General features: G+C 39.1%; 1 protein-coding gene, 1 long non-coding RNA gene and 1 other non-coding gene across 5 annotated transcripts; 2 read left to right on the forward strand and 1 right to left on the reverse strand.

Annotated features, from left to right (window-relative positions):
• Positions 1 to 5,257: 5,257 nt before the first annotated feature.
• On the reverse strand, positions 5,258 to 9,953 carry LOC110286076 (uncharacterized). Its single transcript, XR_002377109.2, has 3 exons — positions 9,788 to 9,953; positions 7,261 to 7,485; positions 5,258 to 5,370 (listed from the first exon to the last, which is right to left on the reverse strand). It is a non-coding gene; the product is annotated as an uncharacterized LOC110286076 (long non-coding RNA).
• Positions 9,954 to 16,863: 6,910 nt separating this feature from the next.
• Positions 16,864 to 16,970, forward strand: LOC115030016 (U6 spliceosomal RNA). Its single transcript, XR_003835609.1, has one exon. It is a non-coding gene; the product is annotated as a U6 spliceosomal RNA (small nuclear RNA).
• A 6,005-nt stretch (positions 16,971 to 22,975) lies between these two features.
• Positions 22,976 to 51,926, forward strand: Fam204a (family with sequence similarity 204 member A). Of its 3 annotated transcripts, none has more exons than XM_021151989.3 (8): positions 22,976 to 23,030; positions 28,371 to 28,621; positions 29,123 to 29,210; positions 29,340 to 29,370; positions 29,559 to 29,658; positions 37,753 to 37,842; positions 50,304 to 50,410; positions 50,891 to 51,926. In XM_021151989.3, exons 2-8 carry the CDS (start codon positions 28,379 to 28,381, stop codon positions 50,940 to 50,942), a joined length of 711 nt encoding a protein of 236 aa, XP_021007648.1. In that variant the 5' UTR covers positions 22,976 to 23,030; positions 28,371 to 28,378; the 3' UTR covers positions 50,943 to 51,926. The 3 variants fall into 3 exon arrangements, with proteins under 3 accessions (XP_021007648.1, XP_021007646.1, XP_021007647.1); XM_021151987.3 differs by having other exon boundaries at positions 22,984 to 23,446; XM_021151988.3 differs by having other exon boundaries at positions 22,984 to 23,368.
• Positions 51,927 to 72,089: the final 20,163 nt, after the last annotated feature.

The raw sequence follows: 72,089 nt of genomic DNA on the forward strand, positions 1-72,089 counted from the left end.
GATAGCTAAAAGGATATCTAGAAATAAGTTCAGCATAATAATAAACTCCAATTAAAATACATTTTTAAATGCCAATTAAAGAAACAGACAGATTACATAAGATCAGAAAAACATGGTATGACAACGACATCATTTCTCCTCCCCAAAGATTATAGATTCTAGTGACTAGGACAATTGACTAACCAGTGGATCTCTTATCACACATACAAAATAAAACTAATGTTGATTAAGACCTAATATAAAAGTAAAATTTTAAGACTTTTAGAAGAAGGTAAAAAGAGAAATCTATACCTCATGGTAGGGAAAGAGTTCTCAAGTCAGATTTTAAAACAAACAGAAGCCTCACAAAAAATATTTAATATGACTATAAACAGTGAAAACTTTTGTATATCAAAAAGTCATTAAAAACTACAACATCAATTCTATTACAAGTTCCTTCTACATCACTATGCATCCTCTATACCACCATATATATTTGATATAGGTTTTATTATAATATTTAATGTATATAACTAAAAGTTTTATATTTTATAAAATTTATAAATACATATTTTAATTTATGTAATTAACTATGAACTATATATAATTAAATATAAATATGTAATTTATATTATATATTATATACATTTAAGTATAAGAGGTAAACCCACAGATTGGGAGAAATTTGGAAAAAAAGTGTAACTGATGAAGTTCTAAACAACAAAAAATTTATGAAAATTCAGCAAAAATGGCAATATACAATATATAAAAATAAACATCTTAGAAAAGGGCATGTAGATGCCTAACAAAAAGAGATGGGTGAGAGCAGATACAGTCAGTCTTGACGGCATCATTTAACCAATGCACGGACTGAAGCTGAGTGTGGTGAAGGACACCAATATCTCTCAGCACTTTGCCAGCTCAGGCAGGAGGATAAAGCAAGTTCAAGGCCAGCCTGAATTAAAACTACCACTACCACCACCAACAAAAACACAGGTTCTCTACACCCCCAGTATATTTGCTTCTAGAGTAATAATCCACAATCCCGGCAAATATCCTAGTTACCTTATCAACTTGATACAGCCAAGAGTCATCTAAGACAAGCATCAGTTGTGGACTTCCCTGACTGAGAATAATATCCTGGGTGTGCGTCTGTGGAGAATTGGCTTGGTTATTAGCTGAGACAGGAGGGCACGGCCCACTGTGGGCTGAAAAAGCTGAGGCCTGTTGAAATTGTTTTCAGTGGAGACTTTGGAAGTCTAGGTGCCAAAAGAATTGCTCTTGTTCTCAGGGAGTAAAACATGATAAATGAAAAGAAAAACTATGGGATATACAAACTAAAAACGGGCTCTAGGCAGCTTTAAACTTCCTACTTCCTACACATAACAAATTGACATTTTGACCAAGATATAAAAAGTAGTCACCCAAAACACTGGAGAACAGACAGACAGATCATGGAGGTCAAGTGAGAGGGGAGAGCAAGAATAGCAAGAGAATTTCTCCCCATTATGCTAGAACCCAGCACCCAGCCTCATGCTAAATAAACATATTTTAACATGGCTAAAAAGTCCCTTGGTCTTTCTGGTGCCAGAAAGCAGGATAGAGTGGAAAGGTGACTGCGGTGACTGGGAAGTAAAGGGGATATCTTGGAAAGAAGAGGGCCACAGAGTATGATGTAACATATTCTGTGTATACATCTCACACTCTATCAACTGGCTCTATTTGTGAGACTATACCAGCAAGGATAATTTACATACATACATAATTGATCCAGGTCTATTAAAGATACTGGAAAAAAAAACTTAGGTGAGATGTTTTTTGTGGTGTTTTTATACGTACATGCATAAAGAAATACATAAATAAATGAATAAATATATTTTCACTACAAAGAGTTTTCTCAGCTATTAAGAAATACTCCTTAGTTTCTGTATTGAAGCTCATTATGTTGAGCTGCCCTTGAGTTTCATAAACTTAGCAAGACCTTTCCCTAGTGCACACACACTCCACACACTTTTCCTCATCTTCTGGTTCATTCTTCTGCTCAGAGCCTGCTGGTCTACCCTCGCACCTCCTTCCTGCTCACGTTTGCCCTGGCGCATTATTCAGCAATATCCTTTCCGACTTGTTAGCTTAGCTGCTTTCTGCTCACGGGGTTGTTTAGCTTTGACTGACTGTTCAAACCACATCTCGCCTAAGTCTTTTTTTCCCAGTATCTTCAATAAACCTGGATCAATTAGCTTATAAAGAGAAAGGAGTTATTTAGCTCATGATTATGGAAACTCTAATGAAAATCAAGCAGCATTATTGCTTTGGGAACCAAGTAAGAGTACCAGATGCCAGTAATGGGGAGCCTGTGCTGTAGCAAACTGTTAACTAGAGAAGGAGATGCAGACAGAGGGGTTGGTTGGTTCACGAAGACATATCATTACCCCTTAGAAATGAGGTTTATTGAGACAAAGGACCACAAGTTCATGATCAGGCCTTGACACGGGAGGAAGAACATTAAACAGAAAATGGTATCATTCCTCAGGACCATTCATCTCCCCTACCTCCTAGTGGCCTGGAACTTGGACAAATAGCTTAGGCAGCCTGGCCGGAGTACTCAGGAATTCACCTGTCTCCATCTTCCCACACTGGAGTTTTTACTGCTTATCAACATAATAGGCCTCTTCCTGTGAGCTGTGGGGTTAACCTGGTTCTCGTGCTTGCAAGGGAAACACTTTACCAACTCATCCACTCAAATGTTTCCATGTAAAACGTTGCTTAAACAACGATGTCAAAGTTTTGTAATACATCACAAACCTCTGGTGATTTTAAATTACACAAGAAGTCTGCTTTCTCATCTCTATCTCTCCCATCTACCCACCGCCAGAACACGGCCAGAATATCTACCTCGGCTGAGTCACTTCATGATGAGAATTAGAGAAACATTTACTTGCACGAATGAACTGTGCATTCTTCTCTCACAAGCCTAGAGTTCATTTTTTAAAAATATATAAGGTTTATGGTTCATCATGTTATTTACATGTCTCCCTGTTATATAATACCTCTTCTCTAAAATATTACTGATAAAATTATCCTGCTGTAAGATTAGCAATGCACCTGTGCTTTCTTGGAGTGTCCAGTCAAATCCTTCTCTGATCTTCTCTTACTACTAGAATTCCACTGCTTCTGTCATCAGGCCTCTGCCTGCATGGATTATTCAGTTCATGCTGAGAATGTTTCAGTACTTCAGATTGTTCACTGTTCAAAGTCCCTTAGGTACCTGCAAGATCTGTAAGCCAAAGCATTCCTGGGTTATAGGTCTTAACGTCACTGAAAACTCACTGTGCCTGCCTTTCTGCCATTGGACTGTGACCATCTGGTGACTTTCCTGATTCTGTGGAAGGCATGGTTCTTGTTAGACTAAAGCCTTTCAGTCCACACAATTAGTGTTTCATAGCACACTAGGGAACATTTATTAATTTCCATCTTACTTGTCTTTTGAAGGTTATGGGGTTATGGGTTCTAAGTCGGAGTTATTGAAACTTTAAAAGGTGTAAATAGGTAAATATTATGGCTCTTGGAAAAGTGAGACATTGTCCCCCATTTAAGCATGTGATTAATATTACTAATAAAAATGTCATCGGCCTTCCTCACTATGGTGACACAGCTAGGAACACATTTTGTGTGTGTGTGTGTGTGTGTGTGTGTGTGTGTGTGTGTGTGTGTGTGGCTTTCTTTCTATCTCTAATGAGATCTTTTGAGAGACTGTATAATATAAGAAAATCACCTTTTCTAAGAAGTTCTTGGTGCTTATTGATCTTCAATGGTTCTTCATGAAAAGCAGAATAATATTCCTCTGTATTTGGTAAAGACTTGTCTTGCATTTAAAAATTTGTCATTTGTTTGGTTATTTAGATGAGAGTTTGTTTCTTTCTTTCATCCAATTGAACAAAAATGCTGCCTCTGTTAAAGGTTCAAATTTGCGAACACAGGAAAGTATATTCTTTGACAAAGAGATCACATTCTCCATTTTATTTTTTTTTTGATTTTTAATATTTTTATTACATATTTTCCTCAATTACATTTCCAATGCTATCACAAAAGTCCCCCATAGCGCCCCCCATTTCCCTACCCACCCATTCCCATTCTTTTGGCCCTGGCATTCCCCTATATTGGGGCATATAAAGTTTGCAAGTCCAATGGGCCTCTCTTTCCATTGATGGCCGACTAGGCCATCTTTCGATACATATGCAGCTAGAGACAAGAGCTCCGGGGTTCTGGCTAGTACATCATGTTGTTCCAACAATAGGGTTGCAGATCCCTTTAGCTCCTTGGGTACTTTCTCTAGCTTCTCCATTGGGAGCCCTGTGATACATCCAATAGCTGACTGTGAACATCCACTCCTGTGTTTGCTAGGCCCCGGCATCGTCTCACAAGAGACAGCTATATTTGGGTCCTTTCAGCAAAATCTTGCTAGTGTATGCAATGGTGTCAGCGTTTAGAAGCTGATTATGGGACGGATCCCTGGATACAGCAGTCTCTAAATGGTCCATCCTTTCATCACAGCTACGAACTTTGTCTCTGTAACTCCTTCCCTGGGTGTTTTGTTCCCAATTCTAAGAAGGTGCACAGTGTCCACACTTTGGTCTTCATTCTTCTTGAGTTTCATATTAGCCCAAAACTTAGGATACCCAAGATATAAGATACATTCTCCATTTTAATTTAATTTTGTTGACACACTAGAATGTAACTTAAGTAGCTATTTCCTTACAATATTAGTCATAGTACGTGGGGTTGGACATATAGTGAGATATTTAACTTTGATCATAGAAGGCAGTTGTTTTTAAACATCCTTGATGAGATAACATAGTTTGCCCATTGAGAGTACAGGACTCAGCGAAATCAGCCCCACAACCTAACTTGAAAATATTTCCATGAAGACATTTTATGTTCGTAAGCAGCCACTCCCAAATCATCTCTTCTAACCACACCAGCCCTAGCCCTCACTAATCTGCTTTCTGCTCCATAATGTAAGCAGTGTTTTATATAAACTTATTTTTGGTGTTCTGAGATAGGTCTTACTGCATAGCTTAGGCTGGCGGAGAGCTCAGTTGCCTTGCTTTAGTTAAGTACTTAGATTACAGGCTTGTGCCAGCACGCATGCATTTTAATACAAATCTTAATTGTTTTAAAGTTTCGGTGACTTGAGGCCTTGCTAGAATGAGTATATTCAACACCATAGTCTGGTTATAGCAGTTTTTAAAAAATCTTGTCAAGATTTTTTTACCTTTAAACGAAGCATCTGGTTGAAAACACCCGAAGTCATTGACCAACTGGCAGGACTGCTTATCCATGTCTGTGCAGTTTCTCTACCATTACTTTCCTATTTATACAGATCCAGCTGGGCTGTTACAGCAGAAAGATACCAAGGGTTTGAACATTTAGTATGAAATGCACTCAAGGCCTCAAAGCAGAGTATCTCAGGCAACCAGATCAGTCCTTCCTATTCAGAATTCCTCACCTGTGTGTGTGTGTGTGTGTGTGAGAGAGAGAGAGAGAGACAGAGACAGAGACAGAGACAGAGAGACAGAGACAGAGACACAGAAAGAGGAGAGAGACACAGAGACAGAGACAGGAGAGAGACAGAGAGAAAGAGAGAGAAAGAGATATCGTTATACTGTGAACCCACATAAGTGGTACATGTTCAGTCTAAGTATCTTTTTCTGTATACAGTAAACATACTATGTGTTTGTATAAATCCATATACATGGGATTTTTTTTTTTCTACAAAAAGCACCGAAAGTCAAAAGACATCCTCTAGGGAGTCTATAGGTTAGATTCTAAATGTGGAAAGCAGAAGTCTGTAGACTAGTGTTCTAGGTAAACATTTAATTGTGCTGGTTTTATTCAAAAGGCTGGGGGTTATTTATCCATTCAGTCATTCATTCAATAAATCTTTATTGATTAACAACAGCGTAAAGGCCTAGTTCAAGGCCCAAGGAAAAACTCAGAGCTTTATTTTAGCTGCCTTGAGAAGTGTCTCCCAACTCCAGCACATGAAAGAGTAGGCTGTCTTCTTACAAGAAAAGAGCTTAAAGAGTCATGAATCTTTTTTTTTTAACTGCAGAGTATATTTTGCAGAAAAATTCAACATAATTGGAACATACCTATCTTTTTTCTTTTTAGGTGAATTAGGCCTTAACTGACAGATAGCCCATTTTGGTCTAAAATTCAACAAATACTCAGAAAATCTTATTCCACACAATCTTTTGACTATGTCACTTGCCATTTATAGTTGATGGCCTTAAGCAAGAAAAAAAAATGTAAGGTTGGGAAAAAATATTAATGCAAGTTGATAACAAAGCCGAATTCTGTAAATCTATAGCAGCTTATAGCAATCACAAAAGCATGCAAAAGTCTTTCATCTATTCAAAAATATGCAGTGCACAGAATGTCTGCTAAGGTGCATGACAAGTCAGAGTTAAATATATATTAATAAATGAATTAGCTTCATAAATAATAGCCATAATGACATTTTAGGAGACAATAAGTCTGAGGATTGTCAGAAAACGGTTGGATGTATGAGCTTCACGTCTCAGTGATTCTTCAAAATGAATAGGCTTTGCAAGATAGTTCAGACCCGCGACCAGCCTATTTCCTTGAATAATTTACTTGTTGTCAATTTGTACAGCCACATTACACATGCAAATTGTGCTGCCTGTGCAAACACCACTTGGAGATGATAAAAACAAATTTACGAAGGCTATAGAAGGAGGATTTATTTCACTTTCTCACCCCGGTCAAGCAATACATGTATCTGACGATTGTGTGTACCCAATTTTGTTGTAATTATATCAGCAAATTATTCCTTATAATCTTATTATTTTTAGCAGTCTCCTTGTGCTTGGGATAATTAGCTTTCTTCACTCAGTGTAAAAACAATTCAACTTGCCAGCCAGGCAGGGCATAGCTCCATTATCTGTTTTGGGTTTAAATTTATTCCCTATATTCTTGGACACTTTGTGTAAATTAAAAATTTCATAGTCCCTAATACTGTACACGCTGTTCATTCAGTGATGAATTAAGGCCCCTAAACCTCTCCGTTTGCTATTAGATATCTCATCCACTTTATATGTTAATCTGTGCTAATGAATTCCACAACCCCTAGCCACAGCGAGATGACTAAAATTATTACCACTTACAGAGATATGCCTTTTTCATTTAAAGTTCAATTCAAATTGCTCCCATAAACAGTCTGCCACACAAAGATACCTCCTATAAAGGAGAGTTACTTACCTATAAGTAGAGTTCTCTGAAGGTAGTATTATCTTCAGATGCACATTCCTGGGTCACGTGCCCTCAGGTCTGTGGCATGGTGGGGGAGAGGATTCAGAGCGATGGGTAGGTCTTTCTTTCCTTGGGGCTCTTCATTAGCTCTGTGGCCTGTATTCCTGAGGGTTACTGGTGCCACACCCCTTCACCCAGCCAATCCTGTTCTGAACATGACAGACCCTGTGTTGACTAAAATAAAGAGTTGAAGGACTAGTTGTCATGAGTAATTGTATAGGAGTAAGAGGCACACTTACCACCTTCAAGAAGTTACCTACAAAATTCTGTGCCTCATCACTGAAAAATGAATCTGGGAGCTTTTAACATATAAAATGACATTTAACCTCTATATTACCTCTACACGAATAACTTTTTATTGTAAATGCAATGCATTCCCCTCGTGGAAGAATTAGAATATATAAACATAGCATAGATTTTATTAAAAAATCACACTCACTCCCACAGTACAGTGGCAGCCACAACTGCTATATGGTATCTATTTATTTATGGACTTTCCTGCTTAACTTTATTTAGATGATAAGAGACTGTCATTGTGACTTATACCAGTAATTCCAGAATGTGGGAAGCTGAGGCAGGAGAATCACTGAGAGCTCAAGCCCACTCTGGGCTATGCAGTGAGTTCCAAGTCAATTTAAGTATGTATGTGCGTATATGTATATGATGCACATGTATATGAGGTATATGTAGTATATGTAGATGATGTATATGTATATGACAAGTCACTAAACTTGTCACCTCCTTCTTCCATTCTCTCTAAGGAAGGCATGCAGGGAGTATGTCCCATTTTCCTCTAACTCTGTGACTTTGCCCACGTCCAAAATGGCAGCTGCACCTTAGCTTCGTTCATTCTTCTCTCAATAGAACATTCAAGACCATTTTCTGTTACTTTGGCTCCAGCATTCTTTCTGTGACTACGACCTTCCCGGACAAGCTTTCCTAAATGAGGTGACAAGGCACCAACCATGAGGTAAAATGTGATGTGACGGTCTTTGCTCTAGACCTCATCAGATCTTTTGTAGGTGGAGGGGCTGTTGGTATAGGTGGCTTGTCACATATGCTGTTGTTTTTTCCTGTGGTTCTTAGACTGTGTGCTGTCATTATGGCTTTGTAGAAGAGAACATCGAGGGTCAAGTGGATGATGTAATGTGCCTAGAGAAAGAAATTACTGCCTGGAGTTTTCCAAGTGTTGACGGGAATACTTATTTTAATTCTTGCCCTCAATTGTCACTGAGACTTTGGCACTAGGTGCGGGGTGGGTATTTAGTGTGTTTCCAGTATTTCCCTTTAAAGAGAGATGATTTCCCAAGCTAAATCTTTGGAAACCTTTTTGGTTAGAAATCCAAAGCCTCTTCATATATTGTTTTATTTAGAAGTCCTTTAATTATTTATTAGCTTGAAAAGGTGATTTACATAAAGCAAATATTTTACTGCAGGAGAGTTTATAATAGTCTACCTTTTATAGTATCCTCTACTTAGAAGTCAAAACAACTTCTAGGGAATGAGTTTTTTTCTTTTTTTAAATTTCTGTTCATAGTTAAGAAAATGACCCTCCCGATTAATAAAGATCACACCTGAGAGAAGCATGGTGAGAACCACCCTAGAATCTTCTCCTCATGTCTCAGGGTCACTCATGATGTTACATACCCACATAGTTAAGATAGAAATACATATGAGAGGTTACAGCCTGGGAGCAACTTCCAGTTAGAGGGACGGTTTCATATGCCATCATCAACTATGAAACCATCATGCAGGTCATAGATGGAGCAGATGCAATTAACCTGAGTTAATATTTGGCAGGGCCAGAGGGATAACTCTTAACACATAATCTCCCTTAAAGTGTGATGTGCTTTTAAGGGAGGATTAGATGTACTTCACTGTAATATCTTCTCAGGAACACAGTGTGTCTAACTCATTGTTTCATTTCTACTTACGAATCCCAAGTGTTTGATTATCTCTCACAAAACTAAGCTCAGAAGAATGTAAAGTAGGCACATTCGTTGTCCTCAGGTCTGTCTCCTTCTTGTCTCTCTTTCTAGCCAACCCTGCCTGTTCTTGAGTGCCCTGTGGCCTGTGTCCCTCCATTACTTCACAGAACCACTTTCCTGAAACAAGTTGGCCATTCAAACACATTGTCATACAGTTGGCTAATAAATCTTAGTGTGCTTTCATCCCCAGCAGTATTTTTATTTTGACAGGGATTAAATCCTAGAGCCAATGTTTGTGAGCCAGGAAAAAATGTTCAAATATCTATCAAATGGTGTGACTTAGCTCAAAGTTCCCAAGCAATAGGGACATTGTAGAACTGTTGAGTGGCATGTGGAAGGCTGGCTTGCTTTCTTGGTCCATGTTGCAACTTATATTTTGGCCTGTTCTAGTCATACAGAAAATGGGGATAAACAGAAAGCTTGCTCATATGGTTGCTATGGGGATTAAATCAGTGTGAATGTATAAACCCACTTGGAATAGTACTGACATTTCAGAGAACTCATTTCGTTTTTCACTTTTCTTCCTCTATACTTCCTCCTCATTCTTTGAAGAAGGTGGTGTGGTACGGAAGAACTCACATGGGCTTAGGAATCAGGTATTCTGGGCACAGATCTGGACCACATGATGGTGAGCACATAATCTTTCTGAACTTTAATTTCCTTTAGGGTAAAAAAGAGATGGTTGGAATATGTCATGTTTTTATCATGAAAATTAAGAAGATTGTGTCTACTTAGTAATGTGCTATGTACCCAGTGGGCACATATTAATGAATTATGGTTATCAATTCTAGTAAAGGCAAAATACAGACATTTAGGTTCAAAGGTACAATTTTCTAAATATAAAATTGTCTCTGGCAGTTAGATAATCAAATATGGGTGTCAGATTGTTGACATTTAAACAGTTAAGTTTGTAGATTTCTGAGGTAGAATGCTATTTTTTTTTACATGAATACTTTCCTGTGATCCAAGGCAAATAGGTAAATAAAAACTACAATAGTACTATTTGGTAATATTCTAACAAGATGCTAGTGAAAAGGCTATCACAGTAAAGAAAATTTGAGTATTTGAAAAATAGGACATATGTGCTGAACAACTCCAGGAAAAAATAAAGTAAAAAGAAAGTATGCAAATTCTATCATCAAGCAAAATGATATAATTTCATCTTTCCCTTAGCATCTTTAAATTCTCACTACTCCTTAAAGGTGTGATATAAACTATGTGTTAGATGGTTCTATCAGGGATAATGAACCCTCGAGTAAAGTAATCCTGGCTACAATGTTACTTTTGGAGATCTGTGGGTTTCCTTTGGTGGTTCTTCCTCTTGCCACCACCATTTTCTCGTTTTCCACTTCTTCCCTTCTACATGGAACCATAATCACTGTTACAATGTTACTTTTGTTGCAATGTTACTTTTGGAGAACAGGTAGTCTGTTTCTATTTCCTTTACTGGTTCTTTCTCTCACCATTATTTCCAAGTTCACTTCTTTCACATCTCCCTTGAAGGGATTTCTAAGTCCTTTACATTCATGGTTTTAAAACTGTTTCCTAAGTCCGTGGCTGAAACAGAAACAACAGAAACAGAAACAGGAGGTTTTTGCTTTGGAATTCAGTGCTATGTCATTATTAACAGATAATTAACTAATTAACAGATTGCCTGAACTCCAGTCGACATGCCTCTATTGATATCTGTTTTAATGGTCTCCACAATTTGATGTCTAATAATATCTCCAATTTTTCGATGATAAAACACAGGTTCAGGGAATTTTAGATAGTTAAACATAATGTAACTACTGGCTTTGTAATTCTAAATTTAAGGTTTTTGTAAGCAGAGCTTGTTAAGTCTCCAAGTTTCCCTAATTTAGGTTTCCTATCATTCACATCTGTTTTGTTCTTCCTATCCTCAAGACCAGATTTTTCCTATTTTCATCAAGAAACTCTCCTTGAAACTCAATTTGATTCCTCTGTCCCCTATTAAATATGGTAGTGACACTAGTCTAGTGTCTATACAGTGCTTGGTACTACCTTCTTCACATTAAGGTTATTTACCTCCCCAACCAGATTTTGGATTCTTGGACAGCTTATCTGTCTTAGCTAACCATCTCCTCCTTCTGCCCAAAACAATGTTTTCTCAGTGTTTGTATCTAATCAATCAATATTAATCAATATTAAAGTCAACATTGGATAAATGAATAAAATTTCCATTTGAAAAGAGAAGTGGGGTTCTGAAGTTTTGTAAGAGTTCGGAGCTTTTCCAGTAATATGGTAAGTTTTAAGAAAAAGAGTGGCTTAAATAACCTGGAAATTTTGCACATAAAACAAATTTTCTCAACAAGAATATATTCTGTAGATATAGGGAGGACATATGTTACAGCTAAGGGGGAAGGTTTCTACGGTGGAAGTGTTACAGCTCTGAAGATGAAGGTATCCTGGCAATTGAGAGCCAAGGAATACCACAGTCACATCACACAATGAAACACAAGATGGTTGCTGCCCCTGCTTGGGTGAGAAGGAGCAAAGAACTGCACAAGAGGCAGGCTTTATGAAGGGTTTTCTTTTGGGGGGTGGCGAACTTTCCAGGGTGAGATCTGAGTACAGGCTCAGGTATTGGTGGGATTTTGTGGCCTGATCTTGGGCTTTTTTTCCCTGTAGGGTAGACCCTAAAGGGCTTACACTAGGTTTAACCATTCTTCAAGTTCCCAGTGTCTAGCTCTATTGTCAGTGCACAAGGTTATACCTTATGTAGAATCCATCTGTTCTTGATTTCAAAGTTAATAGTTGATCCAAGTACCAACGGTAGTAGGGTGGAGTACTAAGCCTTAAGTGGGACTTTTGTATCACTGCTGCTGAGGCTGAAGGAGCATCCCAGAAGAGTGTAGCAAGAAAATAAGAGCTGGAGAATGAGGTGGTATGCCACAAAAAAGTGTGTCCTCCTGTATGGTATGGCCCTCACAGTCCTGAGCTCAGTGCAGCTTTGGTTATGTGCACAAGACCTACACAGGACAAGGTTCTTCTGTGTTGCATCATGGAGGAGAGGGCAGCTAAGGCCTCATGTCTCCCTGAAGTATGCGATTTACAGTTAGTGGTTGCTAGGGGAGAGAGTGCCATTTTTGTCAGTGGTATACACACTGAAAGGTAGCCTGTGCTCTAACTTCCCACATCTGCTCATGCAATCAAACCTAACTAGGGACACACACACATGATTTAAAAGTTTTAAGGAAGCCTCTTGTGAAGAAAGATTTCAGAGGAAGCGGGAATGGGATGAAAAAGCATAATGAAAATTACCAAGATGCATCACATACACGTACGGAACTGTCAAATAATATATATGTATATGGTGCATCTTAGTAATTCAATATGTATCTTAGTAAATGTATTATTTTAGTAAGATATTATTAAGTACATAATTAGCAATACATTTAATATTGCTGTTATATCATAATAGTAATTATTAGTAAATATCTTAGTAAAATATATATGGAGGCAAAACACTCAAACTCAAACACACACACACACACATTTTTTTTAAAGAGATCCCATAAGAGGGGCCTAGGAAGATGGCTCAGTCAGTAGAATGTTTGTCAACCAAGCATGAAGACATGAGTTTGGATACTTAGTATCTGTATAAAAATGGATTTGGCACAGTATGCACTTGTAATTCCAGTACTAAGTACGCAGAGCCAGAAGGATCCCTGGGGCTTACTGACTAGCCAGTCTAGGTGAATTGGTATACTCCAGACTCAAGGATAGCCTGTCTCAAAAACTAAAGTGGAATGGAATTGAGGAAGACTCATGTTGACCTCTGATACCTACATGCACATGCACACACATGCACATGAGAACTGCAAGAATTGCATCTCCGTGCATTAGAGAAAATTTCTACTTCATTCATAGCCAAATAAGCTGCTTTCTGTCCAACATTTGCACAGATAACACCTGTACATTCAGGAAGAAACAATATATGTGTGGCAACAAAAAGTATTAGGCAGGGGAGTAAAAGCTGGTAGATATTGGAGAGATTGGACACTTTGATAAAGGAGGTGTGAGTTTATTGCTATTTCTGGGTTTTATTCTGCAGTCAGGATAAAGTCAGCATGCTGGAGAGGACTTAGTGAAGCCTGGTCTTACTTGAGAAAGAACTGGCCCAATAGCTATTGCTAGAACGCACAGGAGACTTTTGGAAGGAAGAGAATGTGATTGCAAATTTTACTTTTAACTAATGGCCTAATCTCTGGGTTGACCAAGTACCATGCAAGCAAAGGGCATGCTCTCAAGGAATCCAGCTAAGAAAAAAAAAAAAAAAAAAAAAAACCAGCAAAACTTTACAGCTAGGCCATAAAAAAACAAACCAAACGAACAAACAAAAGCAGAACTGAAATCTGCACTGCCTCCTATTTCTGAAAACATAGAGCTGGTACATTTGGTTTGGCCAAATTAACTTCCTGATTGTGATAGCCAACCAACGTTCTTTGAAGGAAAGTACTATAGTCCAGAGTTTCTGCCACACATCATTCACAATTTCCAAGATAGAATTCAAATCATTTGTGGTAACAGATTGGATAGAAAGGCATTTTGGAGAACGTTTAAAGTGAACATTAAAGTGAACTTCTAGGGGTATTGTGAGGGTGTTTCCAGAGAGGAGCAACTACCTGCATTCTGGGTAGGTGTTAGAGTTTCCTTTTGTGTTGCTGCTATAAAAGACTATGACCGGAGCAACTTAAGGCTGATGACTCCTGTGAGTGAGGAATGTTCCTATAAATGCATATATTTGAATACTTGGCCACTAATTGGTGGTGCTTTGGGGGAAGTTATAGAATTTTGAAAAGATGCAGCCTTGCTGGAGGAAGCACATGGATGGGGGTGGTGGGCTTTGAGAATTTATAGCATCATTATAGTTCTATCTCTGTCTCTTCTCTCTTCCTCCTCCTCCTCCTCCTCCTCCTCCTCTTCTTCTTCCTCTCTCTCTCTCTCTCTCTCTCTCTCTCTCTCTCTCTCTCTCTCTCTCTCTCTCTCTGTCTTCGTCTCTGTCTTTATTTCTTTATTTCCCTCTTCCCCCTCAGTCCATCTCCCCTCTCTCTCTCCCTCCCTCTTCCCATGTATGGATGAAAATGTAACCAGCCAGCTTCCTGCCTCTGCTGACATACCATGCCTTATCCACCATTATGAACATCTCTGGAACCATAAACCAAAATAAACTTCCTTCCGTAAGTTGCTCTGGTCATAGTATTTTATAGCAGCAATACAAAAGGAAACTCTTAACACCTACCCAGAATGCAGGTAGTTTTAAATTGTCACTGGGCTGCAGATAGATGGAGGAGAAAAAAGAAACCTTGTAGCGAGGGAGTCTTTCTTGTCTCTGCTTCCTGGCAACCATGATTTGACCTGCCAGACACGCCTCACCATGATGAGCTGAAATATGCTATGAAATCATAAGCAAAATAAAATTTCCTCTTTTTAGGGTGTATCTATCTTGTATTGACAGAAAAACTAGATGGTAAGTATCGTCACCTGTTGAGACATTTTGTTAAAGACAAAACATTTTCAATATAAAAGCCAACGAATAGCAATTCCAAGATTATTTCAATGTTTGAATTAAATGAGTAGTTATTTTTTAGGGTAGAAAGGACTGTAAGACAATGAAAAGATGAGAAACCTCCACTGAGAGATAAATAATACAAAGGGACAAATTAGGGAGTCCCAGTCTCAACAACGTCGCTATCAATTCTCAAACTAATCTACAGATATGACGTATATTCAACCAAAATCTCCACAATTGCTTTGTAGAAATTTCAAAATTCTCAAATTTGTATAAAAAAGAAAACGAAGATAATCAAAACTATTTTGAAACAACAAAAATGGTTGTAAGGCTCACACTACTTTGTTTCAATGTATTATAATGCAACTGTAATCAAGATTGGTATGGTATTGGAGGTGAGGCAAATCAATAGAAGTGAATTTAAGGTCTAGAATATATATTTACACTTCATATTATTAACTTGATCTTCAATAAAGGTACAAAGCAGCTTGAATGGAGACATTTAAAAAAAATCTTGCTGGGACAACTGGAGATGAGGGTGCCGGAGACTGAGCCTCGAGTTCTACTATATAGAAATATTATAACTGACCCAAATGGTTCATGGATCTAAAACCTGACAATATAAAAAATTCTATAAATGAAACAGAAAAAAATCTTTATAACCTTGAATAAGGCAAAAACTTCTTTTATCACGTGCGTGTGCACACACACACACACACACACACACACACACACACCCTAATCCCACAAAAGAAAAGTATCAGGAAATTGAAATTCATAAATTTAAAATACAGTCTTTGAAACCCAGTGTAAAAATCAAAACCCAAAGCCATAGATGTTATAAAGCACTAGTGATCTTAAAATTAATGTCATACTTAGATATTCCTACATACAAACATATTAGACTGTTCTGTCTGACCCCAAACTGTAAAGCAATAGGTGCTCCTTGTATATTGTTGATGGGGAATGCACAGTGGAATGTTCACTTAGCAAAAAGCTTGACAATTCCTTCAATAGTTAGGCTCATCATACAGTCCCCAAACCACTTATGCAGAGGTATTGCCCATGAGAAAGTGAAATCTTTATTCACATCACTCACAATCTACACAGAGTGTTTCTTAGCATTTTTTCACTGTTACTGCTAAAAACTCCAAAATGGTCCAAGTAGTCATCAACTGGTGAATAGATAAATCATGTGATCCCTACTCAGGGACTGCTACTTAGCAACAAAATACATACGGAAACTTTGAGGATCCTCGCCCATGTTAAGCTAAATAAAATAAGCCAGAACAAATAATCTACTGCTATTTGCTTTTATTTGTATGAATCTATTCAGGAAATGTCAAACTAGAAGATACTTCGGCTGTTTATAGGAGGTGTGAGGTAGGAAGTTTTTCACTATAGGGGAGACAGAGGGAACCACTACCCATGTTCTTACTATGGTAGTGTTTATGTGACTACATACATACTTTAAAACTCACAGTTTATAATAGGAGGTGCGTGTGTAGTTATATCCTAGTGTTAGCTTTGAGAAAAATGAGGTGAAATAAAAAACATTTTCAGATAATAGAAAAATCAAGAGACTCTGGTGCCCATGGACTTACTCTATATGAAAGCTAAAGGAAACTCCTTAGAGTAGAGATAAATGAAAGCAGATGTAAACATTTGTCTAGGGGATGAGTATTGATGGTTGCAAATGATATGTGTCTGTGTGTGCATAAATGAGCATATATGCATGTACTGATATAATTTATAAAGATTTGGGCAGGTAGGTAAAAAAAACTTCCTTAGATCATAGTTTATATCAGTATTTTCTTATTAAAAGAAACTAACACATAAAATAGTTGGAAAAGCTTTCTAAGACAGAGTATAGCAAGAGTGAGGTCATATGAGGCAGATCACTCAGGATACCCTCAATTTAGCAAATATGGTTTCTTCAGTAGAGTTAGTATTCTGGCTGACCTGATTCTCAGGGCTTAGAAGACAATACCACATCACAATGCAAACAAAACAATTAACAACCTGTAAATAGTGCTTGCTTCGGCGGCACATATACTAAAATTGGAACGATACAGAGAAGATTAGCATGGCCCCTGTGCAAGGATGACACGTAAATTCGTGAAACGTTCCATATTTTTGAGACTATGCCAGGGGGCCTAGCAAACACAGAAGTGGATGCTCACAGTCAGCTATTGGATGGATCACAGGGCTCCCAATGGAGGAGCTAGAGAAAATACCCAAGGAGCTAAAGGGATCTGCAACCCTATAGGTGGAACAACATTATGAACTAACCAGTACCCCGGAGCTCTTGACTCTAGCTGCATATGTATCAAAAGATGGCCTAGTCGGCCATCACTGGAAAGAGAGGCCCATTGGACATGCAAACTTTATATTCCCCAGTGCAGGGGAACACCAGGGCCAAAAAAATGGGAGTGGGTGGGTAGGGAAGTCGGGGGGAGGGTATGGGGGACTTTTGGGATAGCATTGGAAATGTAATTGAGGAAAATACATAACAAAAAACAAACAAACAAAAAAAACCAACCTGTAAATAAGACATGATTTCCCTTCCCCAGATACTTTCAATAGTACAGACTTTGAAAAGGATTCTGAATGGGTCTTCTGGTCACACACAAGAATTTTTTTCATTAAACATTTACAGCTTTTTACAAAAGGTAGGTCCTTTCACACACGCACACACCCCATGCTTGTAAGGTTGTTAGAATCCCAGGAAGAGTGTTTTATGAGTTACTAAAAAGATGATGGAGAACAAGCTACACTGGAGTTATCTGATAGTCAGGTTTCCAGATAGTATGCCTATACTTAGCTGATCCCTTCCTCTGAGAAAGCAATTAACTGACAATCACTATGGACTATGAAAATACAAGGACACTCAGAGAGTACTTTATAGATTTTTTTTTAACAGCACCAGGAAAATATATTGACTCAGTCCCCAAGAGTCCTAGGAGGAGACCATTTGCATGGACATTAGTCATCTGACACAACTTTATTGTGATTTAGAACTAACCAGGGATATAGTACTATAGAGAGCTGGGAAAGCGATAAGGGGAGGTGAAAGAGTGACTGAAGTCCTGTGTTGTTTGAGTTGGGCATGGCCATGTCAAGTGCCAAAGTCTTAGACTGTAGGAAATTGGCAAATTCATAGTGGGGTTTAAGTACAAGTGTTCACGAAGGATTGTCCAGCATATGCAAGTACAAGTGTTTACAGCTCATCAATGTGTGCATATCTAGTACCTGCAATTTCCTCCTCCTGCATGTTTACTCTCTAAGACTGTTGCCTACAGAGACCCACCTACTAAAACTAGCTAAGTCCTCCCCTCTGGGCTTAGAAAATAAGCAGACTGAGATTGGGTTGTTGCAGTAATTAGTACCATTCCATGACAGTGCATACAGACCACTGACCCAGCTTCTCTGTGTCCCTTTGTCTGTCATTTCTTTAGTGTCTGCCTTTCCCCTCACCCCTTCATTATCCCTAATCAGATCAAGATACCAAGACATGGAGATCACCATTTGGTACAGAAGATAGAAAGCAGCTCGTATCTGGTAAACAGCTGACAATGGAGGGTGTTTGGCTGTCACGTTTAGTTAATGACGTTTAATAATTTACATGACTAGAAGAAAGGCGATCACAGTTACAATGAAATGCAAAGTAGAGTGGAAGGCAATAAAAAAATGAAGGGGGAAATATTTAAGTTGGTGTTCAAAATCCCGCTAACCATCTGTTTTCATGGACTTGTCTAGGTGCTAGTCGTTCTTTTGGAATGGTCTTTTAGCAATGTATGTTGCTTCACATAGCTCCAAGTCTACCTTTCAAATGCACAAGGTTATTTAACATTCACCAAAATCCTATAAATCCTTCCACTGCATCCACTAGAGCTTGAACATCTGTCTTTGGAAAAGCTCCAAGTCTAGCCCAAGAATATTTTTTGAGATAGGGTCTCCACTATTCATCCCGAGATGATTGTGGACTTGCAATATTTCTTCCTCCACCTTCCAGTTTCTAAGGTTGCAGGTGTGCATCGCCATGCCCAGTGCTAAGCTGATTTCTTAGATTTCCACTAAATCGTGTTATCCCAGGTACTCACTGTTTGTTCACAGATGTTCCTAAGTCATGGTCTCCATTTCACTTTAATACACTTTCATTCACCCCTGCCAAGATTTTAACAAGCCTGCTCATGTACTTCTGTATCCTCAAACTTTAGACAGAGTTGACATTGGGCATATGGTAAAGACCTGAAAGGTGTTAACAGTGTAATGCTAGCATCTGTCAACATTCATGAGCTCCTTGGTGTTTATGTATCAGAAAACTTATTGACAAGGTCTCATATACCGGGCTTCCTATTATACTTGATACACATTGCTTCCCGTAGAGAGATGAAGTGGGTCGTGGAGTGTCTTTTAAAGTGGAAGTGTTAAGAAGAAGAGGGAGAGACTAACAGATTTCAGTGCATCAAACCAGGGATGACCGAAGGCTGCTGATAGGCTGGGATCACTCACCACTGTATGGTAATAGGAAAGGAGATAGAAATCTCACTGTCTATGTCATTACACTGATCATTTCAGATGTTTACACTTTTGACTGTTCTGTGCTGGGATTTCTAAGAAACCTCTTCTTATGAGGCAGTATATAATAGATGGGGGAAGCAGAAACTCAGGGTCCAGCATGTCCATTGTGTCGATTGTTAACTTTGTATGCCTTATTTTGTTTCTGTATATCACTGGATGTATGGCTTAGACAATTTACTTCAACTCTTATCTATAAGAACGATGTCATACCTACCTACCTCACAGGGCTGTGTAAGATACTAAAGGCAAAATATAAACAAGTACTGCTTAAACTTCCCCCTTCTGTTGTCTTTCCCCATTAGACCTGAAGAATTTGAAAGTATTAGACATGAACAATAAGTAAAAGGTGCTCCTTGGTATAAGGTATTCATCAATACCCTATATTACAGAACATTTCTTTCCTCAGATGTCAGTTCTTGCAGATATTATAGTGTTGGTTGTTAATTGTATTCTTGAAAGGCTTAACATTGTTTATAAATGTTTTTCTCTGAAAAATGTAAAAAAGAAAACCAGATAAATTGTTATTTCTCGATCATGATGGATAGCAACATAATTATGAGATTTAGAACTCCCTGGTTTCAATTTCTCTGCATAAGTCAGGAGACCATATTTTTGCAATTTTGAAAAAGAAGTACTTTGTATAGAGGAAAGTTAATTATTCTTTCTCAGTTTCAGCAAGAATCACATTTATTACATGTTCAACAAAGTAGTATTCATTTTATCCAAATGAGAAATAGTTGAGGGACTTCATTATATTCGGAGAACATTTCCATCAATCAGAGATTTAGCAGCTACCAAAAAGAATTCCACAATTCATCTTTTATATCATGGGTGTGACTTTTAATCTCTGTACTAAAAATATTAAATATGAGGGAAAACTGTTCATAAACCGTAATGTTCCTTGGCAGAGAAAAACTGCTTTGTGTTTTTGAAGATATGAGAAATTTAAATGAAACTTACATGCTTGAAATTAGTGCCAGATGCAATGCAATTCCAGCACAATTCACTAGCTGCATGGCATAGTTCACCATGATTTACTAAAAAAGTATTCAACAAATCTATGTTTCACTGAAATCTCAAAAATACAAGTATTTCATTCATAAAACACATGGCTTGGCAGGTTTCCAGAGTAGGAATTTTCTGGAGGGAAAATAAATTTATTGATTAAAATAAATCAAATCGCTGATGGTTTCCTTAGAAAATTTGCAAAACATAATATGCAGAAGTTGACAGCTTCACGTCTTGAGCCAGAACAAAAATCCAAGATATGGCTTTATGTTTATTATCAAACTTTATTAGTGTCATAAGCGGGTATTTAAGACATTTCATATTAACATTTGGAAAATATACATGTAATTATATATGTATATAAACGTATATATGCTAAGACTGTACATCTTTGGCATTTTTATTCCAATGCACAATCACATGCAGTAAGTAATGAGCGTTCATGGATGGGATGAATGTAGAAAAAACTAGGGACTAATCATGCTAGCATTATTTCTTTCTACCCACACGCTATAGCTTCTTCCCTGCCCCCTCACTATTCTGGTCACCCCTCTGCCTCTAGCAGTTGTTATGTAATAAATATAGTTTTCCCCCAAATCCTTGTAGAAGACTTAATCCACCACATAGTTATATCTGGAGATAGGATCTCTAAGTGAGTAACCAAAATAAAATCAAAAGAATGTGTCTCTGACCTGGTCCCATTAGTATCCTTATGAGGGCTTCAGAGCACTCTCCTAAACTGTGTTCCAACTAGGTCACGTGAGCACACTGAGCTAGTAGCTGCTTACAAGCCAAGAGAAAAGACCATGCTACCAGATATTACAGTATCCAGAGCTGGAGAAATGCATTGATTAAGATACCCAGTCTGTGGTATTTTGTTATAGCAACTCACAGCAAACTGACACAGCAATTACCTGCTCAATGCTGACAGTTATGCTTTTCTCTAGAATCAGGGAATGCTTGAAAGGAATCCTCCATCATGCAAACTTATCAAATCATGATTCTAGAACACTACATCATAAACTTGCATATCTTCCAGAAGTTATTGGACAATGCATGGGTATAATGTATGTTTAAATATTAGGATTAAATATGTAATAATGATTAATCCATTCACATTATTGAATAGAGGCAAGAATTTTGTACATCACAATATTTTAAAAGGTTCTTGTTCATAATGTGAATAAGTGAAAATTACTGTAAGTTAAGCAATGTGTGCATTGTTTGGCCTACAACCAACTCCTTGCTTTGAGAAACTAAATAGCTTGAACTACAGCTTCACTAAAGAGTATGTTAGTATTCTTATAACGTGTTGCTGAGTCTTAGTCAGTCATAGCAGTTGACTTTTAGCCAGTCAGTATGACAGCTGATCACACCATGTTTTTATAAGGTAAATACTAAGATATGACCAACCACACTATTATATCAGTTTCTTTTTACCTTTTTTAATTTACAAAGATTGCTTGCTCACTGATGGAACACTCTGAACTTTGACTGGGCCAGAGTACTCCTCTATTCATGAAACAACTGTTTGTTCAAATCAATTCTGCAAAGTTTAATTTTTCATGTTTTTTTTAACTTTGTTCAAGGCTTTGTATTTTGTATGTGCATATGCCATATATGTGTTCTGATGCATGTGCATAGAGGTCAGAAGACAACTCCCAAGTGTAGTTCCTTAGGGGATGCCCACCTGTCTTTTGTGGTCACTGGCCTAGAGCTTGCCTCGTAGGCTAGTCTGCCTGTCTGCATCCTCAGTGCTGGCTGCCATGCCTGGCTTTTAAAATACGGATTCTGAGGATGGAATGAACTTAGGTTCTCACTGAGCTATCTCTCAGCCCTGTAGTGTCTTATATAACCATCACAAGAAAATAGAAACATAATCTGATTACAGAACAGTACTTCAGAAAATGGAAGCATTTCTGAAGTGGTCCTACTTCATCCCCGTATCATCGCCTGGATTTACTGTTTTCACATGGTGAAAATTTCTGCTCTTTTCCTCATTTACACGCCCGTAAACCCCTCATCAGGACCTATACACTATGCCAGCCTGGTAAATAAACTTCTGAGTAGGGGGTGCTTAGCTGGATTTGATTCAGTCAACCAGACTGGGAAGTCCCTGGAGAACTGGAATCTGGTTGAGAATTGCATGAGGCCTGGAACACAGTGGACACTCAAATATACGCAAAAAGATAGGAAAGGCGGGGGAAGGGGGGTGGCGAGGAAGCGAAGGAAGCAAAGCCTTCCTTGAAGAGATCATCTACAGTTCTCCATTGAACTCAGGTGAGCATCGAAGTCAGCATTTTCTTTAGCCAAGTTCACCAGCATAGGAAAGGAACGAGGAAAGGACAAAGCTTTTTAAAAAAAAAAATCGCTCGGTCAAAGTGAGGAAAAGGAGAAAAACAAACTAACAAACAAACAAACAAAAAAACAAAAACAAAACCCCAACAACATCTTCCTAGCAGAGGAGCTAAGGCAAGCCAGGCTGTTCCCTAGGCGACCATAGAGCCAGAACGGCCGCAGCCGATTGGCTGATCCGCCCGAGCCAATCAAAAGGCACGATGTTGGCGGGGTTCTAAGATGGCCGCCGAGCCGCTGTTTCCTGCTTGGTAAGTTCGGCTTCGCGAGGCGCGACTTGGCGGCAGGATTCGCGGCGGCCTGTCGGGCTGTGTTCCGAGGCAGGGTGGGCGGCGCAGGAGTCGGGGCGGCTCGTCCTCGCAGATCTGCCGAAGCGGGCTTGGAAAACCCTGGGTTCGGGCGGGCGCCGCTGGGCTCCGGGGGCGTCGTGAGGTCCCGGGCCAGCGAGGAGCGCGGAAGCGGGCACTCGCCGTGTCCACACAGCAACTGCGGCTGACCAGAGCGAGGCTCGCGGCTCGCCGCCCCGCCGGTGTCCCGATGCGAGTTCTGACGCGGCTGGAGAGCTGAAGGTGGTGCGGCCTCCCACCCGGTGAGTGCCGCGGAGTTCCAGGTTGTCGGTGCGGGAAGGGGTGTGCCTTTCAGAGCCACCCTCTCAGTCTTGAACTTTGTAAGTATTTGTACTGTGGCATGGATTGTGTGGTTTAAAATCTTTCCACACAAGTTAGAGAGGGTCCCGAGGAAAAGTGGGTTCCAAGCCTTGGCTGTAAACATTGTTTTAATTCAAACTCACCCATCCTTAAGATTAAAAAAAATACAAAAATAATTTATTTGGAGTATATCTGAACTGAGGCCCCTGACTCTCCTCGGGTTTTCTGTGTCGTTTTAAGAAAAAGGAACACATTTCCTAACAATAAGTAAGACATTTACATTAATGTTGATAATCTTAAGCCTAAAAGTGTGTCAGTTAACTAGTTCCAAAGTTCAGGAACTATTTATTATGTTCTTATAGGTTAGAGGATGGCAGTTATAATTATTTTACAAATAGGATTAAATTTAGATGTTTGTGATTATTTAAAATCGAATACATAAGACAGCCACTTGATGGAAATGCAGTTTAAATTCTGGCATAGTAGAGGCAGAAAATTTGTTGGATGCGCAGATTTTATCCTTTCTTTGGGTATCGCTTGTAACCAGTTTTGCGGTCTAGAAATTCATTTCTCAAATCTCTAAATGTGACTTTCAGTGTGCTACTTAGTATAATATCTCCCCATTTTTCATATGCAAAAAGCGCAGAAAAAATTATTAGTAAAATTTGCCTAGATTTGGCCTGTCTCCCAAATCTTTGTCTCCAAGAATTCGCCACCAACTTTGCCCTCTAAAAAAGTTCATAATTTAAAGCTGTCAGGCGTAACTGGATCACAGCGATTTTGGCCAGTTGTAGAAAGGGTTGCTGTTAGTTTCTAATGCGTGTTGTGATGAAGATCAGTGCCTGCCTCTTGGTTTGTGTGCGGTGTGTGACAGGTCTGCCTTGGTTTTCTCCTGCTGCTTGTCTGTCTTTTGTTGTAACTTGGTTTCCTGCCCTTTTTCAGTGGCCCCTGTGCAGAGCCTCTGAAAACTGATCATCTGGTGAGGTAGAGGAGAGAACCTGCGTTTATATTTATCAAAGAGTAAGGCAGCTCTGTTCATTTAGGACTCTGAGGCCATTAAGATCATAAACATTTTAAAGGTGTGTGTGAGACCATCGCACTGGTATCTGACCATACCTTCATTTTAGAGCTTAGCAAGAATGGAGACCCAGGCAAATACAATGGCCTGCTAAGGATGGAAGTCATCTGACTTTCAAGACTATTTTTACCTCTATAACTAGTCATTTACAGATCTGACACAAACTAGAACTTTTATAATTGGTATTTTTTTTTTATCTCTATAGTTTCTGTATCTGAAAAGATGGTATTTACTAAATCCTTTTTATTTATTTATTTATTTTTTTAGAGAATGAGGTATATAGTCAACATCTCTGGTAACAGGTAAAGAATATGCTTTACTGGATTTAGGGTTTCTTACCTAAAGGTAGATGATACTGTGCTACCAGGGGGAAAGTAAAATACTGGATTTTTTTTTTTTAAATATTGATAATTAGCTTAGTGACTTTCAGTACTTTCATTATAAAACTTCTTAAGAATACATAGATTACCAGGTGCTGAACCACTTTGTTCTAAATGCATTGCTTTCTGCCAGAGTCTGCTCAGTAATGGTTGTGGTTGTTTTACGAGGGTGAAAGAAAGCCCTTTTTATTTAGACTTAGAAATTCAGTTCATAGCAAATGATGTCTGCCCAGAACTAGGAGATATGTCCCACGTTGTCCACAAAATAGTTTGTACATGGAAAAAATCCTAACTGCAATGGTGAAGTGTTGGAAATGAAGAAGTGATATTTCAAACTTGAGAAAAAAGGAAGGAATGTGGCTCATTTACATCTTCCTGGAGGATATGATTAAATTAAATACTGGGTTACAGGCTAAAAACTGAAAGCTTACAAGTTAATTCATTTTCTGTGCTATGGGCCTGGCTGTAATCTACATAGAATTGAGTTTCTGTTTGTCTGGTATTCCACATCTTTTTAGAATGGCTGAGTGAATATTCTCAGAGACTAATCTAGGATTTTTAAAGACATATAACCTGAAAGGAATGAAAGAGACACTTCAAAGAATTAATCGCCCTTCTGAGAATCTCAAACAGGAGTAACAGGAGGCCAGATATGACGCCAATTGGAAAATGTATGAATGACATGTATATGCGGAAAGACAGTGTCTTCAAACAGGAGCCCAAGGCAGAAATTACCAGTTAGCCTCTCCATATTGGCTAGTTTATAGTTGAGCTGCTGCTTAACTGGACTGATGTGTTGGGCAGGCTCGTTACCAGCAGTTTACCTGTGTTTATCAGCAGATACCTTAATTTCCCTTACATCTGTTTTTGTTTTCCTTTTGTTTTGGGCCACCCCGTCCCTCAGTATCATGGGAAACTGATATGTGGCTAAAGATTTTAAGGGACTGAGTTAAAAAGCAAACAAACAAACCTTATTTGAGTTTTGTAGTATGGATTTGGAGGATCTTTTAACTTTTCCTCTTTCTTCAGGTCCATTTAAGAAACTGTCAAACCAGGAAAATACAGTATCAGCATATTAAATGCCTTATCAGCAGTCAATAAGAGTAATTTTGAGAAAGTTCAAAAAGCGGTGAAAACTAGGTAGCTGCCTGAAAACTGATGAGGAAAAGATACCTTCTATAGGGTACCTGAGACCGCTCTCCTTGGGGAATCACATTTGAATGCCCAGAATACAGATTGTGAAACTCCAGATGAGCTCAAACAGAGGCCTGCCATGCTATCTAAGGCCCAGGCAGAGTGACATTTCCACGCTGCGGTGTGGATTCTGGTCTGTGAAGCTCCTGGTTCTCTCCTGTGTGTACTTTGGTTCCTAGACTCTTGAGAGTATCTAGCGTGCAGTGAACTGCCATGGGCAGTTCTTCTATAGCAGGCCCCAGGCATGCTTTAAAAATGCCTGAAATTGTTAGTTTTAACATCCTCAACTAGATAACGAACCTAAAGGTGATGCAGATGCTTTGCTACGCTGTTCTCCTCGCTGGCACATTTCACAGTGTATCTCAAGACTTCATTCATCTTGTCTTTTAAAACCTAAGACCAAGCTTAGAGGAGATGAAGGTTTTATAAGTCAAAACACATATAATCTGGGGTCTCTACTTTGAGCTGAACATAAATTCTGGATGGAAAGTTACACACTGTAGTTTAGAGCAAACCTTTATAAATGAGAAACATTAATATTTGAGTTTCATTCATTGTCTGATTGTCTGCCTCTTGTTTTACTGCTCTATTCAGAAGGCCAAGCACAAGGTTATTCAGAGGAGCTTCGTGTCAGACTGCAGATCAGGGTGGGAACATGATTTGTATCAGTTGACAAATGAAACACTACAAATATTAGAAACTTCAGAGGTATATATGGGTTCTTCTTCCATACTAGGAGTGATAAAAATGCATTCATGGCCACAGAAATAATAGCAAGAACCACTGAACAGTTGTTTTTTTCTTTTTCTTTTTGATGCTGAGTTCAAATTTATTTATTTATTTATTTATACTTTAATTTTAACACTAAACGTTGAGCCCCTAGAACCTCCTGAATGCTGTGGAGTATTGTATCTCATTTAATCCTCAGACTAACCAGTGTGATTATCCTGTGCCACAGATGCAGAAACTGAGGATCAGGGTTGTTAAGTAATTTACTTCTTCCTCTAGAGGAACTGGAGTCAGGAGTCCAGTTGAGTCTTCTTAAAAAGCAAGAGAATGTTTCAGAAAATCAGATACTGATTAACATATCCTAAAACACAAAAATACTGCTTCTTTGAATCTGAGGAGGTCCTTAAAAGAAATATGTAATTCAGAGTAATGCAGAGATCCTGATACCTGTGACCTGCAGAGAATGAGGACACCCAGGAGAGCTTTCTGTTCTTCACTGATGATGAAATAGGAGAAATGCAACCAATTCGGGCTCAGTTGTATGGAAAAAATAGGCTATATTATGGAGATCAAATGAAACTTTGATAATCTTTGCACATGATTACATGAATTCTAAAAGTCATTTTCATGAAACTTAATGATTATACCATTGGGCAATACAGATAATGCCAAATACTATGTTAAACTTATTTCCCAAATACATATATTGTTACTCAAGAGAGCTGTATGCTTGTTAAAATTTTAGATTTATATTTCATTTAGTTAATTTTACCAAACTGTAAAATTTAAAACTAGGATATATTCTTTTACCTCCACACTTTTAAAAATGTATTTATTAATTATATTTTTTCACATTTATATATGTGTATGGGTGTGGGTGTCCATGCCATATCACATAGATAGAGGTCAAAAGACATCTTGCAGTTGTTTCTCACCTACCATGTGTGGTGGAACTCAGGTCGTCAGGGCTGATGACAACAAGCACCATTACTTGCTGAGCCATCTTGTTGGCACATACTGCTACACCTTTTAAAATACAGATGTACAACTTAGTTTTTTCTTTGTTTTCCTGCTTCTTAGACAACATGCCTTTTGAAAGTTATATATGCTTCAGTGTAGATGACGCATCCACCTTTACTTTCTTTTGTGGGCACAGTGAGAAACATGCTATTTTAAGCCTTAAATTAATTGTGATGTTTCACGTGTATAATTGCAGCATTTAGGAGGCTGAAGCAGGAGGGTCTTCAGGAATTCTTGGCCAGCCTAGAGTAAGGCCCTTTCTTAGTAAAAGAACAAAAAAAATAAAAAATTAAAAATACATTGTTTTAAGTTTCTACTGACATTCTTGAGCCATGAGTGCTTTACTGAGTGTCAGAGGCAGAATAGTCCATACTTAAGAAAATCAGGGTTCTGTTTTATCCATTTTAGATTTTAAAGTTTAAATTGGCTGTCCTTAGGTCATTGGCAGACATATTGGTCTCCTGTGGTATCTGTTAGTGGTTTTAAAATAGTTTCCATGGCTACTATTTGAGTTTGTATTCATCCTTCCCTTTCTCCTATTAGAAGAAAAGATGTGGAGTGGGCTGTTACCTCCTGGACTAAATGAAAGTGATGTTGAATCAGATTCTGAGGATGAAATCAAACTAGAGAACCCAGAACCTTCAGAACTTAATTTACAGGAAGATGGAAAGACTGGCAGCAGTACGAAGCCAGCAGTGTCAGACTTCCCGACAGGCCAGCCAGAGACGAAGACAGAGGCTGATGCAGATGCATATGAGAAGTGTCCTTCTGGGATTCCCTTAAACATGTGGAATGTAGGTTTCCCTTTGTGTGGTTAGGAAAGTATGCATGTTCATGTGTTCTCTCTGTGCTGTGGGCAAAGTATGTTAGGATACAACAGACAGTAGAGGGGCCTCAGAACAGATTCTACTGTTGGATACTAGTTGGATTCTAGTTTTATTTTACATAAGTAGAAGTAGTAAAACCTTCATAGGATTATCTACTTCATAGGATTATCTACCTAACATGATAAATGAGTTTATTTCTTTATTTCTTCCTTTAATTATATGAGTTATTGAGCTTCATTCTCCACTATCAAACAGCTTATATCAAAACCAGTGAATGCCCCAATTCAGCTGAGAGTTGTGAGGACTAAAGTATTTCAAGAACAGAATTCCTTAGTTGGTGGCTTTAGAAATGGCAGAGCATAAGGATTTTTATTTAACACGTCTGTTCCTTTTTAAACTGTATGTTTATCTTCAGTCTCTCTCTCTCACACACACACACACACACACATCTTTTCTCTTTTTACATAGAAATTTCAAGAATTGCATAAAAAAAATTCTGAACAGAAAAATTCAACGCCAAGATTCAGACAGAAAAAAAGAAAACGCTCCAAAAAAGGTGTTTATTTTTAAATTTAGATTGTTAGTTGTGCTAACTCTTAAGTTGATTAATTGAATTAATTTCTTAAAACATGATTTTGAAATAATAGCTGCATAATTAAGTATTGACACTCTAAATTCCTTTTAGGCAAATTGAAGAATGAAAAGGAATCTCACAGGTAGGTAGATTTTAAGTAGTTACTATTCAGCAGTGTGGTAGAATTTTCTAGATTGCTGCACTACTTACCTTTGGTAATGATCAGACATGAGAAGTAGTCATTGAAGTGTAATTATTGCAACCAGTTAAAAATAGACAAAGTAAAAAGAGCCATAATTTATGTACATAGAGTTAATTATCTTCTTGCAGTGAGCAGTCCTCAAATGAGACCCAGTGGGAAGAGCTTACTCAGTATTTTGGAGCCAATGATAGATTTGAACCCCCTGTTAAACAGAAAAAAGTTGAGAAGGTAAGAACCTTTTATATTTATTATATTTTCCACCTTAGCTAACAGGACATATTTTTGATAGCTATGCCTAAAATACTAGTTCATTAATTCATATAATTAGAAACTTAAAATGTCCTGTTGTGTACCTAATAAATAGCTATCTAGTTTAAAACTGTTCAAAAGTATAAGTTGTAAAAATATTATTGTGAGAGCCTCACTCCCTTTGCCTTAGGTAGTGAAAGAAAGCTATTGTAAGGGGCCATCTCACTGAAATGGTGGAGTGTGGTGAAAGCCTTTACCTAATGACCAATCTGAGGCTACTCAAATGTAGATGAGGACTCTAGAGGAAGGGTTAATGTGAGATCTGTTTGTTTTTCGATGAGAAGGTTAGATTGGCTGGACTGAAGTCAGGAGGAGGAGGAGGGTAGCTCAAGCCTCAAGATAATACTGTAGAACAGACATGGGTGGGACCTCAGAGACATAGGGAGTGGGTTTTATTTGCAGTGCACTTGGACTTTAGAGAGTGACATGGTCTAACTTATGCTTAAAGATTCCCTGACTGTGGTGGAGGATAGGTAGGTGGTGATGTAGTGAAAGTGAATGAGAACAGCAGACTCAGCACAAGATAACGATCCTGAGTGAGAACGGTGTGGATGACGATGGAGAAAGTGCAAGTGCTTTGCAGTTTTAATGTGAAAGTATTTACCTTGCATTATTAGGTTTTTTTCAAGTGATGACACACACAATAATTCTAGTTAGAAAATTGAGAAAAGTTAGGAGGAGAGAAGATTTAGAGTAGGACCTATTCAGAATTCATTTTGGGGCAGGAGTGTTAATCAATCAGAACACAAGAACAGAGTGACTAACGACTGTAATGAGGTGGGGGCTCAGAGCAGTGTGAGTTTGTGGTGTGTATTTGTAGTTGTTAATCTCTGGAAATGAAGACAGGCCTTGAAGGAACAAAACAGGTATTCGAGGCTATGGAGGCAGTATTGGTAGGGTCTAAGCATGAGAATCTGGTTCTCCTAGGGTTAGAGGACTAAGGGGGCTGTGATAACAACTCTGTTGTTACCGTATGTTTGAAGTTGTATAATCCCAGGACTGCCTAGATAAGACTAGCTCTTATTCATGTAGAATTTAGAGTTTGTATGGAGTTACAAGAATTCTTCAACCTATCATTTGAAGAACTCCATCTTAGCACCTAGCACTTTGTCTCACATGCATTTCTGTCAAAACAGCAGTTAAAAGTGTGAACTCTGTTTCACAGAAATTGCTGTGAGTCTGTCTGATTGTAGTCACAGGTGCATCCATTGTGTAAGTTTAGACTCTTCCTGCAGAGTCCTCTGCATAAGTGACACCTGGCGAGGAATGTTATGGGTCTTCTAACCAGGGAAACTGTTATTGGCCAGGCTTATATTTAGCCAGCGCTTAATATTCTACAAGTAAATGCAGACATGAAAGGAAAGGAAGGATTTAGTGCAGCTGAATGACTTCAGCGCCACTCGGGAGTTGCCTGTGATTGCATGCCAGCAGTCTGCACTCACTCCTTAGGTTGGGGTCAGGGTTTTACATGATGCTTCCTTTTGGGATCCTGCCGAGGTTTCTACTGTGAGACCAGCAAAATAAATAAACTTTAAAAAAAGTAAAAGCAAAGTATCCATACTGGAGACACCACGATAAAAGCTCTGAATACATGTAGTAAGTCCAACAGATAGTTAGGAATCTGGTGAGGACTGTGCAGACACGTGGTGTGGTGTAAACAAATATGGATTTCCAGCCTAGCATTTACTCTCTGGAGCAGAGGCTGATCTGTTACCAGAAAGTCTTTATTTTGTTTTCACTCAACCCTCAAGAATAGTAAAGCAAAACAAAACTTCTTAATCTCATGTCTATCATACCCTCCCTTGGAGTCCTGCCAAGCCAAACTGATGCTCAGCCCAGAATGTGTACTGTAACACTGCTGTCACCTGCTTGCCAGACCATGTAGACACGCTTGTAATTTTTTTTACATATAGTCTTCCTAATATTCAATGCTGTATTAAAGTGTTCTTTGTATTAAATACAGATGTAATAGATATCACTAATTATGTAATTAAAGCATGATTATTTCAGATTTACATGGGAATTTCTGAAGAGTAAATTGTACTCATTTATCTTACTATAAATGTCTCAAGTATTTCGTAGTTGACTCAGTTTTATTAATTAGCATCATTGTTGAAGTTGTTTGGGTATATCAAATGGACACTGGTCATGAAAACTAAAGGTTCTTTTATCATTCTTTTTTTTTTTTTTAAAGAATTATTGTCTTTGTTTGTTTAAAGTTGTTCATGAGAGGAAAGTGCTGTTATATAGATTAGGTTTTAGGTTTTTTCAAACTTTTTTTTTTTGTGATAGAATGCTTATTCCATTTAGACCTTTATGTGGAACTCTAGGACATAGGCTAGATCAAAACCTGACTATTTTGAGTGCATAGGGAGGCAGGCACAGGGGTTTGGGAAAAACTTCATGGAGTAAGAGTCACAGTGTTTTTTTATGATCCTGTGATGATTTCTATAGGGAGGACAAGTTTTAGCTTCATAAAATAAATGAAGAAGCAGAAGGTTAGTATTACTTGGCTTAAAAACAAATAGTAGGTAAGATGTAAGACTTTAAACTTAAGTCATTTGCCCCAATCTGAGTTTTTCTAAAGTAAGTTTAGTTTTTAACTTAACTAAGTTTTGTATGACTTATATATAAAATAAAAAAAATCATTACATGTGACTTCTTAATATATAACTTAGGTTTATATTTATATGTTGCTCCTTCCTCTTCTCTATGGAAAAATCGTATCATTTTGCTCTTAGATATTTAAATTCAGTCATAATCAAATTTAAGAATATAATTTATTTGTATTATGCTTTAGAGATTGGATATATTATCCAAATAAATATTTAGGAGTTAGATTTATGTAAAAACACATTCTGATATTGTTGGACTTAAAGAGCTTTAGACACATATTAAAAGGAATCCTTCATGTGCACATGTAGAGCGAGTCCCTAAGCCTAGTGCTCCTGAAATCCTACATACACATTTGCTGTTATGCATTCTTGACATCTGTAGGACAGCTTTATTGATTAGAGGTCATTTGTTGTCTTATACAACATAATGCCTTTTGGTAAAATTTCCACTTGTAGCTAAATTGCCATTCCTAAACATTTCTGTTCTCTGAGTTTTATCCTTAATTCTTATTCAAGTAAAAAATGTCAAGAGTACTGTAAGGCACTGCAGTAGCCTACAGCTCCAGCTTCCCTTCTGGTATGGAAGATTCTGTGTAAGTCAGGACTACTTTGGGGCTCTTCCTGAAAGTCCAAAAAGCTTGGAATCTTAAATCCTGCTTGGTGAAATAACTTACTATCCTAGAGTTGAATTCTTGAGTCTAGGTTCTAAGTCCCTGAAGTCTGTAACCTCACTGGAAAGTCATCTTGATATCAGAGATAAGAACAATATTTAATATTTACTGGATGGTTGCTGTATTTCAGCAGTTGGCTAAATAGTTTAGAGAGCATGGCTTTATATTGATTTCAGTGAGAGAACTAGAGACTCACTCTAGATTGCTAAGTTCCTGAGTGGAAGATTTACTTCATTTGACTTTCTCAGCAGCATTCAAGGCTGAGTGCTGTGAACTTATGGTCTTATGGTGATGGGCATGTATAGTAAAGGAATTTTGAATGTATTTGAAATGCTTATTCTTAATAGATACAAAATAGAATAAAAATTTTTTCAGAGCCCAAAGAAGCTATTCTGTTTTACTTTTAGTAAAATATAAGTACAAGCCAGGCACCATATGTACGTGATGCCTATAAACTCAGTCCTCTGAGGCATGAGTAGTGCAATAACTTTACAGTCAACCTGTGTTTCAAGATATTTGATGACCTTGTGAACCCTGAGATTGTGCTATTTACTGAAAAACAAAAACAAACAAACAAACAAAAAAACCAAAGAACTGTTTCTGGTTGTGTTGTGTTTCAGTCCTTAGCACACACCTTTAATCCCTTTGTAATACAGACATACCCTTAGTACACACCTTTAATTCCAAACAAGGGAGGTTTGAAAGCTTGAAAGAATTTGAAAGTGTCTAATTGAGTGACAGAGTGACAAATTAGAGGAGTCGACAGAATGTGATATGCCCAAACTCTCACGAGAAGAGAGGAAAGAGAAGCTACTTAAGGAACAGTGCAAAGAGGGAGAAGAAGCAGTTTTATTAGGACAGATGTATAGAGAGAGATTGAGAAGAGAGAACACAGGAGGGGACAGAACAAGCCAGAGGATGAGAAGGAGCCAAAAGATGAGAACATATTGCTGCAGTTAGTTTGAGACCTAGCAGAGCAAAAGCCAGAGGCCAAGAGAGAAGCCAGTTTGAATCAGCCAGTGTGGAAAGGAGTTTTGAGCCAGAACAACTGAGTTGACCAGCCAGCCAGAGCTTAGAAAGAACTAGGAAGGAGTTAGCATATTCAGCAGTACATCTCAGAGGCCGAAAGCATTCTAGGCTTAGATAAATGGAGGCTAGAAGCTTCCAGGACTAGGCCTAGGTTAGCAGATGGAGGCAGTAAGCCTCTGAGAAGACAATTACTTACTATAGGAGGATAAAAGATACTTTTACTTTTACAAACATGGGGTACAGTGTGGGACCCTGTCTGAAAACAAAACTGGGAGGCAGAGAGAGGGAGGGGGGAGGGGGAGAGAGAGAGAGATTGAGATTGTATGAAAGAAGGAAAAAATGCAAGAATCAGTTATATCTTTTAAAAAGAACTGTTATTAGAGACAAAGTTGAAATTGTAATAGAAACTTAGGATTTTATTTCTAGAAATAAATTTTGTTCATTTGAGCCAATAATCTTACTGCCTCTGGGAATCTGAGGCTTAAGAGTAAACACACAGGACTGTGACCACATTTCTTTTGAATGCTTAGAGGAATGGGGACTGGTTGAGTAGGAGTAAGGAAGACTGGTAATTTTAACTGATTCCTTTATTTGATTTTGAGACAAGCCCAGATTGGCCTTATACTTTATTAGGTAGCCCAGGAGGATCTTAAACAACTTCTTTTGTTTATTTGTTGTTTATTTTAGACAAGATCTTGTTACTAGCTCTCTCAATGTACAGGAACTGACTATGGAGACCAGGCTGGCCTTGAGCTCTGCCTCCCTTTGTTGGGATTAATGGAATGCACCTTCAAGGACCTTGAACTTCTATATCTACCAAATGCTTGGATTACAAATGTGTGTCACCTTTATACTAGATTAAATGCAGTGCTAGGGATCAAACCCAGGGTTTTATTTATTCTAGGCATTACTACTAAGGTATGTTCCCCAGCCTGGTAAAAGTTCATCTTTATTTAAGCTCAACAATTTATAAGATTTTCTATGATAGAGGAGTTTTGTGACATTCATTGCTAAGCTATAGCTCTATGTACCAGAGGAACATAAACAAGTTGATTCTATAGAATGGTTCAGTACGAGGACTTATGAAGGTCTTGGGATCTATAGGTTACTCTGGGCACTATATACAGGAAGGCAAGAAGCCTAGATAACTGGAAGGGAGCACAGGTACTGTGTATAACATGTGACAGTCTTAAGGGGGGATTAGTAGACAGGTTACTAAGGTGGAAGAGTGGAACTAGTCTGGGTGATTGCTTGGGTAAACAATGAATTGAGGTTTTCTGAGACCTCAGACTTTGTGGTACAAGAAAATTAAATTTGATATTAATGTTTATTTTATCTGTCTCAGAGGCATTTGAGGAAATCTCTATTCTGCAAAGGGAGTAAATGCTATTGTATTAGCATTTTGTAAATAAATAACTTCATTTCCATAATAGATTAAATATGAAGTTCTAAATGGAGACTATAAATTTCTAATTGTACTCTCCTGAGAGCTAAAGGTAAAGATAACCTTGAACCCTGAAGAGATACAGAGGTCAGAAAAAGTGTCAGATCCTCTGGAACTTGAGTTCCAGGCAGTTGTGAGCCACCTGACTTTGGTGTTGGGATCTGAACTTGGGTTCACTGGAAGTGTTTCGAGTGTTCTTACCTGCTGAGCCATGGGTCGAGTCCCAAGAAATATAGTTTTTATTTGTTGCAGGTAAATTTGTATGAGCATGACAGTGTGGGATCCCTGTTTGATTGTAAGAGCATCATCATCTCCGTGTAATTGTCATGGAATTCTCTCAGGGCTGCAGTATAGGTTGGTTCCATCTACTGTTAATGCAGACGTGGATTACCGCACTGCAGCCTGAGTGCACTGTACTGGCTGAGTGACTGCCTCCTGTGTGGAAGGAACTGGGTGCAATTTGGGGATACTCCAAGCTAGTTACTGTACATAGAGTTTGCCTTTATTGGACATAGAACCCAAGAAAGGAAAAAGTGAAGCACATCAGAGAAGCACATCTAACGGGACAGATACAAAGTTTAGTGATGCAGTCAGGAGAGCAGTATTGGTGTGGGACATAAGGAAAGGTGGCAAGGTCAGTAAGTAAGGCAGCATACAGGGTAATATCTGATAGAAGCCTGAATAAATTGGAAGTATATTTTTAAAGGAAGTATGTCAGCCGTGCTAGTAACATTAATACGATGGCACATGTGGCCAGAGATTAGGAAGTATTAGCACTGTTCTAGATGAGGCTGAGAAAGAGATATCTAGATAAACCTGTTAGCCAGGTAGTTGATCTGCATTCTGGTACAAGATCCTTAGCTTAGCTTTGCATAAAGTTTGTGAGAGCTGGTGCACAGACCTTACTTGGAGTGGCACAGGCCTCAAGTACACTGTCAGAGCTTCCAGAGAATGAAAGGTATTTATTTGTAAAGAGTCTGCCATAGTATTTGCATGAGCCTGAGAAGAATTCTGCAGACATACAAGACAAGTTTCTGGAGATTGTACAAGAGTAGAAACCAGGCATTAGAATCATGTAGCCTGAGTCAGAGATAACAAAAGTCAGTTTAATGAAAGTCTCCAGCTACTGTGGGAAACTAGTTGACCACTCAAGTCCTTGGATGGGTTGTGATAAAGATGTCAGGTGAGGTACTCCCTGGCCTCTGCTTCTAGTCTTCTTAGGTAGGTTATGTTGCAGTTACTAAAGTCTTCATCTCAACAACAGTACAGGAGCAGAATCTCCCTCTCTTGACAGCTGTAGTCAAGCACTTACTGCAGGAAGAGCTTTCTTTTCCCAGCACTTTTGCTGTCAACGTTAGGAGGAGGAAGTTTGTATGAAGTCCAAGATTCACTGTTGAAATGAAGGAATGGGAGGCAACTGTTAAGATAAAATTGTTTTCTAAGAAGTATATATTAGATAACTTAAAACTTTCGTGTTCTGTAGTAGCTACTCACAGCTAGACCTTGTTTATATCTGAGTGTCTTTTGATAAGTGTGTAATGAGCCCTACCTAGTTTGGTAATTCCGTGACATTAAAAATTTTGATTTCTTGAAGTTTTTTTAGTAAAATAAAATATTCCATAGGAGAATAAAATAATTATTTGTTGCTTTCTTCTCTGTATAGTAGTCAGCATAGCAGACCTAATTGAAGATGGTGAAAGGCTATGGAGTGAAGTGTTGAGCTGCAGGAATTGGGCTGTAGTTGAGAATTCAGACTGCAAACCTGGATGTGGGTGGCTTTACACCTTACAGACTGATGTCAGCCAAGTCAAGTAACTGATGGCTATTTCCACCTCTTGCAAACAAGCTAAAATTTCATGGAGCTGTAAGGATGCAAGTGACAGCTTTTGTAGAATAAGCTGTGGTTCTATCATTTGGTGAACACTTCATAATGTTGATCAGTTGCTGTCATTAACATTATTGTTACTAGGGAATAGCAATCTCTGGTTCCACCTCCCTCCACCCCCAGTCTGAATTTGCATCTCCTTTTTACTGTTAGCTTGAGACATTTGGGGACCTTGAGTAGCCACTGAATTTATGATGTTTCAGAAACATTCATAAATGGGAATTGATGCAAACCTGTGTAGGGTTATTGAAGGGGCTGAATGGAAGTGGCATTTGCTATAGTCCTGTGACAGCCTTGGTTAGCAAGTGGTTGATTTTCTTTCCTGTTCATGATTCGAGTTTTGTTTTGTTTTGCTTTGTTTTTTTGTAGTCAGGCCTTGAGAAGAGGATCGACCAGGCTGTGGAGGAGTGGGATGTTGAGAAGGCTGAGGAGCTCAGCAACCAGCTAGCTACTCGAGAGGTAAGTCACACTCAGTCCAGCTATCTGTTGCCCTCATACTTTTCTCCCATTCTACTCTTTATTTTGAAATCTAGGTTTTATGTTGACTTTAATGCTTTAAATTTATTCTGGTCTAAAATTTAGGATGAAAATTATGCATAATTGATATTTGCCCTTAGTTTTACCTGGCCTATGGCAGATTTTTTGCTTTATTTGTTTTTGAGGTTGGTGTTGTTTTTCAGGTATGTGGTGTCTAGCTCAGTTTATCCTCATTGGGGGCAGCTATGTGTTCTGCAGTCACACCCTTTTGTTAGTCCTTGCTTACAGTCTCTTACTGTAGATTCTGTACATACTGCTCAGTCTTATGGGGTTTCAGCTAATTCTCACATAGTCTGTAGTAGTGTAAAATTAAATATAATTTAATATGCTTCTGACTCATGTCCTTGGAGGTGGGGGTCCTATAGACCTGTCACTCATACTTAGTGCATTTTCCTGATCTATAGGTTTTTTCTTTTTATAGGCAAAAAAATTAAAAATCTATCCTAGTTTTTATTCTTAGTACTTGATTTCCTATCTCCTTAGCACATAACACTCCTTGGTGTTTAGTCACATAAAAATCATCATAACTCATCTATCCATATTGCTGGTTATTTCTTAGTGTTGTAACTCACAGACTTTTTGTTTTGTTTTTTTCTGTTTTCCAACCTGAAATGAGAAAGTTCTCTTTCATATTATTCTATGGAATACTGTTGCCTTTACCAATCATCTTTTGTCTAAAAATCCACCATTTATGGCCATTGTGATTGTGTGTGTGTGTGTGTGTGTGTGTGTGTGTGTATGAATTTTTGCTGGTTATTAGCTGCAACCCTTAAAAAAATCTTATGGATTTTTATGTATGGATTAGACAAATTCAAAAGAAAGGCTGAAGGATGATTCCAAAATCATCTGAAAGATGTAAGGATTTCAAATTTATCCATTTAAAGTCTTTAAGAATAATTAGTCACAATATTTCTGTATATATCTATGTAGCTGAGTGTAATTGTGTGTGACTGAGTAACTGAGTAGCATCAAACACACTCACAACTCTGTGCAGATTCTCCCACTACTTGTCTCTAGAGTTCTTCATCTGCATCTGCTTTCCACCCTTCTTAGACAGCAGGCCATTTGCTTGTGCAGTCAGGTTCTGTAGGTGTCTCACGTAAGTCATATTTGTATGCTTTTGTGTCTGGTATATTTCTTTAGCATAACATTTTTAGAGATCATTGTGTTGTAGTGTATGTCGGAATGTGTGCCCATTTCAAGACTGGTTGCCACTGTGTCACATTTCGGGTATTGTGCCATTGTTTGTGCATTTAGTTGCTGGTAGACAATGCCACTGTTTAACTATAGTGAGCTTGCAACTATAAATATGAATATACTAGCATCTGTTTGAACCCCTGTTTGAATGTCCTTTATATCCAGAAACAAAGTTGCTGCATTATTTAAGAAAGAAAAATGCATGTGAAGCATTTGGTATGTTTTTAATTTGTGAGGATGCTGTGACTCAGCATGCCCATCAAAGCTTTGACACAGTTACCTTGTAGTTGAACTTTGATGAAATATTGTTTGTATTTGCTTTTTTCTTATATTTTACTCTTCCCATTTTCTAATGCTCCTTACCCTTAGCTTAACAGTTGATATATTTTATTTTTTAAAATGCTGTATTTTGAATCAGTGGGTGTGGCTCTTGTTTGATTCAGTAGTATTTCATCTTATTTTGGAAGGGAAAAATAAAAGTTCATTTAATAAAATGAACTTGAAGATGTGTTAAATAGTGCCACAAGTTCAGCAGGACTCCCTGATAGCTGTTATCTGTGGCTTCTTCAGTGTAAGATCCCTACATGTCAATCTGTGCTTTATTTATTTATTCTTATCTTTATATGCTAATCTTTGCTTTCACTCAACAAACATGTGTTGGTGGTGTGGTACTTGGAACTCATCCATAGGTATGCTGTTAGTAGTGGCTTGGTTTCTTAACATTAGAGTTAACGCCTAAGATAACAAGGTTATACCACTTAGTGAATGTCCCCTGCAGAATTTGACAGGGTGGCCATGGACACCTGAGAGAATGGTGGCGAGGAACAGTGCTTATGGACTTGGACAGAACTTAAGAGATCTGTACCACGGCTCTAAAGATTCAGACTGAGGAGGGCATCAGGATGGGACTAGGGAAGAGTGGGATCCAGTGAGGTTGAAAGCACATAGGGCACTCATAGCCAATCAGCAGGTTGTGACCTTACCAAGTTACGGGTTTAGAAGCTGGTGGCAGCTCTGTGTGGATTGGGAATGAAACCTTTGAACAGTGTCTCGTGGGTGGCTGGAAAGATTACCGGACTGTTTGATGTTGGTTTTGATTGCTCTTTTGGGGCGACTGGACTGTTCTGGTAAAGCTCAAGACACAACCTAAGAAAACCGCCAGGACTCTGGTGTGTGGTCGCTTGCTGGTTTTTAGAAACGCTGTGTGCTTGTCTTCATTCACTCTTCAAGGTTACAGGATGCAAACTAGTATTCTCCTTTCATCCATCATTCTTTGAGAAACCCAAGAGTTATGTACTGTGTGCTCTCTTCCGACTACAGAGTGCCATAGCAGACTCCTTCCCTCATTCAGTTGCCTCTGACTTTTTTGTCTTGGTTGAGGAAGAAAAGGCAAGGCAAAGCATAGGTTATTAGCCCTTCTACTTGAAACCAGGAAAATTTTGAGAGAAGTATGTGTTTCATTGCAGGTTCTGAGTTCTTTTTAGCAGAGGTTTATTTGCTATTAAGGACATTGTACAATTTGAGGCCATGGAAATCACTCAGTGGGTAAAACTGCTTACTGTACAAGCATGCAGCCAGCGCTTGATCACAGGACTTCATGTGAAGGTGGGAGGAGACTAACTTTACAGAGTTATCTTCTGATCTTCATACACAGCAAATGACCCCAAACTCACACCATACACACCCATATAAAAACATTAATGAGAAAAGGTGCCAACAAGTTGTTCAGTAAAAGACCTGAGTTAGATCTCTGGCACCAGCATGGTAGACAGGGAGAACTGACCTAGATGTGTACATTCTTACACACACTAAATAAATAAATAAAATTGAACTTTATAAAGAAGAAACTTGTAAAATTTTCAAAAAAAAGTTTTTCTTTAATCCATATACTTTAAATTTGCATTTCTTCCATTAATTTGCATACTAGCAAAGGTATATCCTGTCCTCTAACATTGTACTCTGTTGCTCTCTTCCTTTAATTTAGAATAGCTGCTCCTCCTTATTTTTCAAGACCTTGTTTTCAAAGAGAGGCCAGTTAGTATACACTATTCAGTTTTGTTTTGTCTAGTATTTCCTCATGAGGAGTCACAGCAGTAGCCATGAGTCCTTCTCAGACTCTCCAGAGGCACATGCCATCTCTGTTCCACTTTTTGATGGTTTGACTTTGATGAGAGTGATAGCTCTGAGATTTTCCCCTTTGTGATGAATAAGTACCGTTTGGAGACAGAGTTTGAGGCTACAGCACTCCCATGTTATACTTTAATCTATTTCAGCATCTGTTGCTGGTTCTTTTATTGTGTTTTTTTTTTTTTTTATTGTAAGTTATTACTGTGATTGACAAATGACTTTAGATCTTTAAAGCAATGATTGACTTTACTTTAAAAAAAATTATTTTGGTATGTGTGTGTTCATTTGCTCACAAAAACCTAAGTGAATATAGGTGCCCAAGTTGGCCAGAAGAGGTGTCAGATCTCCTGGAGCTGGAGTTGTAAGAGTTGTAAACTGCCTGGTGTGGGTGCTGGGACCTGAACTCTAGTCCTCTCTGTGAGTACTCAGTGTCAGTGCTCTTAACTTTGAGCCGTATCTCCAGCCCCTCTTCACAGTACTTTTATTGCTTGGCAAACCAAGATTACTAGTTAGCTTAAGTGTGTGAGGTATTATAGATTGTTTTCTGAATCCATATCAAATCTCATGAATACGGGCAGTTTCCTAAATGGTGTGCTAGGTTGGGAAGGAATTGCGTGCAGTGTTGTGTACCAGCCTTGTGTTAATAATTCCACCTTGGCCCTGGTGAGCTTCCTTGCAATGTATGTGTTCAACTACCTGAAAAAGCATTCAGAGCTGTTCCTCTAGGGTTTTAGAAATGGGGATTTTCTTTGAGGACACTGGGATTGTAGTTTGCTGTCTTCTCATTTTGCTGTTTTAGAAGTTGAAAATTTATAATGCTGATTAGGCATTTTATTTCAAGACTGACCTTTCCTGTCATACTGTATTGCAAATGAGATTGCTTTAGAAAAACTGTTTCAGCAGATGTGAAGATAACATTGTTCTCAATTGTTCTTTTACTTTGAGACATATGTAAAGCTTTGTTCTGGTATTGTGTTAAATGAATTCTGTTCAAAAGAAAAATGAGTAATTTATATCTTGGATAACTGAAAGGACAGCTGGGTCATGATTGCTATTGTGACACAGATTCAGAAAGATGCCAGTGCTGTGCCCACTTTTGGAGCACCCTTCAGGAATGTCCAGTCAAGAAAAGCTTTGGCAGAAAATATTGCCATCTTTAGATTTCTCATATTCATCCCTTAGTCCAGTCTCTGTGATGATGAGATGGGATTTTAGAGAAGTGTGAGTTTGGGGCAGAAACCTTCTATGAATAGAGTGTATGTATGCTTGGTAGGTGTCCTTTTGAAATTCAGGTAGATTGGTTTTTAATAACAGCACCGTTTGCTTTTCTCAAGAAGCAGTGACTGGGACCTGCTGATAAAGCCTTTGCTCAGAGGCACAGACCCCAGAGTTCTCAAAGCCCTTTCCAGCCATAGGTGAAGCTCATTTTGATGTTTAACATTTAAAAGCCTGTGAAGCGAGTAGGGCAGCATCAATTTTGAGAAAAATGAAGTTAAAAGTAGAACCGTGTCTGTGAATAGACCTTGAAAACATCCCTCAAGAGAGTATGTCAAAATTAGGCTGTTGGTGCGCTCTCATTGTGACACAGCAAAGCACGTAATTTCCCAGAAATGTTTCCCTCACATTTGTGATGACTGAGTTTGTGTGGGATCTGGTTTGGGGGAAGAGGGTGACTTCAGTGTCTTGTGACAGGCCTAAGTAAGCTGGGCTGTCGTTTCAGGGTTTGCTATGTAGCTGCAGACTGCTCTGAGAATGCTCTTCCTGCCCCTCTGCCCATTCCATATTTGTGTTACACTGATGAAGCCGTTACAACTTGGGAAAAAAAGTTTCTTTCTTTAAACTCTGTGGCATGACTGAACTGACCCTGACTTGGCAAGACATTCTGTTCATTGACTGTGATCCTTGAAAATAACATCTTCCACCTTTTACCCTCAGCTGTCACCTGACGTTCTCATCCTAAGGTACACTTCAGTCATAGAGACCAGTAGAAGCAAATTCAGTGCTAAAGCCTGAATGTCAGCTGGAGTATTACACATTGTAAAAAGGACTTTCTTCTAATCTTTTAGCTTGTGGAGATAAAAATCAACTTCACTTGGTAGTAAAGCAATGTTCCTACCTTCAGATGAGTCACTGCTCCTTTAATTAAATATATTCCTCAGATATACTTCAGTCTATCTGTCCAGTATCAAATGGACAAAATGGGCCGGTTCCTGTTTTCATAAATACTCTTTTGGGAGGAAATATCATGAAACTAAGTTTCTGAGTTAAAACTGTTCATATTCAGTGCTGAACAATATATTCCAATTAGCCATTATAAAAATGTATTGCTAGAACATCCAGCCCTGCTAAAGAAGGTCAGGTCCTTTCTTTAGTTATAAATATTGCAATTTCTAGCATCTGAAGAGTGGGTAAAAACAGTAAAAATACAGTATGGATTTTATGTGTGTGTGTGCGCGCATGTGTTCACACACACACACACATACACACACATATACACACAAGTAAATGCATCTTTATTCCAACGAATATTTTACATTTATGGAAAAGATATTGTTGCACTTAGCCAGAGGTATGTTTGACAAATGCTGTCAACCATGAGTTTTCTCTAAAAGCAGGACATTTTGTGTGGGTATATGCAGATTCTGGCAAAATATATTTTGTGTCTTAAATACTGTTGTGCCTTCCAGTCCTGACTTTTTCTTGATTGACTTCTTTTAGCACCATTTTCTTTTTAGTATATTTCATTGGTAGATTGGCAGTAGGAAAGAGGTTAGGGCACTGGGGAGAAAATGCCCTCTCAGGGAATGGGCTTTTGCTGCTAGGCAACTCTACCAGCAACTAGTGGAGGTGGGAGCTCTGTCCTTTGGATGGTATGTGTCTGCTAAGGATCATCCAGAACTGAATACTTTGGTCATCTCTCAGTATTTTTCATTCTCAGACATTTCTCTGTGTTATCCTCTTGTCTGCACATAGTCTGAGGTGCTTTAAAATAGTAGCCTTAATTTTTTTAAAGCCTTACTCTCCTTAACTTTAACAAATAAGTCAGTTGTTACATGTAGAGAATGTAGCACAGTGCATGGAATAACATTGTCTGACTGGGTGAATTCCTTTACATTTAGTTTAAAGATGTTTTCCTAACCATAAAAATCCTGCAGCTTTGAAGACAGAGCTTGTTGGCCTCAGAAAAGTAAGACTGGTATTTAGTGAAGGGCATCTCTCTGTGTTTTTCAGGTGTGCTCATTCACATCTCATTACATTGTGGATGCTTTCTTAACCTCTGGGGTCTGGCTGGGTGTTCACCTTGAATGGCACGCTGTCTTAATTATGTTTATCTGTGCTTTTAACTAACCTTAAAAAAGATTTCAGATGTTACAAGTCTAATTAAAGAGACAGACAAAGCACAGTTTATACTGTAGATTTTTTTTTCTGCAGTTCAATTAATCAGCATGTTTTCTCTTTTAATTAAAACCATTTTAGTAAATTAAAGCCCACAGCAAAACACATATATAATTTGTTTGTAATTAGCTCTTAATTGGTGGTAGTTGAAGCTTAGCACCCTTGGTTTCTTTCTTCATGATTGCCATTTTATTAGCAGCCAGTCATTAATTAATCTTTTTCTAATTAGCTTATAAAACTGTTGATGGCACATTATTGTAAATGTGATTTTAAGTTCAAAGCTTGTTAATAGGCTTTCTTACTTAGAAGAACAGAGATAAAGAAATTGCTGAAAACAGTACTACAGTTCTTTCAAAAAACTGTCTTTCTTATGGGGGCTGTGTAAAGCATCTAACAGCTTATGGTTAATTTTTTAATGCCTTTTTCCTCTTTATGAATGGAATAAGTTGCTTGAATATAAATGCCAATATCCAGCAGTAGTTTCAACAGTGTAACGTTTTTCCTTTTGTTTAAAATACTGTAATCTACATATAATTTGAAGTTATTAAAACAGGCATTATGTAATCTATTTTACTATTAAAGTTGAGTATATGGGTTATATCATACACATATGTATATGTGTATGTATTTTCCTAGTATGTTTTAAATTGGGATTTGTTGGCTATGATTGAAATAAACAGGCAGGAAATTATAGGTTATTATAAATGTAAATAAGTATATATTTAGTTGTACATCTAGACACTAATGTGGTGTACTAAGGTAGGCAAACATGTCAGCCTGTGTGTGCATACACTCTTCAAGGTGACAGTGAAACAAGATGCAATAGTATAAAGAAAAGAACTTGATTGAAAAGTCAGTTGAGTGATGAGGTAGGCCATAGCTTGGGCTGTTGTCAGAACTCTGGCATCCCAGGTGTGGCCATGGAGAGAAAGACCAATGTGACATAAGCATCTAAAGTTTACTGTGGCAGAGACACCTTAGGATGGGTTTGTGTGAAACCTATTAGCCTTGTTAACGTCCTTTCTTAAAATACACTGGCATCTTAGCTGTTTTTAAAAATCAATTATTGCAAAGTTTTGAAACTTAATTTTAAAACACAACAGACTGACTATTAGAAATGCTTGTTCTTTGCTCTTGAACTTTGTGTGTTATTTCAACTTTGACTGTTTCTTTGCTTGTTTTTCAGAAGGCATTTTATGATGGCATGCGAGAGACACTAGAAAGGGATAGCTGACAAGGAAAAAATTAAAAATTGGATAAAAAGTAAATGAATAATGTCATATTACTAAAAAGATGAGAGGCTAATTTGTGCCGACTTTTTGCTAATTTTGTTCAAGCTTCAAAATGAGGAGCTGTCACCCGTTCTGTGTAGCGCTGATGACAGTGCCAATGATCCATGAAATAAGCTGCCGCTGGCTTTGTTCTGATAAGAATGAACAAATCTGCACAATGTTCGGCTCCCAGAATCTCATTTTCATACTTGCATGCAGGCAAAAAGAAATAAGCTGTTTGCAGGCTTGATTAATCAGACATTGGAGGGTTTTTTGTCTCTTTGATCTCTTTCGTCTCCTAGGTAACTTGCTTGACATTAATGTTGAGCTTGAGTAAAGACAATCAGGAATTGTCGACCAAACTGATATAAAAATTAAAGACCTTAACACTTTAAGTACTCCAGTAATGGTTCCGCTTTACTTCAGAAAACATCTGTTTTCATTTAATTAAAGAACAAAAGAGAATGGCATAAATATTTTTCATAGAGACCTATTATTCTATAAAAAGTTAAAGTATGATAATTGGTATTTTAAAATAAGTGCCTTGAAAGTGTTCGAAAGGGAGAAAAACTTCATGACTCTGTACAAGCTAGTAATTTTGAGATGACTAAAATATTTTATAAAATGGATAAGCAGTTTATAGCTGTGTTAAATTAAGCTGTTGGAATCAGATGCTTCAAATGATTATCAGGAAACTTTATGGCAACATTTGCAAGAGGTACTAACTTTATTTTGAAGTTTTTTTTCTAATCTCCACTGTGTTTATAAGGATATGCCATTATATCTATTTTATGACCCAATATGATTTACACACACTGAACCTGTAAAATTGAAAGGAATTAAAAAAATGTCGCGGTGCATTTGCTTGAGGTTGTGCAGACGCCTTCACAAATCTTCCAAGTGGCTGTAAAGATGAATGCCTCAAGGGTCCAGCCAGGGCCCTGCTTTTCCAACCAGCTAAAGCCCTTATCTTAAATCCAAGCAAAGTACCATTAATCTTTTTGAAAGACCTTTTATGGCTTTTAATATATCCCAAATTAGAACATTTTACACCCTTGGTTCCTGAAATATGGTGATAAAAAGCCTTTAGAGCTTAATTTTCCTTACCGCATGCTCTGACCAATTTGCAGTTCTTTGTGATAATGTTTAGACACCTTAATTAAAATGCAGCAAAATATTGGATGTTCTATATGGAAAATGCTGATACTTTGGCTACACGTACAAGAAATTCTGTATGCATTTTTTTCATTAAAAAAATCTTCTCACATTGTGTTACTATAGTTATCTGATGACCCCAAACTGGTTTTTTATTATTATTTTTTTATTTAATATAAAAGCCATTGAGCAAGCTTTTGGGGTGTTTACGTTGGCCAGGGAGATGAATTTTTTCTTTTATAGAAGTGAAAGGGTAATTCTAGTCTGCCTATTTTATTTGTTTGTCATAGAGATGTACAGCACATTATTCTTTTATATCCTGAAACTCAGGTTTGTCATCTTGACTAAAAAAAAAAAAAAAAAAGTTTCTTCTTGATGGGCTCTTCATTAAAGGCCTTATTATCCTTTTGTATTTCTAGATATCCTTGTTTCGTTTCTTTCTCCACAGAGATAAGTAAAACATTCATTTAAGCATGCAAAGGTCAAAACTACGATAGACTTTCACCATGCATAAAAACCAAAAGCCTTTTTTTTTTTCTTTCTGTAAACACACAGTACATAGAGCAGCCTTGTTTTAATGTTTATTGGTTGAGTGAAGAACATTCCATTTAGCCTGGCCCTTAGTCTAAAGTGGGTAGAAAACAGTCTTTAGGAGCGTTGTATGAAAGTGCTCCTGGGAACCGGGTTTGGCGTCCACGATGCAGCACAAAAAATTCTTAAAAGGTTGTTCTGTGCCTTTATTGTGCTCTCTCTAACTTTATCACAGTGCTGGCAGTTCTGTGTTTGGCTTTATTTTTAGCTTTGTAAGAATACTGGAAGCATTTCCATTTGGCTGTGGTCAGGTGTAGAGTCAGTTCATTGGAGCATCTTGACTTGTCTGTATTATATCTGGGCAACTCAGACTAGGAACTTCAGTCCGTTAATAATATAGATCTGTAGCTTGGTTTTACAACAGTTTGGGAAAGAACTTTCACTCATGGTAATGGTGTATAGCAAATATGGTTACCATCATATTGTTTCTCACCTAAGGTAGTTACTGAATTTAAATATAATTCAGAGTAGCTGAGAGGTAAATAGGCCTTTGAACTGGGGGAGTTGGTAAACTGTATCACCCATCACTGTTTTATTTGGTTTATTGTATAAGTACCATTGCTAGCTGATTGCACCACTGGGGCATCACTTGGTTTGTAAAGTAAAGGGGTGAAATTAACAGGGAAATATAGATATTCGGGGGATGGGGCAGTAAAGAGATTGTCATCCACATGAACGTTGTCATCTTGCTGTGCATCTTAAACATAGGTCACCGCTGCTTTTTGTGACAGAAGAGAACTTCTTGGGTTCACTTAGTGCTCCTCAGGTGTTCAGTTTTATTCTCATACTTCTCAGCCCCCTTGTATTTAGCTGCAGCTATGTGATTAACCCTGAACAGAAACAATGCCTGTGTTACTTTATGAGCCAATACAAGACCCTCTGGTTCTGCCACATTCTGGTACCACAAGATATATGAGGTACCAGATACCTGCCTGTCCTCAGGGACTTAAGTGAAACAAATAAAAGTTGAGCCATTGCTATATGTGGATTCATTTGACACTACACTGACCACTGCACTAACCTGAGCAGCAGGTGCTAACTTAAGTTTTCTGTGTGTATGACAAGTGCATAGGGTTTCAGTGAAGGGAATTTCACCTTAGTGAAAAATGACACCACAGCACCTTCTCTGAGTCCCTTTTATCCTGAGATATAGTGACACCCACCACTTGATTAGCCTTTAACATTTTTAAAATCTGTGTTCTATGGTTCAGGTGTAGGAAGAGAATAGCCTCAAGTATTGGTTCAGACTTTCCATCTTGCTTAAGACAGGATCTCTGTATCATGCTCCCCTGCCCTGTCCTGCCTCACAAGCTGTGTGTTTTGCCCTAGAGAAGGTGTTTCTGAGTTTTAGATCTGCCAAGATCAGCTGAGAGCTGTGTCAGGCATTGCAGATTTCACCTTCCTAAGTTGACATCTTGTTCATGAGCTCTTCAGTTCCTACCATCCCTTCCTATGCTGCCAAGCAGATCTCAGATTTTGATAAGCTAACTTGACAGGCTGCTTATGTGTCCTTGTTCTACAAGTTTGCCTGTCTTCTAATACCTGTTTAGTTTAATGAAAGAATAGGAAATCAAAGAAACATCAGAAAGGTTGAAAGCCTGAGTCTAGCTATGTCTCCCCGAGTGGCCTGGTGCTCACTATGCAGCTTTGCCTCACTGCATAGTATCCTTTTATTGAGATTCCAGGTGTATCCCACCATGCCAGCCTGGCTTCATCCCACTTCTTAATGGGTTTGAGTCACAGTCACACACACACACACACACACACACACACACACACACGGAGGGAGGGAGGAAGGGAGGGAGGGAGAGAGAGAGAGAGAGAGAGAGAGAGAGAGAGAGAGAGAGAGATGGACAGTTTACTGCCTAGGGATGCTTCTTTGGAAATACCTTGCAACTTGGTGAGTGCTAGAGAAATGCAGAAGCAGAGATTTACAGACTGAGCTAGAGAAGACATCTATCTGGGTTGGGGTTCATGTTAAGTGAGTTTTGTAGGGCAGCAGTTAGTAGTCAGAGAAGCCTGAGCAGGACTGCTGCCCAGGAACAGCTGGTTCCTGGAGTCCAGCTTCTCTACTTTCTGAATCCCCCCTATATTCTTTTCTCTCTCAGAGAGTTAAAAGCTGTTGCCCATCATGCAGAGTGTATTTATGAAGTAGTAATTAGCTTCCCCATGTTTCATTAATCCCATCTGTGACTGCCAATCAGAGCCTCTGATCAGCGTGAGATAACTGGTGTGACCATACTGAGCTGCTGTAATTCTAGCCCAGAGCAAAGAGAGTTGACGTCTCTGTCAGTCTGTTTTCAGCCTTATCAGGGCAAATTCCTGCTCGGCCTACAGAGTTGCTGAGGGAGCTTGAAGGGTCTCATGACTACTTTAGTGGACCTTGAAGGGTCTGAGTTTGGGAAGGATTTCTGTTCAGGAGATGGGGCAAGTAGGACAAGAGGATATTTGGGTAGTGGAGAGAAATCAAGGCCATATCTATATTTGTTTTAATGCTTTGTTCAAGGGGCCTGAGCGTAGGATTTCTTATTTTTAGACATGGCTTCTGAACTATGTGCTCCCAATATTTTGTACTATTATAATTCTTGCACTAGCTAGCGTATTTCTTTTCTCATTTTTTCCCCTTTTTTCTTCCATAATTCTTAGCTTGGTGTAAAAATTGCCAAAGCAATTGCCTGCCACAAGTTTGTTAAAGCCAAAAAGGAGGCTGAAAATTCACAGGCTGCTCGAAAGAAGAAGAAACTGGCATGGGGGTAAGTTCACTTAAGACTCGTGTCCTGGGATGGAAGAGCTGGCTCAGCATTTAAGAGCACCAGAGTTCAGTTCCAAGCACACACATGGTGGGTCACAACTGTGCAGTTCCAGGGGATTTGATGCCCTCTTCTGGGTTCTGTGGGGACTAGACATGTGTATTGTAAACAGACACATGCAGGCAAAATAACCAGGCGCATAAAATAATAAGAGTTTTTAAAAGTTGGAAAAAAAAAAAAAAGAAATGATTCTGCTCGTCTTGGTAGGAATTGTGGAAAGTCTGCTCATCCATGGAGTCCAGTTTGTGGGTTGCTTACCCAAGGTCTATGTCTCAGTAGTTGTGAGGCTGTAAATATGGAGACCTTGCCTCAGCCAGTGCTGTCTGCAAAAGTGTCAGTGCTTGGGGCGCTTACTAAACATGTTACTTTAGTAGAGTATTTTATTTTAGAAATAAGTTGAGATTTTTATGCTCTTCATTTTAGGTTTGAAGCAAAGAAGAGATGGGAAACCAAAAGCAACATGGGATATATGTGACCTTGCAGAGTTCTTCAAGACATTTATTTATAGGCTGTCATGCTTCATTTGCTGAAAAAATTTTTTTCTGCTTAGGTTAAATATGTCAGGAAATTGATAAAGACAGAAAAAGATAAGCATAAAACTTCAGAGCTGATTATCATCCTTTTCAGTCTTTTTTTCTCAGAAGTTTTTGAAGGAAAAGAATTTTTTTATATTTGTGTAAGAAATTTTAAGCATATATACAAGAAAAAAGGGTAGGATTTTATTTATTTGTTTATATAAGCATACAGTTTAAAATCAGTTTTGTGTTTGATCTGTTTGGTCTAGCATAGCCAGTGACTTGGCTTCCTTATCTGTTCTTAGCATGACTGTACTTTTTCTAGGATTGTATTTTTAAGATTGGCTTTGTTTATAATGGATTAGTCACAAATAGAATTTTCAATTGTTACTGATTTTACAAATAACTTTAATTACTGTAATGCTTTAAAAATAATTACTGACTCTTTTTTAGAGGTAAAATTAATATTACTTAGTAACATAGTAAAAGCAGTTGATTTATTTGTGTGTGTGTGTGTGTAATGTCAGTGGAAATAATTAGAGTAAAAGATGGACATAGTAGCTGGAGAATAATTTAAATTCAGATTTGCTTAGAAAATGCCTTTCTCAATATCTTAACCATGTCATTCTCTATGATTATTTATGAAAAGGAAATGGTCTGATTGTGCTAGACAGACAGTTGTAACTCAAGATAAGATAACTTTGGATTGTCTAAGGGCTTGTTTGTTTTACATGCCCCCCTACCCCACCCCTGTCACTCCTTGGAGGATGGAATGAATTAATGAGACAAAAGAGAGAACTGATACCTGGGAAGTCATTGTCCTTAGGTGTGTGTTTGTAGTCCTAAGGGAAAGAGGCTTTGGAAGTCTTTTGATAACTGGCAAGACTGTATGTGGATATGTAAAAAGTGAGCCATGAACATGATTAAATCATTTTAGACTTAAAGCATTGTATTAACTGATGGTGATATGTAAATTTTCGCTCTATGAAGAGTAAGTGAGTAATTAAGAGCCAACGTATTGGGGGCTGGATAGACGGCTCAGTGGTTAAGAGTGCTGAAATGTTCATCCAGCGATACTGATTTCAGTTCCCAGCAACCACATGGTGGCTCACAACCATTTGTAATGGGATCTGATCCCCTCTTCTGCTGTGTCTGAAGACAGCTACAGTGTACTCATATAAATTAAAACAAACAAACAAACAAACAAAAGCCCAGGAAGCCAATGAGTATTTAAAAAAAAAAAAAAAAAAGTAGTCCAAATATCAAATCTTAGCTTCCTTTAGTTGAGAAGAACCAGTGGACAACAAGCAAGGCCTAGGAGAGTGGATATCCACTGACCCATCTTAATGAAAGGATATCTTCATAGATGTTCCTGAGTACTGTTCACCTATAGCAACCTACTTTGGACTCCTAGTGGGTGAATATGTGTTTAATGATACAGGATTTTTTTTTTCACCCACTATACACTTAATTCCTAGTGTGGATAGTTTTGTATGTAAGACCCTAGAACATGAGTTCTCCTTGGAACTCTGCCTTAATTTTGTATTTCCTTACATTTATTTCCATAGGTCTAGTGACTTCTGACAGTGTATTTTCCATTTGTTCAGTCTTAGTAGACTGTGACTCAAAGTCTAATCACCAAAGCCCTATTTGTCCACACCAGTGCTGGCAGTTTGCCTCTCAATGTCCATTCTAGGGTTTGTTTTGTTTTCTAAGATATATTTATTTACATTTTATGTATGTGGATGATTTTCCCCGTACATATGTTTGTGTACCATGTGCATGCCTGGTATCTATGGAGGCCAGAAAAAGAGGTGTCATGTCCGTGGAACTGGAGTTATGGATGGTTGCAAGATACCATATGGCTCCCCAGATCCTCTGGGAGAGCAGCCACTGCCCTTAACTTCTGGACCTTAACTGTGTCAGTCTCACATTCTGGGACTGGCTGTGTCTATGGGGACATTTAAGTGGAGAATAGTCATTCAGGTTAGACAGAGAAGGGAACTCAGTTGGCATGAAGTCACATCTCCCAACTTCCTCCTCTTGTGGGCATGGAATGTAGAGAGTTTTAAAATACACTGCAGTTGGCCAGAAAGTAAGAAGGAAGGATTGAGTGGGGAAGGGGAATGGTGCTTTTGTGTCTATCTGCTGGTCTCTTGTTTGGTATTAGTTTTTCTGGGATGAGCTTTAATATAATTTATAGATACTTTCTACATTAGAACAATAAAATGGTAGCATTATCCCTAGAATACCAGTGTTGCCCGAAGGGTGTAGTCATTTGTCCTTCCTGTTTTGGCCACATTAAAATAAGGGTTCTTTGTGGATTGGTAATAACCTTGGTCCCTGGAGCTTCAACTTGCCCATTTACTACGTCCAGAACACTTGAATTAGATTAGTAATATGATTGCCAGTTACTGTTGAGTGAGATTAATATGTTTTAGGCCACTGGTATGGCATTATTGTAACATGATTTATTGTCTGAGTACTTGAGGCCAGAACGGCGTACTGAAGAACAGTAATTTCGAGCTTTACTGCTTGGTTTTGAGAAGTAAAGTTGGTAGTGCATTCTTGTTTAGGAGCCCTCAGGGTGTTTCTGATTTCAGCAGAACATTCTATTTCTTTCACCAAAAGGAGAACTTGAATATGTAGTCTCAAGCTTGCTATAATTAGTTCTGATGACAGTTAAATACCTCAGCCAAGACTGTAAATCAGTTAAATTCTGACTTCTGCCATTGATAATAAATCTCAAGCACTTATCTTGGGGACAGGCAGATGAAGGACGGGTAGGCCTCTGACAGAAATAAAGTGCTGTTTGAATGTTAGGTAACAACTATAAACCTCACACTTAAAATCTGATGCCACTTACGCTTTTTGTCTAAACTGTCTTTGAAGTACTTTAGTAACTTAGGTTATTAACAGCTGAGGAGAATCCTTGTTTGTCTGTGTGTGGTGTGTGCTGCTGCGTGCCTGGGCATTCTTCTCTAGTCCTCTCTACCTCATTTGAGATGAGGTCTCTCACTGAATCTGGAGTAAGTCTAGAGTCTGTCTGGCAGGACATGCTCTGGCCATGCCTGGCTTTTACATGAGTTTTGGGATTCAGGCTCAGGGCTTCCTCTTTGCACAGCCAGTGCTGTTACCTACTGACTCATCTCCCCAGCCCAAGAAATAAAAAGTCTTAAAATATGAATGTATTACTTTCAAAATGTCTGCATTCATTTTGTTAGGGGAAAGTTAATGGCTATGCTTTTGGAATTATATATCTTAATAATTAAATATGTTATACAAGGCAATAAATTGATGTTGTTTCGGGTTCCATTTTGAAACATGGTCATCAAATTCAGGACCAACTGATACAATTCAAGTTTTTCATCTTGGCAGAAGTTGCCTATTTTTAGTTTCTGGCAAGGGTAAAAATACTTTGCATGTCAATTTAATGTTTTTTTAAAGCCAACAGTTTTATTTATTGGCTTAAAAATTTACATTCTACTAAAGTCTTAGCTCTGACTTTGATGAAATAAATAGCAATACTTGGACAAAATGTGCAAAATCTTTTTCCAAAAGCAGATGTAGATTGGTATTTGTGGCATCAGTGCCTTCTAACCTGGTAACAAGCCTACAGTGCTCTGTAAAGCTAGGAGCTTTACAGACTCAAGGAGCAAATACATTTTATGTGCCTCTCCTCACTCACCATGTATATGTGTGTGGCGTGCATTTGTGTGTATGTCTATATTCAGTTCAGCTAGTTAGCATGACTGAGAATCCTGTCTTTATCCCCTGAGTGCTAGGAGTAGATGGCCACCATGAATGCCCAATTTTTATGTGTATCCCAGGGATCTGAATTCCAGGCTGCTAACTGGCAGCACTGCACTATCTCCTCAGGTCACTTGATTTAGTTTTATTATGAATTAATCAGAACATGTCTATATTTTTCAAACTTAATGTTATCCTAGCATAATGAGGCATTTTATTAATGTATTTGTGTACTTTTAACATTTCTTAGTGATTTAAAGAATATATTCATTTTTTGACAGTTTCATACATTATATACAATGTATCTTGATCATATCCACCCCAACTTTCCCCTCCCATTCTCTAACATGTCCCCTTCACCTTCATCTACGTAAAAATAATGACAATGAGGATGATGATGATAATAATAACCTACTGGGTCTTATTGTGCTGCCTACACATACAGGGGTGTGAGTCCTTCCACCAGAACTTTGATAAAAATCTACAAATGATCCCTACCCCAAAGAAATGTCCTCATCCAGCTCCCATCACCAGCCAATAGCTCTTCAGCTAGGTGTGGGGCCTCATGAGCTTCTTCTGCCTATGTTGACTGGCTTGAGGTTGTGCAGGCCTCATGTGCACTGGCCTCGGTTCTAGGAGGTAGCATGTGACAGCATCCTCCTCATCGCCTGGTTCTTTCTTTGCTTTAGTTTCCTTGGCTACAATGTTCACTGAGCTTTGAACACATGTTCTTGATCTTTATACGATACTAAAGTAAACAGCCATTTTCCACGTTGGAGATTCTGTATGGTTTTGATAAGTATGCAGAGCTGCATTCTTTAGTCTATATAGTTTTATTCTTTTCCTTACTGTCCATCTTGAAAGGAAGAATATCCTCACATACATGTTAGTGTTGGCGCTAGAGCCAGCAGAAGAAGCCCTTGAACTCAGTGAAGAACAAGGCAGTAGCAGATTGTGATGGCCATGAAGAAACTAGAGTCACTCCTCTTTGTTCTGAGGTTGGAATGAAATATGTTGCCTCTTTGCCATCGCTCCCTTTTGCTCATTGGTGAGTGTTCTGCAGGTGTTTGTGGCTGTTCCCAGGGTGTCTTCAACTGTAGTAATGCCCTCTAAGTAGCTTCTTGCCTGCTGGCTTTGGTGAATCTGATCTCTGGCACCCAGCTACACACCCTGGTGGGACAGTTTCTGAAATGCCACAAAGTACCGTATGTTTTCATATCTTCTTGTAAAATTAAGAAGTAACTGAGACATAATTGGATTTTATTGGTATTAGCAATCCCTTTTTAAACTCAAGAAAAAAACAGTAAAAACTTCTAAGTGAGATGGCATTTTTAAGCATTGGGTGTTTAGTATCTGTCTTCCATATTCAGATCAGACTTCTTAGGGTGATAATATACAGGAATGAAAAGGGGGAGGACTGTGCTTCCACTCCCAAATGCTCCTGTGCCAGGTTTCTCCCTGTGTCTGTCTGATACCACTTGAGCAATTGCTACCTGCCACCTTCTGAGTTTGTGGGCCTCCTCTTGTTAAATTGCTCTAAGGGGCTTGCTCAGTTCCAGGTATGAGGATGGAATGAGGTAATCCTTTCCCACCTCTCATTTCTGAAGGGTGTGTCTGTCCAGTTATTACTTGTTCATTGAACCTGGAGCTTAAGAAGCCAACTCCAGTACAAGCTGTAATTATTGATGTCTGTTTTATTTTCATCTGCAAGTTCTGGCATTTGATCAAGAAGTTAATATATCACTTCATCTCCAGGCTAAATGTCTCAGCTCTCGAGGTTTTATTATTTGATGGATAGCATACAATTATGACTGCCCAGAAAGAAAAGTGTATTTATTTGTAAAGTGGATGATACTAGAAGTAATTATGAATGTCACAGGGAGTGGTGAAACCGTGAAGCTTTGAGTTCCTTTGAATTCCTGCCCCAGTAATATCTGAGAAACATTTCTTGAAATCCCCCTCTCTGTTAGCTCTGAAGTGATTCTGGTGCATGCAAGGATGAGTAAATGCAATCTAATAGGAAATACTATAGACTAAATCTTAGACAACTTGGCATTTACATAGTTATTAATGACTCAGTTTTTTTGTTGTTGTTGAACATAGAGAAATAGCCCAGGCCTACAGACTGTAGCTACTGGTCATTTGTCACATGTCCCGGTTCCTAGCTGCTATAGTTGTTGTCTAGCTTAATGACTAATACTCTAGTGCTCATGGGGAACGAGTGTGTTAATGCCCTCACTTTCCCAGCTTGCATTGGTGGTATATGACTGAAGAATGAACATACTCCTTTTTTATACATTCCTTTGTAATTTTAAGCTGGGAGTTTCTCCTCAATGGTATTAGCGAGTCTCTACATTAGAAAGGCTGTCTTAGTGCCTGACCATGTTAGAAAATTGTCATGAATGTGTCTTCCAAAAATACAATAACTCAAACACAGTGGGAGTTGGTGTTTTGTTCACCTGAGGAGCAAAGGTTGGTTCTGCAACCAGGAGCCTCTGTTCCATGCAATCACTGAAAGGTCCAGGTTGCCAGCAATCTTCTATCTCTACTTAGGAAACCTAAGTGTCACCACCTTAATCACCCAGAAGTTACAACAAGGGAGACGGGAATGCAGACTGCTGTTTTCAGGAAGAAGAGGAAATCAACTTAAATGAGTGGCTGGAAGCATCTGTTGCATTGCCTCTATCGCACATGACCATGCTGTGGTGAGATAAGCCTCGCTGATATGAAACACAGACTATTTGTCATTTGATACAGTCATTTTCACTCAGTTGTGCTGTCAAAGCTTTGTTAAAACATCCTTTTTGACAACATCGCGTGTGGTGGCAGGATAGAGCAAGTGCGGAATGGACATCGTTGTGCTCAGGCAGCGGGGCGGAGTCTCATGAAGGACTGTGGGACTGTACCAGGAAGACATTTGAAGAAAGAGCATCCCGGGTAGAAGGAACAGGAGATGCGCTTGAGGAGCAACGAAGGAAGATGATCAGGAAGGTTGTGAAGCTTCAGAGTTGGCCTGAACCAGATCCCTGCTATGTAGATGATCCAGGGAGTTTGGATCCATATCTGGTTGGAATGGGATAGTTCTGGAGATCCTGATGCATGGCAAGGAAAGGAAGATAGCAGACTTCTGATTCTAAATAATGTCAAAGAAATACCAGTCATAATTTAGACTTGCTACATCAAAGATCCTGGGGAATGTGCTAGAAATGTTAAATGGACAGCTCCAGAGACATTGGAGGGGGTACGGGGGGGGGGGGTGGGGGCTGGTAGGGCAAAAAAGGTTGCTGCAGAAGACCTTCCAGCAAGAGGACAGTGAAGAGGTGGCCTTGTTTGCATTAGATGGCAGGGAGTCCAGTTATGGTCACAAACCATCCTTAAGCTGGGGTGGAAGTGTATAGTGCCTTAGGTGGGTTTCCCGGAAGTGGTACCTCAAGTCTGTTCTGAAAGTGATGTAGACACTTACGTACTTGAAAAATCTAAAGAGAATGATACAGAGCTGACAAGATTGGAATGGCTTAATAGAGCACACAGGGGCAGACAGTGCTCCACATGAATCCTGCCCATGTCGCTTTACATGAGAGTTAGGGCCTAGGGGGAAGGCAGTGTCTGCCCAAAATGTCTTCCTCAGTGAAGGGCAGTTCTCTAGAATAAGGATGAACTTAGCAAGCAGTATAGCATTGGAGAATGTACCCACTGAGGTAGCTATCTGGTGTGAACTGAAGATGATAGCTACTCTGAAGAGGGAGGTGCTCACGTGTGCAGCCAGCACCCTGGACAAGACATCCTGGATGCGGATAGTGTCTGCCCCGGGAGATCTGTGTAGACAAAGCAGTATGCAGTGATGAACTTGAAACCAGGGAGATTTAGATAATGCCCAGTCTACCCAGTGATTAGGTGAGTACACTGGGCTCCATGAACATCTGTGGAGTCTGAAGCTAAACTGTCACGACTAAAAGAGTTCCTGAAACTGGGTCTCCTCTTAGATACCCTTAGTCCTCTAGATTTTGCTCAGTATTTAGCATGGCGCTCACATCCTCTGACCCCAATCCAGATAGATTTGTTTGTGTATGGTATTTGGAGAAGAAGCCTGTCAGGAGTAACTAGGATTAGGTGAGATTGTGAGAGTCGGGCCCATTGAAGCTGCAGATTAGCAACCTGCATACAGAGCCCTTGTACTATCCTTCTGAGGAAACATTTTGTTCTGTAGATGAGGGAAATCTAGGTGTTAGGAGGATTAAGAGCTCTAACACAGGCCTTTGGGCTGTGCCCTGTTCTGGTGTTCTATGTGTTCCCTAAAAGTTGGAGACTTAACCTCCAATTAAGTTTGTGTATGGTCTTTGGAGAAGGAACCTGTGGGGGGTTAACTAGGATTAAATGAGACTGTGAGAGTTGGGGAAGAGACCCAAGCTAGCAGGTGTGCTCTTTCTGTGTGGTACAATAAGAAGACCTTCACCAGATGCTAAGCAGATGCCAGTATGCTATTCTTGGCCTCCAGAATAGCATACCAGATAACCTGGTTTATAATGTACTTGGTCCTCAGTGCCATCAGCACCCACCTGTTACAGAATCACATGTTAAAATGTAAATATCAGGGTCCTTTTTTGGGGTAGAGGTAGATGGCACAAGAAAAAGCATCTGAAGTCCTCTGGCCTCCACATGTGCATACATGTGAATACACAATCTTGTGACTAGTGTATCCTAACAAGAGTCTCTCTTTCCTACATGGAAAAGCTGGAATAGGAAAGACAGACAAACCAGCCAACATATTGCCAAATATCACTTGGAAAGGAGTATGTTATGTAGTGCAAATAGGGAGTCTATTACTGGCTCCATTCACTTAAAACACTTAGATTGCAAAGAAAAAGCAAAGAAAGGCTCCCTCCATCCATGTCAAAGATTCAGTCAGAATCCTCACTTGACACTTCTTCCTTGCCAACAGTGTTCCTAAAGAAAATCTAAAGTCCACATGCATAAAAATTTTGTTCCCAGTGGTGAATGACCCAATGTGTCTGTGTATCTTGGAAGACATTTTTATGAAATCAATACATTACCAGAAGTGGCTGCAATCATTTTTGCAGTTGGAACCTTGTAAATTATTTGGGTCCACTAGAAGTGACCGCCTCCAAGATCCTTGTCCAATCCCTTTATCTTTCCAGTCTTGAGGCAGGGAGGGCTACCCAAGGGTCTTAACTGTCAGGGTGCCAGTAGAGGATATTTCAAGGTTAAGGTCAGATAACAAGCTCTGGTATAAATGTATACAAATACAGCATGCAATATGCTCAGTCTGTACAAGTCCTTGCCCAAGGCTGTGGTCCATGGCCTAGCAGGTCTTTTACTTTTTATGCTATATCACATGGCCTTTCTCAGTGTCTCATGTATATGGCAAAGTGTTCAGTAAATATCTACTGATAGAGTTAGTGAACTTAGGAACAAACAGATTTTTAATTTTACCCTTCCTGATATATTTCTGGGCTAAATTGTTCTTAGTAAAAATTGTTTTTCTGAAAGCAGAGATCATTTACAATACTGTTTTCTCATTTTTGTGTTACTGAATTTTAAGCTGCTTGAAGGCTATAAAACTCTGTATATGTGCATATGAACATAAATACTACTTTGTACACAGCGGTAGTCCACCCCACCTTCTAAGTTCCTTACATCTGTGGAAACACTTGTTTAAGTACTCTTGGGTTGCCTCGGTAAACTGTAGCTGACAATTTGGCTCCTATGTATGCTGCCCTGCTCAGCAAGCCATCATGGACAACCACACTTGTAATTATGTTCTAGTTGAGGCCACAAGACCCACTTCCAGTCACACTGGGACTTAAGGACAGCAGAGGTAAATGTACTTTGAGCATTTTTAGGCTCCTTATTGTGATCACCAGAACAAACTAATGTATTATTTAGAAGAAATGTGTTTTCTTTCTTATTGTCTATGTTTAATAGTCCTGACAATTCTCTGTATTTTTCCCACTTACAATTTTCCTTTACCCTTAAAGAATTAAGCATTTAAGACCTTCCTGGAAGCAGGAAGGAAGATAAGGTAAACAATCATATCAAGTATCTTGCTTGACCTTCAAAAAAAATACCTAACCAGGATTGGTCCACAGGAAGGGGAAACCAAAGAGGAGGAAGAATGCAAATCCTTCAGTAGTGCCACCCAAAGGAAGATCTGGAAAGCTCAGCTGAAGTTCTGGAAAGATACAAGCATTAGAATATTCAGGAATTAAGCAGTGAGTTTTCTCCACTTAGGGTTGAAAAAGAAAGCATCTACAAGACAAAGAATGGAATTATTTGGGCCCAGAGGGAATTGTCACGCATTGTACACTGTCCAGGGGGCTGCAGAAGGATTACAGCCACCATTGTGGCTCCTGTGGATTGAAGCAGCAAACAATGTCTAGTGGTTGCTAAGCAACCATTAGCCCATTACTGCCCTTTTCCATTAAACATTATCTGCCTTCTTAGATTGTTTTAATTTACTTTTAAACAAGAAAGGTAATGCAGCAGAATTACCAGTGATACTAACAATGAAAACGTGAAGATTTTGTAAAGGTTATATCACTCTGGGTGAGATAGTTAGTGATAGTGACAGTTGGCTGAAATCGTCAAACATTTTATCACCTGTCCTCCCATATTTCATGGTACACACACACACACACACACACACACACACACACACAGGAGAAATGACAATAGTCTCTGATATTGTGGAACTCAAGCCAGAGATCTAGAATGAATATTCTCCATCCTCTGGTATGCCCTACACCTCACTACAGCTTGTCCCGAAGCAGTGTCTCCTTCAGTACAGCTTGGTCAATAGTAGGTAACATGCCATTCCAGCCTGCTTGCTATGTAGTCACCAGAAGAGGTAGCATGCGTAGATATGAGAAGAATGTGGAAAAAACACCTGTCTGCACAAGCAATCGTTGAGATTCATAAATAGAAAGGTGCCTGTTAGGAAAAAAAGCATTTTTATTTAGAAACCTATTTGCATTCCAGTTTTAGACATTAGCTACCTGTATAAAGGAAACTGGGTGACCAGCAAAAATGTGTATACAGTCAGGATTACAAAAGATTTCCTTCTAGTCTGTCATCTACTTTCCTCATAGCCTATGCTTTTAAGTATCAGTGAGTTCAGCACTTTGCTTATGGGACCTTTCTTGGAAGGGATTCCGGGCAAGTCAGTGGTTGATTCCATGGACTGGGTGCTAAGAAATGTATTACCATACACATGAAGTTAGCTTCTTGATTGATACAACACACACCAAATGGCTGTGTGGCCTGAGAAGGATAGGTGGACAGCTGTGTTCTGATTCTGATTTTCTTTCTTTTGTTTGTCTGTTCTTCATCTATGAGTGAGAGTAATAACTACTTTGTTGGGGCTGTCCTGAGAATTTAACAATGGACATAGATGGTGATCACTGTTAACAAGAACTATTGCCTGGTTGTTGCTGTTTCTGTCTGATTAGCATTCAGGTTGCCCTTTGTCAGATGCCCAAATGCCATCTGAATAGGAAGAGTGGTATATATGCCATTCTGAAAGTGCTCTTTAACAGAAGGGGACACTGCTCTGTGGAGTAACTGATGTCCTTCACACAGTGGTGGGCCAGTTATAGTAATGCCTGCAAGGCCCTCTCAGAACAGTGACAGCATTGTGCATCAGGTTCTCCCATGTGCTGAGACAGCCGCCACCATCACATTATTATTATTATTTATTACTATTACTGTTAACTATTATTATTTCTTCCGTTTTTCTCCTTGTAATCCACACAGTGGGAAACACGTCCTATGCATTATCTTCCTTAATCTTAAAAGTCTGTGAAGTAGTAGAATAGCTATAATTATCCTCTTTTTACACATAAAGAAACTTATATGCAAGAAAGTTGTAAGACTTCCCAAGATTAAACTCAACATAAATGTCAAAGCAGGGCTGTATTATCATCATGTTCCTAGCCTTGGCCAATTAGGCCTTCTAGAAATAAGGGGAAAGGCCTGTGCAAGTCACACATTTGCATAAAATTTAAGGACCCAGTCATCTCCTGGTGTGCCAATAAGGCATAAAACTAGAAGACCCACCCAGGAAAACAATGACAAACGCTAGCAGAATCTATGTGATTAGAGTGCCATCGTTTCCCATATATCCAGTTCATGTTACTAGCTCAGCAGCTACAGGGATGTGCATCTGAAGCTCTGCAGGTGACTAGAGGCTGAGGGTGATTGGTTGGTTGATGCGGAATAGTCAGGAGAAGTAGAAGAATCAAAAGCAGAGGATTTTGGTGTCTTCATTCAGCAAAACCAGAAGAAGTTTTTAGTGATCTCTTCAACACACCCTTAGTCCTTCATAGCAGTTTTCTAGGAGCCAATCTGTTACAGGTTAGAGTATAGTTTAAAGTATGCCTGGGATAACTGTTATAAAGGCATTAGTGCTTCCAGAAGGGATTACAGTGGAGTTGTGACCTTACTGGGAAGGGACTGGGGATATCACCTAGGAAATGAGACTGGAATTTGACTACAGAAAGTGAGGAGGAGTGAGCCAAATAAGAGGGTTCTATACAGAGGCAAAGGACTTGTGATGAGAGAGAAGAGGGACCTATGCTGAGTGTCAGTCCCAACCCTTCTGTATTAACATCTCTAAAGTCTATGGCATTGAGACTCAGAGATCCCAAGGCTGCTCATAGATGTGCTTGGCGTCTGTGGTGATCAGCTTTGCCAGGACATCAGCCTCTGTAGATAGTACCTGTGACATTGCCTGGTGCCTCTCTGTAGATCTGTTGTCCACTCTTGGCAGTGTGGAGGAGTCACAGCCTTTGCTTCCCTCTATTGCTGAGGAACTTGGAACTTTTCTACCTGCTGGGACAGTGTGTCTGGAAAGAGTTGAGACAGGAGGGGAAACTGGGCTCCATGAATAGCATATGGGGTGCTGCACACCCAAAGAGGCCTCCTTTTCCTCTCAGAATGTAGACTCACCAGCATTTTCTTAAAAAGCTGTTGCTCCTCTATCTTTAGTCCTCTCTGGGTGTCCTTTGGGGTTCATAAGTCTAGCTGAGTGGGAAGTTACCTCTATGCCCATCATTATCATTCATATATAGTTATACCTATCATTTACTTAAAAGGACAGATGATAGACAATCTCCCGGTTTATATTCCTCTGTTTAGTAAAATTATTGAATTAAAAAATGACAATGAGCTAAAACAGCTCAGAATTTTTGTCTCATTCATAGTTCTTGAGCTTTATGTAATATATGCAAGGTGGGTATCACTCTGGATTGATACTCTTTAAAGTAGTGGTTCTCAACTGGTTAGTCACAATCCCTTTAGGGGCTGCATATCAGATACTTACATATCAGATATTTACATTACAATTCATAACAGCAAAATTGCATTTATGAAGTAGCAATGAAATAAGAGCAAGGGAAAAAAGGACAAGATCCGAATATATACTTCAAGGATGTGGCTGGAATCACCTATTTCCTCAGAGTAGATTTTGTGTCCTGAAGTTTCTGTCTCCTCCTGATAGCACTGTTCTATGGAGCTCAAGCATTTAACACGTGGCCTTTGGGGACATAAAAGATTTCAGATCACAACAAGCAGTTATGAAGCTGTTATAGACCTGTTCATTAGTTTTCAGTCAAACTGTTTCAATAGCCTTTTCCTAAGTCTGCAGTTTAATTCTACGCCATTACAACCTATGTAGCACTTCCAGAACATTCTTCCAAAGATAAGTCTCTGAGCTTACTGCTCTTTCAGTGGTGTCTCATAGTTTGCAATGTCAAAATTCCATGCACATTTTTCTACACCCCTTATAATAAACTATAACCCTGCTCTCTTCTGATTGCTATCTACCTTTGGTCCATCCTGTTATCCCAGAAAGGCCTTCCTCCATCATCTTACTTCAAATGCCCTGCATCCATGACTGGTGTAGAAGACAAGTCATTTCTTGCTTGAACTTCATGTGTCCGTGTATCACTCTTATTTCTGTCTTTCCTTTGTGCTATGGTAGACTTGGTGCTTTGCAAGGAGGTGGCTCTTTTTCTACTTCCAAATTAACATGTGAGCGCATTCGTGATTCTGTGTGTAGAGCACACACAGAAGAATGCATTTTAGCCTGTGCCTCTGAGATGGGACATAGAACATTGAACAGTTTAGGGCACTTAAATGTACTAGCATTTAAAATAACACTGAGCCATTTGTACAGACATACTTCTAGAATGAGCTACTAATGCCTTGTGCTTTTGTAACCAGAATGAAATGGACATAATTCGGATCTTTTGCTATGTCGGGATAGTCACTATAGTCATCCTTTGTAGGTTTTTATTGTAGCCATTGGCTGTCCAAAGGGCCGTTATGGGTTCAGAGAGTTGTTTCTTCTCTATAGTCCCTGTTGTATGCACAGCTGCACTGTTGGGCTTTGTTTCAGTTCTCCGTTAGGCTCTAAGTTTCTACCTCAGCAGATGCTGCTTTTTCATCAATTGCAAAGTCAGTCACCAGAGTAAAGACAATGAATTTTGTTCAGCTATACAGCTGTGTTAGATTCTTCAAGGTGGAGGTCATGTTATTTTTCATGCAATTACAGGCACACTGAAGAAATACTCAGGGAGAGCTATTTGTTAGTTCTGTAAGTTATATCCCAAGCACATAGAAAACACAGAAAGAAGCCTTTGAATGCTAGTTGGGAGCAAAAACAGGGGAGCCAGAACCTAAGTCCCTAGCTCTGATGTAGAACTGACTTTCTTCCCTCACGGATTACTTTCTGGAGTGAGAATATGGAATTTGGTATGTGTCTTCTACCTTTTGGGTATCTGGGTTTCTGGGAGCATATTCATAGCTCAGTATGCATATATTTGCAGCTGTGGCTCTCCTCATCTTCTGATGATGTACATGAGACTGGCATTGAGAAATATACCAGAAATCGGCAAAAGAAGGAATGGATAGCCCCTTGTCTGCCTCTATCTCTATTGTAATCAGCTACTAAAAGTGTCAGAGAGTGGGCTCAGCCCAAAGTTCACACCTTTTCAGTTCTTGGCACATTTTCAGGTCACCTTTTAGTAAGGCTTAGATTTGTAAATAACTGATTCCCATGTATAGACCCTGTTGGTGGCAGAACCAGTGTTGCATTTGTTAGGTAGGCATGTTGCCATTTCTTTTTTTTTTTTTTTTTTTTCTATCACAGATCTGATTTTATTGCCAAGACAGCTTAAAATATAGAATCTCCTAGCCTATGACTATTGGATACTATCATTCAATGTATGATAATAGTCCATATTAGATATATGAACTGTTGAGGCAAATCAAGCTCCCTGAAGTTAAGGAAACATTGAATGCATTCTTTTCCTGTGGTTTTGAAAATGAAAGGCTCTTGTTTTGAAGCTAAAAGATGAGGTGTGTAGGAGAGGGAGGCAGCCCCCAGAAGCCTTTCTCTGGGATCTTTTTGCAATGCATTCATTATACTATCTTCTTGGTAGTCCCAAGTCTTCAATCCTTCATTAGGTAGATTTTTCAAGCAATGGCTTGAGTTTGTGCTCTTGAGCAGATGAGATGCCACACTGGGCAACTGATCAGAGGGGTAAGAGGCCTGCTGATTTCTTACTTGGCGAAGCAGCCTCAGTCAGAAAAGAGTCAGTCCTTTAGACAAGGACTGTGGACAGGGGTGCTCAGGCTCCACATGGTATAGACCTATCGTTGCACTGGGGGTCAAGTCAGGTCAAAACGGTGCAAGTTGAAGCTGTGTCAAAGACTAAGCTTGGGAGTCAGATTTCCTAAACGTGTTAATGCAGAGGCAGCATCTCAGCATACTGTTGATGTGGACTAATGTCATTGTGTGTGTGTGAGCAGTGTGTGGGCAGGCATGTATGTGAGGATTCTACATATAACATACCTGCTAACACAATAATACGTGCGCTATTACTTACACTATTTTGGTTTTTTGGGGTTTTTTTTTTTGTTTTGTTTTTTTGTTTTTGTTTTTGTTTTTGACAGGATCTCTCAATTGTCTGGAACTTCTCAATTAGGCTAATCTTGCTGGAGGAATCTGCCTGTCTTTGCCTTTCCCCCCTTGGGATCTCATTGTTTGTTATTCATTCATTTATTGTGTGTGGATATGGGTGTGAGTCTGTGGGTATTTGTGGGCCACAGCACATGTGTAGGGGTCAGAGGGCAACTTATAGGAGTCAGGGCTGTTGGAGCAGGGTCTGTGTTTTGAAGATCAAACTCAGATCTTCATACTTGCAAATACTGACTGAGCCATCTCCCTTCAGCCTAAAGCCTAACTTTAAACATATAATTGCCAGAGTATGGCCTAATGGTGGACCCCTAACTCTGCTTGTGGGAAAAATAATTCTATTAAGGACGTTCCTATTTTGATCACGGGCTGATATTTTTTCCAGTGAGTTTATTAGGATTTTGATACATTTTCAAGAATTAGTGCAATAAAGCATATCTGTTCTCTTTCTACTCCAGGCCAGGTTTTCCCATCTGCTTTCACCTCAGTTTTGTGTCTCTTGAGACTAGACTCACCACAAGGAACAGATGGGAGTGGCTGTGGCTATTTTCACTCAAGTGTGGCTAACAGCATTTCCTTTTCAGCTAAGCTCTCTGTACATCCACAGAGAGCTCTTCTTCCCAGCTCTGAGGCATGAGCTCTTCAAAAGGAAGTTTCTGGTCAAGAAGCAAGAAAAGGTCTTTCAAGAGTGGGTAGCCACCTGGAAGCTAATCAGATCTGACTTGTGCCTTTGAGGGAAAAGGCTTCCTTCACGGAGGCCTCCTGGGCTCATAATCATGTTTGGATCACAGCATTGCAGTGGGCCTTAGTATCTTGGAAAATCAGCATTAAGTGTTAGCTGGTTGTTCTTATCCTCCATAGCATTCCCTGAGTATCTGGAGCATAGAGTATTGGTAGCTTGTCTCTTGCTGTCTATGTGAGCCTCTAAGAATGGCTCTGTCCACTAACCACAAAGTTCTTAACCTCTTGGGGTTACTTGTGGGAATATGTAGAGAGTACCCAGTCATATCCCCTGATGTTTTGAGGGTTCTAGAAGAACAGAACTGATAGAATGAATAGGTTAGGGTTAGGGTACAAAAAAGAGTTTATTAGATAAGGAGTGTTGTCTTAGGATTTCATTGCTGTGAAGAGGCACCATGACCACAGCAACTCTTACAAGGGAAACCTTTTAACTGGGGCTAGCTTACAGTTTCAGAGGTTTAGTCCATTATCATCACAGGAGGGAGCATGACAACATGCAGGCAGACATGGTGCTGGAGAAGGAGCTGAAAGTTCTATATCTTCATCAGCAGGCAGTAAGGAAAGACTGTCCTGCTGGGCATGGCTTGAGCATATATGAGACCTCAAAACCTGCCTCCACAGTGACACAGTTCTTCCAGCAAGATCATACCTACTCCCAACAAGGCCATACCTCCTAGTGCCAATCTCTATGGGCCAAACATTCAAACATATGAGTCTATGGGGGTCATACCTATTCAAACTGCCACAGTTAGGTAACCTAACAATAGCTGTCTGTACACTGGAAAGGCTGAGAAACTCAAGGCTAGATTCTCTGTAGTCCCCAGTCTGTTGCTGAAGGCCTGAAGGATTCCCCGAGAGCCTTCCATCCACATTGGAACAGCAAAAGCTAGGCTCTCACATCAGCTAACGTTGGCAGCAGCAATGGCAGCAACAACAGGACAGGCATGCACTCAGCAAGAAATGAAAGTAGGCATGCCAGAAAGTGTGGCTCTTTCCTCAGACTGCTTTTTACATCTGTGCTGCCTAGAAGGTGTCATCCATTCTAGGAGAGGATCCTCCTCTCTCAACCCCTCTTTGAAATGACCTCACAGACCCATCCAGAGAGATGTGTCTTAGTTGATTCCAGATAAAACAAGCTGGCACTCATTATTAACTACCGCAGCCTGGATCAGAGTATGTTGACCTTCCAAGTAATGAGCTGTTACAGGAAATATTAGAAGGAATGGCATATTCCTGCACTATACCGCGCTACTCTCTCCCCTGCCAACCCCGCTACCTCCAAGGCTAGCCCCATGCAGCCACCTATGGAAGTCTTCCCAGCTTCGGTTCTCTTGCATCAGGGCCGCTTGTCTCTTCCTCAGCCATTTACCTCCAGCAGTTAGTTGTCACAAACCCCTTAACCCAGAAAATCAAAACTCTTGCAGTTTATAATTAATCAGTCAGATTTACATGTCAATAAATTCTCAATTCACAAGATGCCCGCACAATAAATTCAGGGCCCACCTAGATTAGACAAGTTACCCCAATTATTCTATCCCTATATGATATTATAGCTACCTGTAGCTATTTACAGTCACGCTGAATCCAAATCATCCTGTTCGTCCTCCATCTTGCTTCTTTCTCCTACCTCCCTATCTCTGCAACTCTTAGCTCTGCCTCTTTTCCCTGTCTAACCACAGGTCTCCTTCTGCACTAATATTTAAATTAATTGGACAGGGAAAAGTCCTGCCACATATCAATCACCCTTTCTGTTTGAAAAAAAAAAAAACAACTTTTCTCTCAAATATAAGTTGAGCACAACTATTACCATTTTATAATCCATAAGGTATCTCTCAAATATAAGTTGAGCACAACTATTACCATTTTATAATCCATAAGGTACAAAATAGACTTAACACCCAGTCTATCATCTTTGTCAATAAAATAGAACATTGTCATCTATCCTAACTTAAAAGACTTATAATTCCACACTTGACTTACGTCCTGGCTTTAGATTGTATGCCATCTGAAAACCATCTCTCAAATCTGTTCTCTCAATGTAAATAGCCTAAGTTGGCTATGAGACTATAAGTAGTCTTTCAACTCCATCAGAAATCCGAGAATGACCAACATTAACTGAAAATATATAGGAAGCCTAACACAGCTTCTAGAACTGAGACAAATTGTAGAGTCAGCTGTCTACCTATACAGCCCCAGTAATTCTGGAGGTTGGAGCATCCATCGTTAGGCTTCTGGCCCCAGGATCATCTGACAGACCTTTGAAAAACAGGAGTTATTAAGGACTAGCCTGTTCTGTCTCAGCAGAACTAAGCTGTCCTAACCTGTAAATTGTGTCCTTTCAAGAACAGTACAGGTCTGCAGGAGAGATTGGCAATTTTTGCCCAGTGGTGACCTAGCCACAATGGACAGCCTCACCTGGAGGTATAAATGCTCAGCTGATTCTTTGAATCCATGATGGGAAGCTGTTAGGAGCAGATTTGTCTCAACAAGTGAATAAATAACATTAAATGTCACATTTTGTGGATTTCTGACACTTGAAAACCAACTATCTATGTAAAGTAATCTAGACTGTTCTCCATTAACTACTCTCAGCTATTTCTAATTAAATATCTTTTTTTTTGGTGATTTCAAATATGTTTATCTATATTTGAGAGTGAAATGCAGTCCAATAGATATGCCACTGGATTTATAACGTTAACTTTGTCTTTTTTTATTAGATATTTTCTTCATTTACATTTATCTTGAAAACACCCAAACAATAAACTCAGAGCCATGAATTTGCTATTTGGCCCTTCATTCACAGGCTTAATCATCTCAGATCAGTTTTTAATAACAGTTATAGAAGGACTGGGTATCAAGTCCTGTGAAAACCTTGATTTTGCATCAAAATAATTTCTGTACCAAAATAAGAAATTATGACTTCAATCTAGTAACTATTGCAAAGATTTCTACCAAATGAGATTATGGCCATACAATCAATTCTAGCTATTTCCTCCCTGTTCCAATTATGACCATTACTAAATTCTCTAGGAAAGCAACCTTAGAATAACCACGTCCATTTCCAAAGCCCAGGGAATTGGGTTGATGACTCTTCATAACTTCTTCAAGCTGAATATGGGCCCATTTTACAAATGAGGAAACAAGAGGCTAAACATATGTCTTCCAGTTAGTGGGGGGAAACTCATCAGTGAAATTCCCTTAGTCTATCTTTAGAAGCCATCCTTGTCAGTACTGTACTGTTCTGCCTTTAAGTCATAATAAGTTCTGCTCCCATGGCTGCCGTGCAGTTGTTCGTGGGAGTATGAAAGGAAATATCAAAGATAAAAGGGAGGCAGTGTAGTAGAGATGGTTTATTCGCCACTAAGAATAGTGTGTTCCAGAGCCTGAAAGCCCCTGCTGTGCTAGAGATCACAGTGAGCATGGAGCCTGTTCTCTTCTCTGATGCGACTGGCTTCCTGCTGTTGCCAGGAACACCCTCAAGATGGCCTCTGACCATCCCATAGATGCTACCACTGAGCTTTTTTTGTTTTTGTTTTGTTTTTTTTCACACTTCCTGGAAAAGAGTATGATTCGCCTTTCCCTTAAAACAAAAACAAAAACTAGTGTATTTGCACGTTCTTGTTCTCTGCCACTAGGGAGTGCAGACAGGCATGACTTTTGCTGAGTCTTGGCAGGATATACCACCTGCTTAGAATGATGCTACCCATGTGTTTGAGTCCAGAGGAACTTAACAGGGCACCAGAAGAGAGCAACTGTTTCTGAGTTGTGCTTACTCCTGTGGCCCCTGAAGTAGAGCTGGGCTGGGGTGGACCAACTGCAGATGGACATGGTTGAGGTTCTGCATATGGCCACCTGCAGGGTCAGTCCACCTCCTTCTGGGACCTTTGTTGACTCGGAAGAGGCAGCATGCCAACCTTCAAGGACCAGAGTTTGTCACAGAGAAATACAAAGCGGGCCTCAGAGCAGGATGGGGGTGTGGGGAGAAGAGCCTGGGAGAGTGGGTAGTGGGCAAGCTGCCATTTTTGCTGCTCTTGCTTCCCAACCCTTTTTTCTTTGTTTTCTTGGCTCAGGAAATGATTGAACATGTGGTTCACAGCTGACTTTTGTAGGACTTAGATAGACGATGAGCAGACAGGTGACACCTGGACACCTTTTTCCAATTCTGTGTGGGTAGGGAACGGACCAGATGGCCTTATTCTTCCACCCCGTTCCCTCGATTTCCAATGAGAAGAGAAAGGGGGAGAGAGGAAAGAATACAGAGCTTGAGTGTTCAGAAACAGGAAGCAGTGTATTTAAGTAACTGAGTTCTAGTAAGTGAATGCTGATGGCCATGGATACTGACTGGTCTTCTCTTGAGTCCCAAAGCCTTTTGACTATGGTTTGATCAAGGACTCCCTGAAGGCCAGATCCAGTTCACATAGAACTTCATAGAGCTAGCTAGGTTTATCCTAAGAACACCCCTCAGTATTCTCTTGAGGTATTAGTCTGATCTTACAGGCAGGAAACTGATGTTCTGGGAGGCTAATGTCTCTGAGTCTATCCAGATGTGTAAGCAAATGCCCAGATGTGTAAACGAATGTCCAGGGGTGCAGATCCGGAGCTCACCTCTGGAAGCACCACT

Source organism: Mus caroli, unplaced genomic scaffold, assembly GCF_978045245.1.
Source record: "Mus caroli unplaced genomic scaffold, Mus_caroli_1 scaffold_20, whole genome shotgun sequence".
Taxonomy (NCBI): Eukaryota; Metazoa; Chordata; class Mammalia; order Rodentia; family Muridae; genus Mus; species Mus caroli.

Coding starts and splice junctions, on each gene's coding strand:
- Fam204a (XM_021151989.3), top strand. CDS start 28,379: ATGTGGAGTGGGCTGTTACCTCCTGGACTAAATGAAAGTGATGTTGAA. Junction 29,211..29,339: donor AAGAAAACGCTCCAAAAAAG/GTGTTTATTTTT, acceptor AATTCCTTTTAG/GCAAATTGAAGAATGAAAAG. Junction 29,371..29,558: donor AATGAAAAGGAATCTCACAG/GTAGGTAGATTT, acceptor ATCTTCTTGCAG/TGAGCAGTCCTCAAATGAGA.